We start from the raw sequence: 72,089 nt of genomic DNA, 5'->3' as shown, positions 1-72,089 counted from the left end.
TACACCTATCTAAGGAGGTAAAAGATCTGTACTCAGAAACTTATTAATAAGACACTGATGAAAGAAACTGAAGACACCACAGGTGGAAAGATGGTACCGTGTTCTTGGACTGGATGATTTAATACTGTTGGAATGACTAAACTATCCAAGGCAATCTACAATTCAATGTGATCGCTATCAAAATACCAAGGGCATTTTTCATACCTAGAACAAATAATTTTAAAACGTGTATGGAAACAAAAGACCCCAAACAGCCAAAACAATCTTGAGAAAGAAGAATGGAGTTAGAGGAATTATGTTCCCTGACTTCAGAGTGTATTAGAAACGTACAGTAATCAAAACAGAATGGCACTGCCACAAAAACAAGACACAGAGATCAATGGAAAAGTATAGAGAGCCCAGAAATAAACTGAAGTACTTATAGTCAATTAATCTATGACAAAAGAGGCAAGAATATACATTAGCAAAAAGAGAGTCTTTTCAATAAATGGGGTGGGGAAAACTGGACAGCTATGTGTAAAAAAACAAAATTAGAACATTCTCTAACACCATATACAAAAATAAACTCAAAGTGGATTAAAAACCTAAATGTATAAAGTTCCTAGAGGAAAACACTGGCAGAATACCCTTTGACATAAATTGTAGCAGTATTTTATCTGTCTCCTAAAACAAAGTAAATAAAAGGAAAAATAAACAAATGTGACCCAATAAAACTTAAAAAGATTTTGCACAGCAAAGGAAACTATCAACAAAATGAAAAGATAACCTACTGATTGGTAGATGATATTTACAAATGATAAGGGGTTAATTCTTTAACCCCTTAAGGCCTATAAGGGGTTAATATCCAACATACATAAACAGTTCATAAAACTTGGCATCAAAAAACAGCCTGATTAAAAAATGGGCAGAATTGAACAGATATTTTTCCTAAATAGGAAATGCAGATAAGATAGGCACAAGAAAAGATATTCAACATTGCTAATCATCAGGGAAACGGAAATCAAAGCCAAAATGAAATGTCACCTCACCCTTGTCAGAATGGCTATCATTAAAAAGAATACAAATAACAAATGTTGGTGAGGATGTGGAAAAAAATGGAATCCTTGCACACTGTTGGTGGGAATGTAAATGGGTGCAGCCACAGGAATAAACAGTATGGAGGTTTCTCAAAATACTATAAAATGCAAGAAATGACGAATAGAATTATCATATGACCCAGCACTACATATCCAGAAAAAACAAAAACATCAACTCAAAAAGATAATACATGCATTCCAATGTACATAGCAGCATTATGACTGACAAGATATGGAAACAACCTAAGTCCATCAAGAGATGAATGAATAAAGATGTGATATCTATATATAATGGAATACTGCTCAGCCAATTAAAAAAAATGAAAATTTTGCCATTTACAGCAACATGTATGGACTTGGAGGGTATTATGCTAAGTGAAGTAAGTCAGACAAAGACAAATAGTGTATATCACTTAAATGTGGAATCTAACAAACACAACAAACTAGAGAATATAACACAAAAAAAGCAGACTCACAGATACTGAAAACAAACTAGTGGTTACCAGTGGGGAGAGGGAAGGGGGAAGGGGTAATACAAAGGATAGGGGATTAAGGGATAGGTACAAACTATTATGTATAAAGAAGCCACAAGGATATACAACACAGGGAATATAGGCAATATTTTATAATAACTAAATGGAGTATAACCTTTAAAATTGTGAGTCACTATATTGTACACCTTATATAATAGCATCAACTATATTTCAATCAAAAAAAATTTTAATGGGACTAGAGGGCGGAGGGGGGGGCGGGGGGGATATGTATTCTCTGATTATCTGACCCACTCTATACACAAAGAGTTACCATAGGGATTTTGTATTCATTTATTTAAGTATGACCTGAAGACTCTGAACTTTCATATACACTATAAAAACATCTGCTGAGTTCTGTCATTACTGTTTTTTAAAAAAGCCTGCATTTTCTGTCATCTATCTACATAAGGACTTAAAATTTCAACCTGTAGATGGCAGAATAACATCAAAACCCCTGGAAAATGGTTGTTCAAAACTGTTACCAAGAAAATAGAGGAACTATCTATTATTAGTACATTTGTTTAAGGACCACAGCATCAACAGTTCTGCAGTGTATGCAATCATCTTTAGTGAATATCTAAGTCTTTTTTAACTATCACTCCACCATTCAAATATATGCTTAACACCAAATACTAGCAACAGAGATAATGTATCAAAATCAGGGAGGATAAACTCCAAAAAATTCATTTTTGAAAGTATTTATGGAAGGTCTGAGGGGGATCACATTAGAAAGGAAATATCAATAATAATAGTATCATGCTGAGATGATCATTTTGGGGCTTATTTATTATTACTAATTTGGAAATACATTTACTGTCCAAAAGGTATGAGAAAGTTGGAAGATAATCTTTTACTACTCGTGCCAAATTGCTTTCTAAACAATGTCAACTGATAATATACTCAGTGATATAGGAGAGTAATTTCTAATCCAACAGTGGAAAACAAAAAACACTCTTTTTCAGTTTCTGATATGAAAAAAATTAAGTTGGCCCCCTCAATAAATCTTGGTATTTGTGATGCAAATATCATTCCCTCATTTTAAAGACTCCCAATTAATGCAGAATAGATAGATATTTCAAGAACAAGACCAAGAATATCTCTCTTTAACAAAGGAATTCTAAATTTTAATTCTAGAGTTATCCCTATTAAAATTACCTACAAGGCACAATGCCTTGTATTACACCTAAAATCTGCTAAAAGTATTAACCAATGTTTTAAGTTATGAAACAAAAAAATAAAAACAAAATTCCACTCAAAAGAGCAATCTACATTCCAAAGACAACTTGAATAAAAGATCATTATAACTGAAGAAATAATAGTGTGCCCATATTATAAATAAGATTCTACTACATGATTTTAAAAAGCATAAAAATTAAGTGAGAAAGTAAAGATTATTCAAAAAGTTGTGAAACAACTGGCTAACAACTTGGAAACAGAAAACTAGTGAAAAGCCATATCCATAACAACGACATCAAATACCAGGGTAATTACATCACCACATGATGGGGAAAATTATGCAAAGAGAACATCAAAAAAAATGACAGAGGAAAAACTAATTTCACTACAATAGAAAAAATACCTTATGTAAGACATATACTTAAAGAAAAAAGATGGGAATAAGATAATATTCTTAATATAAAAGCAATTTTCAAAATTCATCTTCATTTCAACCAGAAAAAAGAAAAGCTATTTGAACAAGAGACAAGCAGTAAATGCTACCTGAGCACGTTAAAAATAAGCACTGACAAAGCAATAAAATAAAGGACAAGGAATGTGACATGAGAACTATGGGCAAAAACCACAATGTTATCACTAAAAGGTCAAAATGCAAAAAAGAGAGACATATTTGACTATTAAATTGAAGATGGAGATCAAAAGGTACAAATAAGTCCCAGCGGTATAATGTGAAGCATGGTGACTATTAGTAATACTATACTGTATATCTGAAAGTTGCTAACAGCAAATATCTTCAAAGTTCTCATTACAAGAAAAAAGTGTATAACTATGTGTGGTAATGGAAGTTAATCAGGCTTGTGATCATTTCATAATATATACTATATAAAACCATCCTCTGCTAGCTGCGATGTTCTGGCCTTCCCTCATGGTTCAGATGGTAAAGAATCTGCCTGCAATGCATGAGACCTGGGTTGGATCCCTGGGTCCAGAAGATCCCCTAGAGAAGGAAATGGTTCCAGTGTTCTTGCCTGGAGAATTCCATGGATAGAGGAGCCTGGTGGGATATAGTCCAAGGGGTTGTAAAGAGTAGGAAACAGCTAAGAGACTAACACTTTCACTTTCATCAAATCATTATGTTGTAATATAATATAATAAACTAATATAATAAATTAGTATGCTAATATACTAATTTAATATAATATATAAAATGATAAACTAATATAATAAAACAAATATAACACCAGTTATAACTGAATTTTAAAAAACTGAACAGCACTGTCCCCATAAAAATGACACTGAGGAAAAAGTCTTTGTAGCTAATAGGACATTTAAAACAACAGAAAGGAGTAAATAATTCACATATGAAACAAATGCACAGGCTCAATAAACAAAAATTCACAGTTTTCAATAATTAAATATAAATACAAACAGTAAATAACAAGAACTGCAAAGATTTCCTTTGAAATAGTCACTAAACACATTATGGCGAAAACACATATTCACACACTCCTGGAAATATTTTTCAAAAGTGTAAAAGAGCCTACACTACTTCACTCAGATTTTACTTAGAATTTATCACAGGGCAATAGAGATGGAAAAAGTTTTATGAAAGAGTATTAAATCTTGCTTGGTTTATGATAAAAAAATTAGGGTTAGATATTTAAATATAACCCACAGGGAAATGGAAAAAATATGAAGGCATATTCATGGATAAAATATGGTATAGATATTTAACACTTTCAAAGAAAAGAATCTGTGAAAATCATTGAGACAAAATTAAAGTGAAACATTATGATGTAATACAAGGCCAATTAGTAACAACTATCTTAATGCTTCTCTGCATATGTTTTATGCTAATCACTTTATATTATTATCTCCTTATAATTCTGATATAGATACATTTATTAATGCCCACCATCAATCCCATGGACAAACTGGAAAATGAACCTTGGAGAAGTTAACTTACCCTAAGGTCTTCCAACTGAGCTGCGGACAGAATGTTGCTTTCACTTCTCAATAGTACGTTTCAGTAGTTTTGAGTGAAATTTTCTGTAGGTGTATATTTTGTCTTTATAATCAGAACAAGATCATTTTAATTAGAAACCAGAAAAATTTGAACATGATTAAATATATTTACTTTGCAGGTAAAGTACAGAAATACTACTCTAGGCAAGTGGGAAAAATCAAGTATGGATTTTAATCTGGTTTAAAAATGCAATGTTTTTCTTAATGCACATGCATTTGATAATTAAGGAGAAAACATCTTATATACTGCTTTCTAATATATGTAGATTTTAGAAAACTTGGAGAAAGCCATAATAACAACAGTGTGTGTCTCTGGAAGTTGAACTTACTTCATCATCCAGATTTCAGCTTAAGGTTTGGCATATTTGCAATATATTTGACAAATGTCTGTAGAGTGCCTGCAATGCAGGAGACCCTGATTTGATTCCTAGATTGGGGAGATCTGCTGGAGAAGGGATATGCTACCCACTCCAGTATTCTTGGGCTTACCTGGTGGCTCAGCTGGTAAAGAATCTGCCTGCAATGCGGGAGACCTGGGTTTGATCCTTGGGTTGGGAAGATCCAAAAGGGAATGGCTACCCACTCCAGTATTCTGGCCTGGAGAATTCCACGGACTGTAGAGTCCATGGGGTTGCAAAGAGTCAGACACGACTGAGTGACTTTCACTTTACACCTAGGTAAATTCACAATATACCTTGTATTAACATGTTACCTTTCAATGTGGAATCATTGATAATTTACACCTTCTGTTCATTTTTATCTTCCTGTACTTACCACAGGGCTTCCCTGGTGGCTCAGTGGTACAGAATCCACCTACCAGTGCAATAGATGCGGGTTTGATCCCTGAATTGGGAAGATCCTCTGGAGAAGGAAACAACCATCCATCCCAGTATTCTTGCCTGGGAAATCCCACGGGTAGAGGCGGCTGGTGGGCTATAGTCCATAGGGTTGCGAAGAATTGAACACAACTTAGCGACTAAACAACTTACCGTAACAGACAAATTATTTTTATAATCAGAAGACTTAACAAAAGTCAACTTTTGACCCTATCAGAAAAACTAAAACAAGAAATTAAAATTTAACAGAATGTTTTATACGCTTACAGTTTTTATCCTCTTTTAAATATTTTTCTACAGTCTAAATTTTCTGTTAAAACAGGTATTGTCCCAATCATTTCAGTCACCTGAAATTTCCATATCTGTAAGGAAGGAATGCCAGAATTAATATATTTAATTAGCAAAGCACCAGTGAGTTGTTTTATGATTATCAAGAGACCTGTAAACTGCAGAAAATTATAAAGTAAAACGATGAGCGTTGGGATGTGTGAGGCTGGAGGTAGGGGGTATAGGTGGAGCAGTTAACTTACCTGGCTAAACAATATTTAATTACCAAACAACAGGGTCAAATGTGATAGAAGGCAGAAACCTTTTCTCAACAAGGAAAAGAGAAAAGCTTATGCAGAACAGTACCATTTCAGCATGCAGAATTAGCACCAAAAAAGCAATACATCAAAATGACATAAAAAATAAAGGAAACTTGGCAAAACTATACCCAAAAGGTCAAAATGCAAAAGATGGACATATTTGATCTCAAAAATTAACTGAATGCCCTGTCCTGTAAACATCTAACAGACTGAGAAAAAAAAGTCAATGCAAGCAAATGCCAGTTAAATTATATTTATTATATAAAGAGATGCTATAACTTGATATGAAAAAGAAAGCAACTCCAATAGGTATTACAAGAGCAAAGACATTAACATTTGATTAAAGAGGAACAGAGCTACTGAAAAAATGCAAATATTTAACCTAATTAATAATTAAGGAAATAACTGAGATGCTTTTTCTTATTTGATGCACGAAGTTATTACAATTTCTACTTTTTCTATTTTCTAAATGTACTCAAATGTGCTATATTTAGTAATAAAAAATTGAGTCATTTAAAAAAATAGGAAGTATGAAATTTTCTGCCAATGCAGAAATCATAAAAGCATTAAAATGAAAAGGGCAGTGAGGTTCAGATCCCTTGAAGCCAATTCCTTTCGTTTTGGTTCCTGAGATTGTCAATAACAAGGCTGTTTCTGATTTATACTATGACAATCTCCCAAGTACAGGGATATAAATGTTAATATATACGTAAATGTATGTATGTAAACTTTTTCTTCAGGCAGGCAATTATTCCAGGGAAGTACCTCTTCAGATTCTTCAGACTCACTCACTTCAGAGGACTCATGATTCCTTTTGCTGATAAGGTCCCATTAAGATCTCCCCTTGTAGTTCTCAACCAGTAGGGATGCCTTTGGTATTGAAGAGGCTGAAGATCTACTTTAGTACTGCCTGCAAGACAACAGTGTCCCAAGCTTTCTATAGCTGGCTTCTTAGGGAATCTGAAGTTGGCCCTGTCCTTGAGACATAGCCAAAAGAACATTTTCTGATGTGATGCCAAAAGTACATCTTCCGCTTGCTCAGATCACAGCCTCAAGATGGATCACACAAAGCTCAGAATGCACACGGGCTGGAGCAGCACCAGAGCAACCACCTCAAATCAAATAATCATGTCAGAATAACTAAGTTGAGAGACTGAACTTAAAAACCTACAGCTTTGTTGAGCATGCTTTTGTCTTTTTCATAAGTTTTACTGAACACAAAGGTGGAAAGTAGCAGAGCCTAAATTTACTGAGCAAAAGTAACTGTCTGAAACTTGAACTCTGCTAAATAATCTGTATAAAGGCAACTCTACAGAAAACAATATACAAGCAGGAAAAGTTAAGTTTCATCTGTAGTAACGATTCAGTCAAATGACAAATTCGGTTATTAATAATTTAATGTTGAAGTCCTTATCTACATCACTGCAGTAAGACTACATAGACATTTACTCTCTAGTAGTGAATTCCCATTTGAATGGAAATAGTTGCTATGTAGAAGAGTTTAAATTTACAATTTCACTATAGCTGAAGTGCCAATCAATTTAAAAATTATATATGTATATACATATGTATGTGTGTGGTAATGTATTTTCTCTCTTCCTCTCCCCAGAAAAGAGATATGAAACCCTGACTTGGGGTTTTACTATTTTTGAGTTAATATTCCTCCAGTCTGCTGAAGAACTGCCACATATTCTGAATGTACCCACACAACCTGGTGAGTCAGCAGCTATGTTACAAACCGTGAAAAAAGGGAAGCAGCTAATAAGGCTTGGTGACCTTTTTTGTTTATTATTTTAGGTTATAGCAGGCATCCTCCCTTTGATGTTTTGTAGTCAAAGATGAAAGCTTTCAACTTTGAAGCATAATGAACATAATTATACATTTACTACAATCACTTACACTTTGCCTTACACACCACCACAAAAAGATATCTAACAATCATTTTTCTGCTTTTTACATTTGTTAAAATAGCTATGTTGAATACATACATTTGCAGAATACATTTGTTAACCATTTGATAAACATACTAAGCCAAACAATACAAATAACATCAATTACCTTTTTAATCTAATAACTGTACCAATCATTTTAAGAAGATACAACTGAAGGGAAATTATGGGATCTTCCTTGATGCACTGCAAAGGTATTACACCTTGGTCCTAAGAATGATCTGAAGGTGCTGAAAGAGGTGATTCTCTGGAAGGTGACCCAGGATTTTCTTCAGGTGGAAAAACTGTGAGAGTACAAGCTCGAATGCCACCAAGTGACTCTGGAAGGTCAAAAACTTTATGCCATTCATCCTTTTCTGGGTCATATTTCTGGACAATTTCTACCATACAACGATTATTCCAAGAATATCCACCTACGACATAGATTTTATTTTCAAAGACAGCAACTCCAACATCACTTTGACCTCTTAACATGGCAGCAATTGGTGTCCACTGGTCAAGGGTTGGTGAATAGTATTCACAGCTTAGAACATCATCATAATCACTTGTTCCTCTGAAGTGATTACCACCAATGACATAGAGCTTGTCTCCAACTGTACACATGCAATGCAGACCTCTGACTGTAGTCATTGGAGCCTTCTGTGTCCATTTGTCTGTATCAGGGTCAAAACACATGAGCTCATTTTGGAAAGTGTCATGAGTAATTCCTCCCGAAATATACATTAAGCCTCCATACACTGTTCCAGCATGGCCATAGTGGGGTTCACTCATTTTCGCAACATAGCTCCACTCATTCATTCTTGGATTGTAACATTCTACAGTGGCCAGCTCACCAGCTGCACTTCGCCCACCAACAGCATACAAATGTCCTTTGAGGGCGCTCAAGTGAAAAAACGTGCGCTTTTCATTTAATGATGCAACCTGCATCCACTTATTATATCGAGGGTCAAATCTGAAAACTGTATCAACAGCAGTTTTTCCTTTTGTATCATAATTACTTTGACCACCAACTACATAAAGAAAGTTCCCAATGACAGCAATGCCATGCTGATAACGAGGAGCATCCATGGGGGCTAAAGATCTCCACTCTTGAGCCCTCTCATCATACATCCGTAATTCTTTACTGACAACCAGCTGCTGCCTCAAAACGCCTCCTAATGTAACCAAGTGTGTCGAATCAGATCGAATGGCGGTTCTATCTGACTGCATCACTGGCTGCATATATGGCATCATTTGGTAATTGCTAGCTTCCAAAAGCAAATTCACACACGTATTGTCCGTTCTCATGAAATCTACTGTCTGCACATAATTAATGAGATCCTGTGGTGTCATCAGTGGAAATCGAATATTCTTCATTAATTTTGCAGCATAATCCATCCGGGGATCTTCCAACCTTAGCCAGCGACAGGCAGCCTTAAAGAGCTCAAGTTCAGTACAGTGCTTAAGACTATTGCTAGAAAGCACAAAGGCAAGCCTTTCGAAAGGGAGTTTTAGAAACTCCCCAGTACTCAGTAAGGCAGGAAAATTCTTCAGAATGAAATTATTGACATATTTATCTACTTCTATAAGATTGTAGGTGTTAGCAATTCGTCCAACTTCAACACAGTTATCTAAAGAGACTCCTGAAATAAGAAACACTTTACAGAAGTCTAAAACAGGCAAGATTTGCAAAAAGCTGGCAGCTTCAAGAGTGTCCTGAAGAGTGTCCATATTAAGAGAAAGCTTTGCAGTATAAATAAAATCAATTATTTTCTTCAGACCAACTTTGTTCACCCCGTGAAGCTTAATGCACATTAAATCCTGTTCTTTCATTCCACCCGTGAACATAGCCTTGAAGTAATCACTAGCGGACGCCATCATAGCTCTATGAACAGGGAAGATTTCATCTCCATCACCTGGTACCAGAGTCACATCACAAAGCAATCCTTCTAATCTAAGTTGATCAAAACCTTGCAATACCACCGAACTGTGAGTATTGCTGGTAAAAAAACGTGTGGTTCCTGCCTTGCAAGGCTGTAAATGGGCGGAGACGCCCATTTCACCGTTACCGAGAGACACTTTCATGTGAACGCCTTCCTCCTGCACAAAGATGTATGCCGGACAAAGAGGTTACGGCCGGAAAGCTTTAAAGGAAGCGAGGATGTCCCAAGAGCAAGAGAGCTCGCTTTCCTTATCAAGGGCAAACTGTCACTGCAGCACGCCTCAGAACACAACAGTCACACATTGAAAATTGTTCTGCAGCTGGCCCACAGAGGGCTGTGGACCTCAAATCTGACTACTATGTAGATGATTCATCACCTGAGGCAGTTAAGTGACCCGGTTCATCTGGTCCGGCCTGCGCTGCTCTTCTTTCCGCAGTTCTGCGCCGGGCCAAGGGGGAGGTGCCGCCACGTCCTGCGGCCCGGCGTCTCGCTCGACGGCGAGGGCTGGCACCTCAGAGAGCGGCCCGCCGCGCCCTCCGCTGCCCTTTGAGCGTCGCCGCGGCTACCGGCCCGTCCTGGAGCAAGGACCTGGAACACGAGCTTGGGCCTGGAACACGGGCCGAGCCCCCAACGCCGAGCCGGTCCTTCCGGAAAGGCCTCGTCCCAGGATCCCCCGGGCTAGGAGCGGCCGTGGCGGCTACTGCGGCTGCGCAGCCGCCCAACCTCGCCAGTGGGCGGGCATGTGGGGGATGGGAGGCTGTGGGCGGTGCCTCGAGGAGGCGGGGTTTGGGTCAGGCAGGGCTGCGCAGGGTGGGCCAGCGGGGTATCTTCAGGGTACCTTGTATGTGGTATTATTAAATAGGAATGGGTGCGCGGATATTGTTTTTGATATAAATCTTTCACTGCAGCTGAGCTGTTCCTCTAAATGAATACTTCGAAATTTACAATTCTTGGCGTCTGCTTTTTGGATAACAATGAAATGCAGCTTTTCTGGAAGCTGAAGCCTGGCAGAAGGCTTCCTTAGGGGAAAGATGCTTTTAGTTTTCCTCTATATTAAAAAAAAAAAAAAAAAAAACCTTTGTTAATTCTCATCCCACACTGGGAATGCCCTGGCAGGTAAGTGGTTAGGACTGGGCACTTTCACTGCTGTGGCCAGGGTTCAAACCCTGGGTGCAGAACCAAGATCCCTCAAACTCCTCAACCAAAAAAAAATAATAATAAAAAAACAAAACCCTATCCCACACAATTTAATAGACACTTCAATTATAACTCTGGGTACATATTTTCAAATTTTAATCATTTAAAACAGGTGATTTGCCTCTCTTAAAATACCAAATTATGACCATGCTATGTAAATAATATAGGCTGAATTTTTGCCATGCAGCAGAATTCCATCAGTAAATTTTTCGTGCTTTTGTTTTCCACTCACAAGTTTCTAAATGGATAAACAATTGTCATTTGTTCCTGAATATATATACTTCCTTGTTCTCCAATGTTATAGACTCCGAGCACAAAACTTCCCGTTTTGGTATAAATCCTAACGTCAGAATGCTGCTTGAAGACATACAAAATTTTTTTCCAAAATAGTGTCACCAGAGATGTTTTGAAAAACTACAAATTGGCACTTTCCATTGGCACTTGCCAGCTATCTCTACAAGGATTAAATCACTCCTGCTGTTGTAGCTGCTGACCTTCAACACCACCTGATGAGTATTCAGAGTTGAGATCAGAACGGAGGCACTCTTTTGCTCTGGAAAAAACGCAGAACAGGTCTTCAGATAGATATTTTCAGGAGCTGATTTTAGGAGCACAATTCTTGCATCTCCTCATATCTAGAAAAGCACTAAATTCCTTCATGGTGATGTCTGCTCCCTTGTGACTAGCAAACCCTTCTGCAAAAACATGTGCTTGATTGCATATACCCCTCTCTTCACCAGAATCACACATATACCCACCTGTTGGGGTCCAGCCCCCACAGGTCCAGGAATACCCAAGGGATGAGTGGCGTCGGCGAGGAAGAAGACAGACACACACAGAAGGTTGCGTAGAAGAGATAGCTTTTTTTTAATTTTTAGGATAGCTCAGTTTTTATAGAATGAACGTTACCTCCCCCTTAAGTCACCACATATTACATCAGATATTGGTTTCGTGCTCCTGTCAATATTTTTCTTTCCCATGTTTTTCCCCTATGCATTCATCTAGGACGTTTCCGATTACAGGGATTTTTCTTAAATGTCCTGTACATAGTCTTCTTGCCTCAATGGCTTAACATTTTCATTCTAACAAAACAATGTTCTACAAATCTCAGGTATAGTGTAAATTCTTTGGACAATAAAACAATATATGGGAAGGGTCATAGTAACATGTTTGACATTTCTGAGAATAGTACCATGAGAAAAACGATATTTTTCTTTATCTGAAACCACAAAACCTCAATTTACAATGATTAACTATTAAACAGCAAAAACACCTCTAAAGCAGCAAAACATTTCTATTAATAGTGAGATAATGGCAGTGAAGCTGGTTACTATAAATCTTCTATTGAAATCCTATGTACCCCGTTTCCTAACTCTACAAAAATACCCAAAATATCCCGTGTTGTTTAAACAAAGGGAAACAATGGACAAATAGCAGCAAGGAAATAGCAATAATGAAAACCCTCTCAAGCAAGGAGCAAGTAAACTGAAGCAGTATATCTACTTCTAAATCTAAATGCCTCTACTGTTTTCTATGCTAGAACGTTATAATCTTTTAAGCAAGCAGCCAAACTATACCTGTGGCCTTTTCCTTTCTGACTTGATGTTTATGGTCGTGTCCTGAGCCAGAGCAATCATGAGCATTTCCAAAAAAAGCTTGGACTTTTCCAGGGAGGCCTTATTACTATATATTATATTTCCAAAAATTAATAGAAAGCCCAACAACAGTAAGACAGAAGAAAGGGACATACCAGGCCCCCGGGACAAGCTCGAGGGGAAGAGCTGCCTTGCAGGTTCTTCTCTTGTCCCGTGACCTTGTCACTGCCTGGGCACGTCCTGGCGGCTCCCGACACCGACCTTCCCTCTACCTCTTTGGAGCAGCTTCCCAGAGCATGTGAAATGCTATCTCCAGGGCTATAGTGCTCATTTTGCCCCCAATAAAATTTAACTCGCAACTCTTTTTAAGTACTTTTTTTAAGTCGACACTTTGAGTGTATATTTACCCCGCTACTGATCTTTCCCTTAATGGATATTTTATTAACTTACATTTTTAAAACTTCAAATATAGTTGATTAACTTATATATTAAAAATTACTAGTCAATTTAAATTTGGGTATATAAATAAATGTATACTTTGACAACTGCTTGCAACATTTTCCACAGTTTGAAGTTATTACTCTCTTTTACATCCTTCCAGTTTCTTTATGTATAAGCTAACTGATGAGAATATAGATATATTCTTTTATTACACTCTCCCTTGTTTTTATATAGAAAATAACATACTATACTCACTGTTCTGCACCTATCTTTTTTAACCTGGAGATCTTAGTCATTTACAGAGAACTTTATCTTTTTAAATAGCTGTATTGTTTCCTACTGAATGGATGGGTCCTACATTATTTGATTAGTTCCCTAAAGATGGACATTCGGCTGGCTCCAGAGGTCTTCTGTTGTTTCTGACAAATGGCAGCAAGGTCCAAAAGGCTCGGGTCACTGCTATGTTCCATCAGAGGCTTCAGCAAATCTTCAAACTGTTCAGCAGAAGAGGTTGGTTGGAATGAGACCAGCATGGAGGAATTCTTCACTGGGTTTCATCAGCATGGACAAGTCCTGGAGGCCTGCTTGAAGCTGGGGACAGAAGAACTCCCCTAAACTGTGAAAATTCCAGAATGGTTGTGAAAAAGCACTTCCAAGGAAACAGTTTCTCTCTGGAAAAGAAAGAACAGAGCTGCAATACCTGGGAAGTTGTCAGAGCAAGAAATCATGAAATCCTTCTCTTTATTATCAAGCTTGCAAGAGAGTCTAAGAGCTGAGGAATTAGAGGTATGCTCTTAAACAATTACTATGGATGGATACAACTCATCATACTCCCACATGTTAGTAATTTCAAAAGCCTCTTTCTTTCTGTCTTCATCATAAAATAAATGGATTAAATTTGTCAAAACATTTATTGGTAGTATTAAACAACTATAAGTAAAAGCATTTAGTTCATAGCAGGCACCAGACAATTGCAGATAATCTTACTAACGTACTTATATACTTAAATATCTATTTTACTATATCGCTTATATTTCAGTATTTTTGCTTGTTTTGTGCTAATTACACAAGTGTTCATCTTTTTATTTTAAAATTATTACTTATTTACTTTCAAATCTTTTTGCATTTGTTTTCTCTTAAGAAATTAATGTCAAGACTGATTTCACAAACTCAAAGGGTGGAAGTGCAGTTCATTTATTCATTTCAATAAAGTTATGTATCTAAATCACAGGTTTTATGCCTTCGAAGGATTAAAAGGTGACGATGAAGGAAAAAATGAAGTGCCAGCCCTCTTGGAACTTCCTTTTTTGCTAGAAGGAAACATAAAAGTATTACTCAATTGGTTAATTCATTTGAACTACATTATATACAACACCATACGCAAAAGAAAAGGCTCCTGTCACCAGAAACTGGAGGATGCAGTTTCAAGGCTCTAAGACTTGACGCTGGATGTACAGTTGTAGAACTTAACAGAGTGCTATAGCTAGAAGTGGTAACCTGGGAATTGGGTTATCCTGGTCCTGGAAAGGCCAGAAAGGAATGAGGACTTTCAGGAATAGAGTAGAGAAGAGGAGGACCAAGAACTGAAGCTTAGGAACCTTCACGTTTTAATGTAGGGAAGAGAAAGGAGACTGAAAAGAACCCCGGAATGGAATGCAACACAACAGGCTGATAACCTGGAGACAAGTGGTGACGAGAGAATGTTTCAGGAAGAAAGACATTTAAAACATGGTATCTTATATTAAGAGAAAATGAGGGCTGGTTTGGCAGAGTTAATTCTGTAGAATCCAGATTGGAGTATACCAACTAAGGTTAAATAGGAGAAAACGGTTTTGGAGACAGAATAAATAGAAACCTCTTCTGAGATTTATCTGTGAAAGGAGGAAGAGAACTAAGATAGCACCTGGAGAATAAAAATGTATGTTTCTATTGATATAATTTAAAAAAAATTTTACGTTTTTTGGGGTAGATTTCAAGAAATATATGTAGTAGCACAAACCACACAAAATAAATATTTTATTTTTTTAAAAAAACTGCTTATATAGCAGGCTAAAATATTAAGCATCGCTGTTAAACCATTTGTAAAGACTAGTGGGCTAGAATGCCTTTTCATATGCTCTGTTTGCTATTTTTAGTTCTTTTATTTGTATTTCATTTTAAAACATTAACTAGTTGTATACTGTCCTTGTGAATTATGTTTTTGTGTTGTTTGTTAGATGCTCAGTCATGTCTGACTCTTTGTAACTACATGAACTACAGCCCACCAGGCTCCTCTGTCCGTGGAATTTTCCAGGAAAGAATACTGGAGTGGGTTGTCATTCCCTGCTCCGGGGATCTTCCCGAACCAGGGGTCAAACCCTGGTGTCTTGCACTGCAAGAGAATTCTTTAACCCTGAGTCGGAGGTTGGGGCTACCTTGGTGATTCAGAGGGTAAAGCATCTGCCTGCAATGTGGGAGACCTGGGTTCGATCCCTGAGTCAGGAAGATCCCCTGGAGAAGGAAATGGCAACCCACTCCAATATTCTTGCCTGTTGAATCCCATGGACAGAGGAGCCTGGTAGGCTACAGTCCATGGGGTCGCAAAGAGTTGGACACGACTGAGCGACTCTCTTTCTTTCTTTAGAGCTTAACTTGAATGGGACACAAGGCAAAAAAAAAAAAAAAGTGTATTCAGAAATGATTGTCCAAGTAGACCAGAACAATCAGAAGAGATACTCCACCTGGTCTTCTGCCCTATACATCTGGTCATTATGTTATTGTGCCCCTACTATCTAATGATAAACTAACTTTTCATCAGAATGCTAACTACAAATGGGTGCTTGCCAAGCGCATTTGCCATTTGCCTCTGCAGGGAGTGGGCTTCCCTGGTAGCTCAGCTGGTAAAGAATCCACCTGCAATGCAGAAGACCCCAGTTTGATCCCTGGGTCAGGAAGATCCCCTGGAGAAGGGACAGGCTACCCACTCTAGTATTCTGGCCTGGAGAACTGTATAGTCCTTGGGGGGTCGCAAAGAGTTGGATACGACTGAGCGACTTTCACTTTTTTCTGTGGGGACTGAATCCTTTGCTGCTGCAGCTGCTGACCTTTGACACACCTGAAGGGAGTTCAGGGTGGAGAACAGGAATGAGGCAATCTGTGATCCAGGAAAACTGGTGGAACAGGTCTTCAGATAGCTATTTTCAGGAACTGATTTCATGATCCCAACCCTTGCATCTCCTCACATCTAAGAGATAGTGAAAGTGTAGATTCTTTACCATCTGAGCCCCCAGGGAAACCCTCACATCTAGAGAAGCACTAAATCTTTTCATGGTGACATCAGCTCCTCGTGACTAGCAGAAAACCTTTCCTAAGATAAGGGCTAGAGTGCATGAACTCTCCCTTCACCAAAACCACATGTATTTAGCTCCCTCTACCTACCTTTCTGGAGCAGTTTCTCAGAGTTATTTGAGGTGCCATCTCCCAGGTTGCAGTCCTCGTTTTGCTCCCAATAAAACTTAACTCGCAACTCTCCCATTGTGCATCTTTTAAAATTGACAAGAGAAAGAGAAGTACCTTATTTTTAACTCCAAGAAGTAGCTGATCCAAATGGTCCACCTGGGAAGAGTGATTTTTTTAAAAAGTAACTTAGTCTCTTAACAGCCATATTAGCAGGGCTTATTCATTATTTTTTATGTCTGGGGGTTAAAAATAGATCCCATATGTTATGCTACTATAGGACAAATACCTGGGAAAGCAGATTGAGAATTGGATGAAGGCTGCCCCAGGAAGGGGAAATAACTTTGGGCTAAATGACTCACCTTAGCCAAGAGCAGTTTCCAGAGAAGATCTGCATGCATGAAGCATGACACTCTATCAGTAGCTATAAAGAATTAGTTCTTAGGCCTTTAAGAGAGATTTGAATGGTGCATCAAATGTCTATTATAAATGCCAAAGTGCTAGATTATATTCATAGGATTGTAGGAAACAACTGAACTGTAGAAATAATATTACTAGACTTGATTTGTAAACTAAATATTGTTGGCTCCATTTTGGACGAGGCACTGCTTTGAACAAGAGCAGTGTTCTTGTTCAAGAACAAGACCACTTGTTCTTATTCAAGAAGAATTGAACCTAAGAATTGAATTCTTGTTCAATTCTTCCTGTTAGTTTCCTTAAGAAGGTACCATAGAGGTTGGTTCAACAAAATAATTCATTGTATTTCTCTGTAGTCTTCTTCCTGTCTCCAAATTTCTTAGTCATCTGCAAAAACAGTGCCATCTTTCCAAGTCTTGTTACCCAAGTAAGAGATTTCAGGTCCCTTTGGAAAGCATAGAAAGATCTTCAAGAGCCATGACTACAAAAATCTCATTAACTGAGGAGGCGAATAACCCTGGAAGGGAATGTAATAGGTGGAAAAGAATATCATACTATTCAATTATTGCCTCATTATCAGTGGCAGAAATCAGTTCGGCAGTCTCTATAGGTATTGTTCTTTGTTTTCCAAAAATACAAAAATTGAGTAATTGTACCTTTACTTTGGGTTTCCCAGATGGTGCTAGTGGTAAAGAACCTGCCTGCCAATGCAGGAGACAAAAGAGACACAGGTTTGATCCCTGGGTCAGAAAGATCCCCTGGAGGAGGGCATGGTAACACATTGCAGTATTCTTGCCTGGACAATCTCATGGACAGAGGAGCTTGAAGGGCTACGGTCCATAGGGTTGCAGAGTCAGACACAACTGAAGCAACTTAGCATGCACCATTTTACTTTATTATTCCTTTTTTAAAAGTTATTTTTTGTTTGTTTGTTTTTTCTCGCTCTTTTTCTCTTGTATGGCTCTGGTCATACTCAAATTTTCAACTGGGTTCATAATCTGCAGAAAAGTCTAACAGGACTGTGATGGACAGGACTTTCCTAGTGGTCCAGTGGTTAACAATTTGCCTGCCAAAGCAGGGGACATGGGTTTGATCTCTGGTCCAGGAAGATTCCACATGTCACAGAACAACAACTGAAGTCTGTGTGCCTAGAGCCTGTGTTCCACAACAAGAAAAGCTATCATAATGAGAAGTTCATGCAACCCAGTGAAGAGTAGACCCTGTTCTCCACAATGAGAGAAAGCCTACATGCAGCAATGAAGATCCAGCACAACCAAAAAAAAAAAAGACTGTGATGGACAAAGGACACTCTGAGAACAGTGGCCTTCTGATGTTTATTGTAAGCAGTTTATGGATGTGATACTTATTGTCTCCACCAGAGGGCGTTACAGTGGCAGATGGGATGGGACAACTGGATTGGGCACCTCCAAAACCATGTGGAAAGGATGCAGAGACTGGGAAACCAAGGATGGAATCCAGGTGGAGGAGGACACCTTATCTGTCTTCACAGAACTTCCCTAAGAACTGCCTTCCAGCCATGATTTCAGGACCTGGAAGCTATGAATGACAAAACCAGTGGGAAAAAAATCAGGAAACTAATCTTAAGAATTTGACTCAAGAAAGCCAGAAGCTAAGAATTAGGAGCTGAGTCACATGAGTGAGAATGTTCTAAGGTTGCTGGGGTTTACATAGTTCTTACCTCTTCTCAGGCTTTATTGTTTAACTCTCACCTGGATTCTGTGAGATATCACAGTATTCCTAGAATAATGACCTTGCAGTTCATATCAATGCAGACTGTCATATCTTCTTAGAAGTGCATGTATTTTTTGAGGACAAGCCATGATGTCCCTTTAATTATAAAAAGACACAATTTTAAAATGTTTTATCATAGATTATCCACCTAAAATTTTATATTACAAATATATACTTTATAATAGGCATAATATTTTATAACTGTAGCACACATATATATTATCAATAAAAATAAATATATTAGAGGTGTGAGCTCAACATTTTTTCCAGTCATGGTGGAAGGTGAAATGCAGAGCACCTGTATCTCCATACTCCTGGGGACTCCACTTAAAAACATGGGTTGACATTCTCTGCAATTCCACACATTTATTAAAAGTTGAATTTTGTTTGGGTCACAAGGAACAGCACAAGATTTATATACATACAATTTTTTTGGACATGCTAAGTGTACCAAGGAGAGCTAGATTGTGTCATTGCATGCCCACAGCACTGAATAAATGTAACAATCCCTTCCCCCAAGGTGGCAGTGGGCTGTTAGGAAAACTCAGGTGCCCCTGTTGGGGGAGTTTGTAATTTCCTCAGTTCTGTCTCGCTGCAGCAAAAATTTGAAGTGACGGATGCACCAGTGTTACAGCTCTGTGTTAAACCTCAGTTTTATTTAGAAAGCAAAGGAAAATACATCCTGGAGGCATGAGGGTGGGTCTACCCAAAGAACACAAAGAGAAGAGAAGCCCCCTCTCCCCACCCCCTCAATTTTGGCTCCTCTTTTTGTTTTTTCTCCTCCCCCTGAGCCTGCCCTATGTAAATTGGGCAGGAGGGTTATTTGTTTTATCTGAGGTTCTCACTCGGGTCCTTGGACCTTCCTTTGTTCTATTTTCTCGGGCTTTTCCCTTCTTTGTCTTTTAGCCACTGCCAATTTGGAATCCTTTTTCCTATTCTAACTACCTAACACCCCCAAGTCACCACTTCTAGAACCTGGTTTCACAGGGAGCCCCTCCCCTGCTCACCCTGTGCCTCATTCCTAATACTCCTCTCATCCTCCTACATTATCTGCCTGGGTAACTAGCTAACCTATCACCAGGGCAAGTGCAGTAAGATCTCAGGTTCCCTTGAGTCTCAAGGTTCAAGTAGCATATAAATATTCAGTGCTGAGTCAAGGCCTTAATAGTGAAACAGGAGAGAAGGGGACAGGGCACAGCTCTTGAAAGAATGACATAGCCCAAGGATACAACATAAACCCATTAGAATCAAATGGGTCCAAGACGGCAGACAAGTCAACTCTGACTAGACCTTGATCCTCAGTCAGCAAAGAAAATGACACGCCCACAGGTGCCATGACAGCTCCAAGGCACCATCAAAAGACCAAAAGCTGGGCAGTGGCCCAACTCCTAGAAATCTCCACCCCTTTCCCAAAATAGTTGGAATAATCCTCCCACTCAGTAGCCTATGAAATTACTCAGCCCATAAAAGCTAACCACACCACATTTCGAGGCCTCTAGACTCTCTCTCTGTGATGGCCCACACTCTCTCTGTGGGGTGTGTTTCCTCTCCAAATAAATCCACTTCTTATCTATCACTTCGTCTCTCACTGGATTCTTTCTGTGATGAGACATCAAGAACCTGAGCTTCATTAGGTCCTGAAACCAGGTACCATGGGTTTTGGTTCAGTTCGAATCCTCTTCATGTGGATTAGAATCCCAAACTGGATTTTGGTTGGGTTTGAGTCCCAGCCATGTGGGTTCAAGTCCTAATCTAAGGTAGACACTTTCAGTAGGACTTCATACAGGTTTAGCACCAACCACTTGCAAAGGGGCGGTATCCATTGGAAAGAAGGGACTCTTACAAACCACCTGGCCTCAATTACCACCTGTCATCTGTGAAACAGAAAAGAAAATAATGGTCCCCAACCTGTCTTGTGCTCAAAGCTGACTCTGCCTCTTACCAGCTGTGGCCCCAGAGCAATCCCCTCTCTTCTTCTTCTTTTTTTTAAATGTATAACTTGACATTTATTTGCAAACCAGTGTTATATAAATAAAATATACAAGAAGCTCTCCCCTAAATATGCTTTAGCTGCTGAAAAAGGACACATTTTTGAACGGACCTTCAATTATCAAGTGTGAACAGTGTGGCCCACTGTGTATTTTCTCCACTTCTTTCTGTTTGCAATGGCATGTGTGGTGTGTGTGGGTATGGAGCATTCCAGCACACATATATCTGCCCTGAGGCCAAGTTCATTTATATAACACCAGAATTCAAGCACAGGTGACTATTCAAGTGGAAGAGAGAACATGTAATTTCAGGCAGGCAAAGTCAATGGGGATTTCAGTGATGGTAAGAATACCCTCTCTCCAACCTCTCAATATGTAGTTCTACATTAAAAAAATACCAGAAATGGCTATGTTGTTATTGTTCTTGTTTAGTCGCTAATTCGTGTCCGACTCTTTTGTGACCCTGGTCTGTAGCCCACCAGGCTCCCTTGTCCATGGGATTTCCCAGGCAAGGATACAGTAGTGGGTTGTCATTTTCTTCTCCATCCCCTCCCTTCTTGAGCCTCATGCCTCTCCACACCTCTCTAAGCTACAGGAAAGAGATAAAACAATACTGTGAAACCATCTGCAAAGTGCCATGCTTCACCCCCTCTAACTGATCTGCATTTGAACGCTCCCCATGGAGTCTATGTCCCCGGTCAGATCCCACCCGCCTGGGCCAGGTCCCTGGATGTCCTTAACTCTGCCCTAGGCTTTGCATATGGGGGAAGGGGGTGAGGTGACACTTCTAATCAGGCAGAAAGTGCTCTTCAGTAACCTCCTGGGAGGAAATTTTCCCTGTTTTTATTACATTTAGAGAATATCAGTTAGCTCTTATACACATCCTTTGGAAAAGGATCTCTCCTGAGACCTTTCCTCTGGAAAGGATATTTATTGTTCTACCATATATACTTGTTTTTTCTAAAGGAGAATGGTGTCACCTGTCTCTGCTATGTTCAGGGGGAAATAGAGTATCCTATGAGCTCAGATTCAGGGAAAGGAAGGGATCCCTCCAGCCTTTATTGGAGAGCTGGCTTTGGCTTATAAAATGAGGCAACTGTTAGGCAGGGAAGTTGACAATGGTGTTGCTGACACTCCACCATCCTGGTTTCCTTCATTTGTATTTGTGAAGATAGCCCACTTTAAAAATTCATTAATTTTTCCATAATACTGTTGTTAGAAAAACAAGTAACCACTAAACAATCATTTGATGCTTGCAAAAGTGAGAAACTGTAACAAAGACCACAGCATATTATACGGACCAGTCAGCCCTTTCCTTTGCCCCCTCAGCATCCTGAACATTATGGAGTCGTGGTATGGAGTGGATCAGGTTATACCTGCCTCCTGGGGCAGATTCCCCACTGAGCATCTAGGAAATAGAGAAAATGAACTTTACACATCCCCAAAGAGGAACTCAAGATTTGGAAGTAGTAAGGCCCTGAGTTCAGAAGTGTGAGGGAAAAAAAAAAAAAAAACCTGTGATCATGGTGGGGCAGAGCTTCAATCTGCACCAAAGACAACACAGCCTCCCTGACGAAAACTGCAGTGCCGGGCACTCTACTCTGCTCCCGGCCTTAAGGAAACCATGCAGCTGATCAGGTGATGCTAAAGAACCCACCTGCAGGTGCAGGAGACATAAGGTATGGGTTTGACCCCTCGGTCAGGAAGATCCCCTGAAGAAGGAAATGCCAACCCACTCTGGTATTGCCTGGAAAATCTCATGGATAGTGAAGCCTGGCAGGCTATGGTCCATAGAGTCGAAAAGAGTCGGACACTACTTAAGCAACTTAAAACACACAGCTGATCACACCACATCGCCTCTCCTCTCCCCATGTGACCTGCTCTAGGCAGGACCCTGGCTCTGTGGTTTAGTAAGTGGTGGTGACAGTGAAGGCAGGGATTGGAGCTCTCAGCAAGGCTGCTGTGGGTGATAGGTCACCTCCCTGCTCCATGCTGAAAGTGTTCATAGCTTACCACTTTCCCAGCTTTAGCTTTACCATAGCTACTTTTCTTTCCTACCTCTATCCCAGAGCGGTCGTAGAAAGCCCTAAGTGGGTGGTACAAGGGCACGAATGTGTGTAGACACCTCTCTCTCTGACTGCTGGGCACTGCAGACCTAGGGTCCAGTGGGGCTGCTGAAACAGGAGTTCTCTGCTCTTTCTCCTGCAGACAGGAGGTAGCTAAAGGGAAGGGAGAGGGACTTCTGAGGTGGCCCAGTGGTTAAGACTCCACCTGCCAATGCAGGGGACGTGGGTTCGATCCCTGATCCACAAACTAGGATCCCACCTGCCTTGGGGCAACTAAGGCCGTGCACCATAACTATTGAAGCCCATGTGCCCTAGAGCCTGTCCTGCAACAAGAAAAGCCACCACAATGAGAAACCCATGCACCACAACTAGATAAAGACTGCACACAGCAATGAAGAGCCAAAGATAAATAAATAATTTAAAAAACAAGCAATTTAAAAAAAGATAGAAATAAAGGGAAAGGAGAGCCCTAAAAGACCTCAGCAAAACTGGAGGGGAAGGGGAATAAAGCGTGTACCCACACTCAGGGAAGAAATCTCCACATATCTTCAAATTAACATGCACGTTGCTCTCCAGTCATGAGAAGGGGACTGGATTCAAAGCTAGGGACCTGAAGATGGACCCATGAGTTGGGTCATCCCTCCTGCTGACCTCCAGGCAGCCAAGCTCTGAAGGGGTTCAGAAGCAGGAGAACTTCTCTCTTAAAAGTGTCTTTTTAAGATGTCAGAATGTTAGAAAAGTATCCACTGTGTAGTGGATGCAGAACTGAGTGAGAACCGGGTGAAGGTGGGAATGCTGCCACGCTTGGAGACTGAGATGGACGTGCTGAGGCCTAATAAAATGATACCTACTACTTGAAGATCTACTATAGCTGTGATATTCATCTGTTTTGACAAAAACTTTGAACTCAAACTCTCCCACTGGCTGGTGACCTTGCACAAGGATTTAACGCCTCACTGAGACTGCACGTGGCCTGACTTGACAACATCAATGCAAGGCATAGGGGTCAAACAGCCATCAGTGATGGAAATGTTCACAGCGCAGCCACACAGGGCCTGCAGGAAAATGAAGAGAGAATGAGGAAAGGGTTAGGGATTGAGTGGGTGGGAAGAAGGCAAACTAACAAAGTGGGAAAGAAGATCCCTTGGGTGGGGAGGAACAGGAGTATCCCTATAACTTATCACTAATCAAGACTGGCGTGCTGCAATCCATGGGGTCGCAAAGAGTTGGACAGGACTGAGCGATTGAACTGAACTGAATCAAACTTCTCCCACTCCCTGACTCCCTTCCCAACCATCTGGTTCTGGCGCCACCTGCTCGTGACTGACTAGAACACTGACAAAGTGATGGACTTGGCGCCATCCTGACAAGTGTGTGAGTGTAGCCTGGGGAAGATAGTGTTAGAGGGAAAGCTAGCCTTTGAGCACAATCAGGGATGTTCTGAGGCATCCCAAACTCCTTTTTGGCCTTCCTTACAGCCATTCTTTCTGATATCGTGCAGGATCTTGTACTCAAGGCCAACACCTGGCCGATCAGGGGTGAGGTGTCCTCTGCGGGCTTCCCAGGTGGCATTAGCGGTAAAGAACTCACCTGCCAATGCAGGAGACATAAGAGACCTGGGTTCACTCCACTATTCTTGCCTTGAGAATCCCATGGACAGAGGCGCCTGACAGGCTAGTCCATAGGGTTGCAGAGTCAGACATGACTGAAGCGACTTAGCACGCACTAGCTGGGATCATTAGTTATAAGCTTGATACAGTCATGGGATATCTTCTTCAGGACACAGAAAGCACATGCACCACAGGTGGTTCTGCGATTTATCACAAGAGTGCAATCTTTCTGGGCTTACCTTGGACTGCTACTCAACCAACTGAAGCCAAGGTGACCAAAGATTCTAAAGACTCTCCACATCCCTCTCTAACAATACAACCTGGGTTAACACCATTGAAGGGCAGAGTGGCGTGATGGCTGAAAAAGAAGAGCCACAAAGAAGTGGAGTCACCTCAAAGGAGGAGTCCCCATGAAATTGAAAACAGAGCCACTGAGCTACCTGTGTTGCCATTTCCACCTGGAGGAGAGAGGAGGTCGGGGTCAGTGTAACCACATCAGTCTCTTCAGCTGCCTTGGTGCCCATATCCAGGCCATGAGAATCAGCCTTTATCGCCTACAGATAAGTTCATACAGAGCAAGTAAAGCCTGGGGAGAATTACTACCTGCTTTCTTGTTATACAATGAATAACCCTTCTCACACATTCAAAAACAGTCTGATTCTTCTAACTTGAAGTTTAGACAGGATGAGTAACCACACACGCAGAAGACCCAGGACTAGGGAACCTGGAGGAGGAGTGTCTCAGGACAGTGACCTTCGTTTTGCTCCCATTGACGAAGACTACTCACCAGGAGAGGCAGTGGCTTGGAGTGCCCATGACTGGCCATGGGTCACATGACAAGTTACACCTGACTCACAGATCTTTGCTTTTCCTTAGGAGCTGGTCTACAATCTGAAGTCATACACTAATACAGCCTAGCATCCCACCCTCTGACCTCCACCTTCAATTTCTCCAAATTGTCTAAATTGCCCTCCAGCCACCAACTAGTCAAGGAATTACAGTCTGTGGGTCCTTAGTTTCTTCTTCTCCATCACCAGCCTCTGATCTGTTCTCTCTCTCCACGTAGATGTTATTGGCTGAAATGTGTACTCCATACAAATTTGTTTATTAAAATCTCAACCTCCAGTACCTAAGAATGCAATGGGATTTGGAGGTAAGGCCTTTAAAGAGGTGATTAAGTTAAAATGAGACCCTTAGGGTGGGGTCCTAATCTAATATGACTAGTATCTCCCCACCTTCCTCCCAACCCTGCTGGATCTTAGTTCCCCTACCAGGGATTGAACCCATGCCCCTTGAAGTGGACGTACAGAGTCCTAACCACTGGGCCACCTGGTGTCTCACTGGTGTCCTCATAAAAGGAAGAGATACCAGGGATGGGCACACACAGAGGAAAGGCCATGTGAGGACACAGCAAGAAGGCAGCCATCTGCAAGCCAAGGAGAGAGGCCTCTGGAGAAACCAAATCTGCCTACGCCTCAATCTTGGATTTCTAGCCTCCAGAACTTTGAGAAAATAATTCTCTGTTGTCTAAGCCACCCAGTCTGCGGCATATTGTTATGGCAGCTCCTGGAAACTAACAGAGCGGACTTCCTGGTCCATCAGTTGAGCCACATTTTTCACGCCCTCCCGTCACTCTTGTGTCATCACTCCTGTCTGGCAGAAGTCAAACCCTCGGCCTCTTCCACACCTGACCTCAGGTACGTGGTGGAGACCTATTAGATAAAATCACACAAACGGATATATCGTACTACCGTAGTTCTATGGTCTACGACTAATGGGCCTCTCCAATACTACATGGAATTCATAATTTCAGTCACCCTCTATCTTTGGTAAGTTTCTTCTGTGTGCACTGAAGGCTTCCCAGATGGTGTAGTGGTGAAGAATCCACCTGCCAATGCAGAAGACGCGGGTTCCATCCCTGGGTTGGGAAGACCCCCTGGAGAAGCAACATACTCCAGTATTCTTGCCTGCAAAACCCCATGGACAGAGGAGCCTGGTGGGCTACAGTCCACGGGGTCACAGAGAGTGAGGCACACACACACAGGTGCACCTAGGATACATAAGTGAACAAAGTCATAAACCTCCCTGGTTTCTTGGAGCTTATATCATTGGTTCCACCATCAACTCTCTTATTCTTCACAAATGATTTCAAACATTCTCCTCTTTGACAAACTTCCATCCCCCCAGTTGCAGGGAGCCGGCCTGACTGCTCAGGCCCCTTCTCGGCCCTGAGAGAGATCAAGAGGTCCCTCTCTGTCCCGCCACCCCTGATTTGTTAAAGTGCAAATTGGCCTTTCTCACCTCCCTCAAGGAAATCGCTGCAGCCACCATTTGCCCATTTTCCTGACTCTGATAAGATTATCGGGCTCCTGTGAATGGCTTATGTCTAGGTAGTCTTTACCTGATTGTAAGACGCTGGTGCCATGCTCTGTTGGAGTTAAGATAAAACTACTGAGCTAAAACGAGTGTCTGCAGTTCTGCACATATGCAAGTCTTTGATCTAAAATTTGGTGAATCCTGTTAGTATATATATGTATGTTACCCCTCAATAAAGTCGTCGGAATCAGTCACAAGCTGACTCCGTCCCTCTCAACCCCATCTTTCCTAGTCTTTCATTTCTCAGGTGCTCTGGTGATTGTGTCCTCGACCTGTTCATCTAGCCGGCAGGCCCGGCACCATCTCAGATGTGCTGGGTGCCACTTCATAAAGGAAGTAAAAGCCACTAGAAGAGAACTTTTTTGTCACCAAAGGATAAAACATTTACCACCTTTCTTCTTCCTCCTTCCTGTTAGAGTGATAAAAGTTTCCCAGACGGTAGTCCTTCTTTGAGTTTTCCAGCTGGGAAAGGTGCTTTAATTGCCCCAGGCATGTACATTTCAGTCTATGTTGTGACTTCTGGCTGACTTCTCTATTTTCTTGCAGAACATGCATCATTGCTCTATTACTAGTCTCAGGTGCTTAGGATTTACTTGGTACTCAAAAGCCATTTGGGAAATGAATGAGGAATGAGGGGGCTGGCTGGAGAGAGGGCCCCCACAGCATGTCCTGGGACAGAGCCCCCAGAAAGGACCAGACTCTGAGGGATGCTCCCTCAGGCTGTCTAGCAGAGGCCACCACAGCTTTCTCCTCAGGAACTGTGCTCTGCCTCTGTGGCTTCTGGAAGACAAGTGCTGGAGACTCAGCCTTATAGATGAGGTTCGGGCACAGCTTTCTGGACACGGGGGGAAGCCTGCGGTGCCCCCATCAGAGGGCTGCTCCTCTCAGTTCCTCTATCAGGGTTCTGCAGCCAGGGCTCAGCTCTGTGGCCTCTGAAGCCACTCCACCCAGGGGAAGCCTTGGAACCTCAGCACTGCTGTGCTCAGCCTCAGCCTCAAGCAGCCTTCTTTAAAGGGCTGCTTGTGGTCTGGGCCTGCTGGAGCAGGCACCTCCCTTCTCTGCTGCAGGTCCATGGAGATAACCATGGTAATGATATTTAACACAGAAAACTGCATATAACCCCCAAATCTCATCTACTAACTGGAGAATATTCATATATCCTAATAATGTAGTTGTGAGGAACAGAATAAATAGGCAAGCACTTTAGACAAATTTAAGGCCTGGCCTGGTTAGAGTTGCCACATAGACTTGGCAAATAACACTGTCCAGAGCCCACCCAGCCCATGCCCCCGGGTCCTAGAGCCATGACAATATCAAGACTGGCCCAGGGAGACCTCAACAAGGCCCCTAGCCACTAAAGTTGAGGGGTTGGCATCTCAAACTGTCTCTAAAGGATCAATATTCTTTTTGAGTATGCTTTTATATAATTATACCAAAGGTATCACTGTACAGTTAATTTCTATATATTTATCATGGAAATCTTTCCAGGGAAGTTCACATAGATTGTCCTAATTTTGTGTTTGGGGTGTGATATACTTGATGTTATTTTCAAATGTTTTTAAACATAAGGATCAGAGAAGTTAGCATCTCCCAAATGGGGGCTCCTGGACAAAGGGATGTCTGCAGGCATGTGAAGGAGCAGTGCCCAGGCTCCGATGCTAAGACTGTGTCTAGCACAGAGGAGAAATCACACAGCATGCTTGAAGCTCTTTCTGGAGCCCCTAAATCTTAGCTAGTTGTTTGGCAGATCAAAACTACTTTGTGAAAAGTATAAATAAATGATACAAATAATCTCAATGTTCATTTCACTCATTTCAGACTACCTCTGGTGACAGTATAGGCAAAACAATGTTATAAAGACAAAGATAACTTATAAGGAAAAAAATACAGTAAGGGATGGGAGAAGGGGATGTTTCCAGATTTTCAGACATAATTTTCACAATGCTTCACGTCAAAAATTCTTCCCAGTGTTGGGATTAGGGTTAGGCAAGTTAGAAAGTTGCCTCAAATGCAGAGAGGGGGTGACAAGTGACTTAGTAATGTGGGGAAAATATACATTAGTGCGATATTTTAAAAAATTAAAATTAATGGTAAAAAGTCTTGATGAACAATATATAAAAATTATACAAGACAAGATCTGGCCCCACAACTTAAAAAGTCTAAGAGGTGTACAAGTTGGGGGGGCTGGGAGGGGCTTGTGGCACAAAGTTAAATTGTGACAAATTTCATGCATTCTATATATTACTCACCAAAGAAACCTAAATGTACTTGCTTGTTAAATATCTGGACACTTCTCACATAACATTGGTAAAAAGTGGTGTGATATGTTTACCTGAGATACTGAAGCTTTTATAATGAAAAGTTTTGGTCACTTTTCATTCTCAATACATAGAGAAGAACTTGATGAAAATTTTGATCCTGTCAAAAGAGAAAGAGCCCCATAAAGATGTGGCAACAAGATGGTTATCACTGTTGTCAAAGAAAGCTATCAAACCATTGGACTGCCATAGAATTGTAATTTCAACTAGGGGACAAGAAAAATATGTCCTATAATTTGGAAATGCATCATGGATGAGATGGAGAAAAGAATTAATATGAATCAGAAATTCATATGCTCTTGTTTTGAGGTGGGTCTCTTGTAGACAGCATATATAGGGGTCTTGTTTTTGTATCCATTCAGCCAATCTTTGTCTTTTGGTTGGGGCATTCAACCCATTTACATTTAGGGTAATTATTGATAGGTGTGGTCCCGTTGCCATTTACTTTGTTGTTTTGGGTTCACGTTTATACAACCTTTCTGCATTTCCTGTCTAGAGAAGATCTTTTAGCATTTGTTAAGAGCTGGTTTGGTGGTGCTGAATTCTCTCAGCTTTTGCTTATCTGTAAAGCTTTTGAATTCTCCTTCATATCTGAATGAGATCCTTGCTGGATACAGTAATCTAGGTGGTAGGTTATTCTCTTTCATTACTTTCAGTACGTCCTGCCATTCCCTTCTGGCCTGGAGGGTTTCTATTGATAGATCAGCTGTTATCCTTATGGGGATCCCTTTGTGTGTTATTTGTTGTTTCTCCCTTGCTGCTTTTAATATTTGTTCTTTGTGTTTGATCTTTGTTAATTTGATTAATATGTGTCTTGGGGTGTTTCGCCTTGGGTTTATCCTGTTTGGGACTCTCTGGGTTTCTTGGACTTGGGTGGCTATTTCCTTCCCCATTTTAGGAAGTGAAGGGCTGGAAAAAAATATTTCATGCAAACGGAGACCAAAAGTCAGCAGGAGTCGCAATACTCATATCAGATAAAATAGACTTTGAAATAAAGGATGTGAAAAGAGACAAAGAAGGACACTACATAATGATCAAAGGATCAATCCAAGAAGAAGATATAACAATTATAAATATATATGCACCCAACATAGGAGCACCGCAATATGTACGGCAAACACTAACGAGTATGAAAGAGGAAATTAATACTAACACAATAATAGTGGGAGACTTTACTACCCCACTCACAACTATGGATAGATCAACTAAACAGAAAATTAACAAGGAAACACAAACCTTAAATGACACAATGGACCAGCTACACCTAATTGATATCTATAGGACATTTCACCCCAAAACAATCAACTTCACCTTTTTCTCAAGTGCACACGGAACCTTCTCCAGAATAGATCACATCCTGGGCCATAAATCTGGTCTTGGAAAATTCAAAAAAATTGAAATCATTCCAGTCATCTTTTCTGACCACAGTGCAGTAAGATTAGATCTCAATTACAGGAAAAAAAATTGTTAAAAATTTAAACATATGGAGGTTAAATAACACGCTTCTGAATAACCAACAAACCATAGAAGAAATAAAAAAAGAAATCAGAATATGTATAGAAATGAATGAAAATGAAAACACAACAACCCAAAACCTATGGGACACTGTAAAAGCAGTGCTAAGGGGAAGGTTCATAGCATTACAGGCTTACATCAAGAAACAAGAAAAAAGCCAAATAAATAACCTAACTCTACACCTAAAGCAATTAGAGAAGGAAGAAATGAAGAACCCCAGGGTTAGCAGAAGGAAAGAAATCTTAAAAATCAGGGCAGAAATAAATGCAAAAGAAAGTAAAGAGACCATAGCAACAATCAACAAAGCCAAAAGCTGGTTTTTTGAAAAAATAAACAAAATTGACAAACCATTAGCAAGACTCATTAAGAAACAAAGAGAGAAGAACCAAATTAACAAAATTAGAAATGAAAATGGAGAGATCACAACAGACAACACTGAAATACAAAGGATCATAAGAGACTACTACCAGCAGCTCTATGCCAATAAAATGGACAACTTGGATGAAATGGACAAATTCTTAGAAAAGTATAACTCTCCAAAACTGAACCAGGAAGAAATAGAAGATCTTAACAGACCCATCACAAGCAAGGAAATCGAAACTGTCATCAAAAATCTTCCAGCAAACAAAAGCCCAGGACCAGATGGCTTCACAGCTGAATTCTACCAAAAATTTAGAGAAGAGCTAACACCTATCTTACTCAAACTCTTCCAGAAAATTGCAGATGAAGGTAAGCTTCCAAACTCATTCTATGAGGCCACCATCACCCTAATTCCAAAACCAGACAAAGATGCCACAAAAAAAGAAAACTACAGGCCAATATCACTGATGAACATAGATGCAAAAATCCTTAACAAAATTCTAGCAAACAGAATCCAACAACATATTAAAAAAATCATACACCATGACCAAGTGGGCTTTATCCCAGGAATGCAAGGATTCTTTAATATCCACAAATCAATCAATGTAATACACCACATTAACAAATTGAAAGATAAAAACCATATGATTATCTCAATAGATGCAGAGAAAGCCTTTGACAAAATTCAACACTCATTTATGATTAAAACTCTCCAAAAAGCAGGAATAGAAGGAACATACCTCAACATAATAAAAGCTATATATGACAAACCCACAGCAAGCATCACCCTCAATGGTGAAAAATTGAAAGCATTTCCCCTGAAATCAGGAACAAGACAAGGGTGCCCACTCTCACCACTACTATTCAACATAGTGTTGGAAGTTTTGGCCACAGCAATCAGAGCAGAAAAAGAAGTAAAAGGAATCCAGATAGGAAAAGAAGAAGTGAAACTCTCACTCTTTGCAGATGACATGATCCTCTACATAGAAAACCCTAAAGACTCTACCAGAAAATTACTAGAGCTAATCAATGAATATAGTAAAGTTGCAGGATATAAAATTAACACACAGAAATCCCTTGCATTCCTATATACTAACAATGAAAAAACAGAAAGAGAAATTAAGGAAACAATACCATTCACCATTGCAACAAAAAGAATAAAATACTTAGGAGTATATCTACCTAAAGAAACAAAAGACCTATACATAGAAAACTATAAAACACTGATGAAAGTAATCAAAGAGGACACAAACAGATGGAGACACATACCGTGTTCATGGATTGGAAGAATCAATATTGTCAAAATGGCTATTCTACCCAAAGCAATCTATAGATTCAATGCAATCCCTATCAAGCTACCAACAGTATTTTTCACAGAACTAGACCAAAGAATTTCACAATTTGTATGGAAATACAAAAAACCTCGAATAGCCAAAGTAATCTTGAGAAAGAAGAATGGAACTGGAGGAATCAACCTGCCTGACTTCAGACTCTACTACAAAGCCACAGTCATCAAGACAGTATGGTACTGTCACAAAGACAGAAATATAGATCAACGGAACAGAATAGAAAGCCCAGAGATAAATCCACGAACCTATGGACACCTTATCTTTGACAAAGGAGGCAAGGATATACAATGGAAAAAAGACAACCTCTTTAACAGGTGGTACTGGGAAAACTGTTTAACCACTTGTAAAAGAATGAAACTAGAACACTTTCTAACACCATACACTAAAATAAACTCAAAATGGATTAAAGATCTAAATGTAAGACCAGAAACTATAAAACTCCTAGAGGAGAACATAGGCAAAACACTCTCCGACATGAATCACAGCAAGATCCACTATGACCCACCTCCCAGAATATTGGAAATAAAAGCAAAACTAAACAAATGGGACCTAATGAAACTTAAAAGCTTTTGCACTACAAAGGAAACTATAAGTAAGGTGAAAAGACAGCCCTCAGATTGGGAGAAAATAATAGCAAATGAAGAAACAGACAAAGGATTAATCTCAAAAATATACAAGCAACTCCTGCAGCTCAATTCCAGAAAAATAAATGACCCAATCAAAAAATGGCCAAAGAACTAAACAGACATTTCTCCAAAGAAGACATACAGATGGCTAACGAACACATGAAAAGATGCTCAACATCACTCATTATCAGAGAAATGCAAATCAAAACCACAATGAGGTACCATTACACGCCAGTCAGGATGGCTGCTATCCAAAAGTCTACAAGCAATAAATGCTGGAGAGGGTGTGGAGAAAAGGGAACCCTCTTACACTGTTGGTGGGAATGCAAACTAGTACAGCTGCTATGGAGAACAGTGTGGAGATTTCTTAAGAAACTGGAAATAGAACTGCCATATGACCCAGCAATCCCACTTCTGGGCATACACACTGAGGAAACCAGATCTGAAAGAGACACGTGCACCCCAACGTTCATCGCAGCACTGCTTATAATAGCCAGGACATGGAAGCAACCTAGATGCCCATCAGCAGATGAATGGATAAGGAAGCTGTGGTACATATACACCATGGAATATTACTCAGCCGTTAAAAAGAATTCATTTGAATCAGTCCTAATGAGATGGATGAAACTGGAGCCCCTTATACACAGTGAAGTAAGCCAGAAAGATAAAGAACATTACAGCATACTAACACATATATATGGAATTTAGAAAGATGGTAACGATAACCCTGTATGCAAAACAGAAAAAGAGACACAGAAATACAGAACAGACTTTTGAACTCTGTGGGAGAATGTGAGGGTGGGATATTTCAAAAGAACATCATGTATACTATCTATGGTGAAACAGATCACCAGCCCAGGTGGGATGCATGAGACAAGTGCTCGGGCCTGGTGCACTGGGAAGACCCAGAGGAATCGGGTGGAGAGGGAGGTGGGAGAGGGGGATCGGGATGGGGAATACGTGTAAATCTATGGTGATTCATATCAATGTATGACAAAACCCACTGAAATGTTGTGAAGTAATTAACCTCCAACTAATAAAAAATAAATAAATAAATAAATAAAAATTTTAAAAAAATTACAAAAAAAAAAAAAGAAATTCATATGCTGTCTCTCCAAAACTTTCAGCAAGCTAAAATTAAATTAATTCTCTCCATTGAAAATGAGATAAGCAAAGAATTAATTCTGACAAAATTATTGTTCAATTTGTCTTCAAAATGTCAGTAAATTATAAAAAATTCTGGTTTTGGTATAAATAAAATGTTTAAAGTTAAAATAATCTGAATTTTAATACACCCACGTTTCAATACTTTTTAACTACTATAAGGCTGTTGAAGGAGTCTTTATGAGTTACCAGGGAAGCCTGAAAGTGAAAGTGTTAGTCTCTCAGTCCTGTCCAACTGTTTGTGACCCCGTGGACTGCAGCCCACCAGACTCCTCTGTCCATGGCATTGTCCAGTCAAGAATACTGGAGCGGGTAGCCATTCCCTTCTCCAGGGAACTTCCCAACCCAGAGATAGAACCCGGGTATCCCGCATTGCAGGCAGACTCTTAACCACTGAGCCACCAGGGAAGCCAAATTAATCATTAGTTCAGTTCAGTCGCTCAGTCGTGTCTGACTCTTTGTGACCCTGCGAACCGCAGCACGCCAGGCCTCTGTCCATCACCAACTCCCGGAGTCCACCCAAACCCATGTCCATCCAGTCGATGATGCCATCCAACCATCTCATCCTCTGTCGTCCCCTTCTCCTCCTGCCCTCAGTCTTTCCCAGCATCAGGGTCTTTTCCAATGAGTCAGCTCTTCGCATCAGGTGACCAAAGTATTGGAGTTTCAGCTTCAACATCAGTCCTTCCAATGAACACCTAGGACTGATCTCCTTCAGGATGGACTGGTTGGATCTCCTTGCAGTCCAAGCGACTCTGAAGCGTCTTCTCCAACACCACAGTTCAAAAGCATCAATTCTTCGGCGCTCAGCTTTCTTTATAGTCCAGCTCTCACATCTGTAAAATTTAATAAAACCATTGTAATAATCTTCGTCTCCGGATTGGAGATGCCTTTTCCCCTTCCCCCGGAAATAACCCTGAATCTGAAAACACATCACAACATGCTCTGATTTCCAGCGGTCAATCGCAGCTTAAACGGGCACCGGTGTAAACCGCTCTGGCCAAAATCTCCTCCCAGGAAGGGGAGGGTGGACGCAGAGGCAGGTGCAGAAAATGCGAGGCTGTGAGCGAAGCCGCGGCAAGGTTCCCCTGGGCATTCGGGTTGGAAAAGGAAGTTTACTCACGGCTCCCGCGTCCCCACGCGCTCCCTGAACCCCGGCGGCGCCTCGCCCGGGCTCCCGGGATCTCCCGGTGGATCCAGCGCTCGAGTTCGCGGCGCTGGAGGCGGGTCGCGCTGGGTGGGCGGTGTGGTCAGCGCGCTATGGCGAGTTCGGGCGCCCCCTCCCGGCCGCTGGGGCGCAGCGAGGGCAGCTTGGAGAGCCTTGAGTTGCATGCCTGAGACTCAGTTTCACTAAAGCGCTGAGTTTGGGGACTCCTGGTCTCTCAGACGACGGCAATGGTGATCACCATTCTCCAGGACTGGAGAACATCATTCTTGTTGTCATCAGTGAAGGAGCTGGCAGGCCCCCGCCCTCCCCCCCGGTGCAGAGGGTGGTTGATTATGCTGCATATTTATCCAGCTGCTCTGAGGACCTTCCTGCAAATGAGATGCTTAATTAGGCCAGAATTGTCATTTTCAGCACTTTTCTCATTTTAGTTTCCACCTAAAAACTTCCCCTGTCTATTTCCGGCATCAGAGAATGTCACAGCTTTGATGCTTCTTTTGTGTAATTACACTGGAAATGAAATACACTCATGGAAAAGTCTCAGTCCAACAGGATGTATTCATCTAAATGAGTCAACTCAGGTTGAAATAAAACTCAAAGCTCAATCTAACTCTCTTCTTTAAGTCTAATAAGAAAACTTAAGAGGTGTGACCCCCTACTCTATTTTGACAGTTTTTAAACTGCACCAAAATATATCTAGCCACAACTCTCTGTATTTCCTTTTTAAGATCTAATACATAAGGTTTGAATTCTTCCACAATGATTTACAGGACCATAGCTCTCATTTTCTGATGGTCTACAGATAATAGTAGCATAATATTGAACATGGATTAATTCATACAGTTCTCTTCATTCTGTCACCAAAGTGTGCTGACTGCATAAATAGTGACAATGTGCTTGGTGATGTGGATTCCAGGACAGTCAGGCAGGGATGGTGGCTGCCCTCCTGGGAGCAGGGGCGAGGACCTCGGAGGCAGGATGAGAGGAAGGAGGCAGCAGGAGGTCAGAGCAGCTGAGGGCCAGTACTCAGAGCTGAGGAAGAGGAGGGACTGGGAGCAGCAGAAAGCTCTACTTCCAGACAGTCTGGGGCTCCTGAGTGTAACTGACACCAGAATTTGATTTCCCTTCTAAAAAACCAAGACAACTTCAGTTGTGGTCACAGAGGATATCATGTTCATCAAATATAAAGTTTGCAAATTACAGGCTGAGAATCTGAACTTAATGAATGATAGTAGCCTTTCCTATCAATATAACCAATAGTAATGTCTTTAGTTTATTCTCAGTTCAACCAGGAGAAGCTTTGACTATAAGGCCCTTAACGCTGTCAGGGGTCTGTATGTTGAGGCCCCCAATGCAAACTCTAGGAGAGGGGGCTGCCCATAGGATTGTGAAGAAGCAGAGCCCAAGATTCCAGTCTTAGAGAAGTGCCTGGAACATTCTGGAAAAAAATCTTACAGCACTTGAATCCTTTTGCAGAGAACCAGCACCTCAGAAAATTGTCCAAAAAACCAAACCAAAACAAAACAAAAACATGGCTGCTCTGTGAAAAATACAAATGAGATAAACTGTCCCTTACCTCATCCTCAGTTAGTCTCAGACCACCTCTGGTAAGATTATTTTAAGACAAAGAATTTTTTAAGGGTTAAAGAGACCAGGAAATCAGTTATACAACGAGATAGGGGAGAGGATGGCAAGAAATGGGACATTCCTATACTTTCATCCAGGGAAGATGGCAACAGTACTTCTAAAGCTATTTCTTGGGTTAGTATTGGGGTAAACTAAGAAAGGACTTTTCTTAAGTATGAAATGTAAAAGGCACCAAATCTAAGATGTCAAGATAGATAATATCGTAATTCAATGTTAAAAAAAGAAAATGCCAAAACACACACTGAACAAAACATCAAAATTTTAAATAAAGACAAGAAATGACTCTGCATTTGCAGGGCCATGTCTTACAAGGGACGGTTTCACGTCAACGAACTCTGGGAAATTTACGTTGAGTCTATAAAATTCTTACCAAAGAAAATGAAAAGATAGACCGGGTAAACTTCCTCAATGCTTCGTACAAGACATTGCCTCTTTTTCCTTCCCTGCTTCCTCCCTCCCTCTCTCCCTTCCATTCTTCTTTCCTTTCTTTTTGGCTGCACAGCACTGCATGTGGGATCTTAGCTCCCTAACCAGGGATCAAACTGGCACCTTCTGCACTGAAAACTCAGTCTTAATCCTTGGACCACCGGGGATATTTCCACTAACTCTTCTTTCCATAGGACACTCAGGTGGGGTCCTGGCAGCAGTGTTTCAGAAACCCAGGTTAAAAAAAAATTAAGACTGTTACAGAGTCACAAACAATTGTCAGCAAGAACAGAAATGATCTTGAATATATGAATGAGTTTGCTTCCACTAAAGCAAAGAAAGCAAAATTAAATTCTTGTTGTAATATAAAGAACTGTAGTTTAAATAGAATTTAATAAAATGCTGTTTAATACTCATATGCATTTTAATACCATATAGCAAATATTTAAATATTTTCTTTAAAATATTTCAAAATATAAACATTTTAAACAAGTTAAATATGATCAATATGAATTGTATTTAAATATTAATAAATTCATACATATAAAAATACAGTGCTATGAGTGTTTCAATATTCCTACTTCTCAGTTAATTAATGCTTACTCCCCCACTTCAAGGCCGATACCTTAAAAGACACCCTGAAAGTCCCAGAGCATCTCCAGGGGCGCACAGCTCCCCCGTCCCCGGCCGGGGTGGGGACCGCGCTCCGACTCACCCCCAGGAAGTCCCCAACACCGTCCAGTCGTCCCATCGCCGCGGCCAAGTTCCCTATTCCCTGAGCTGTCCTTTCATCGCGTCAGAAACGAGCCCGAATCTGTAAAATAGGCCCCAGCTCGCTCTGATTCTCTGCCTCAAACGCCTTGGTAAACCTATTTTCTTTGTAAAGACATGCCAAGTCGCTCAGTTCTGTCCGACTTTTTGAGACCTCCACGGATTGTAGCCCACCAGGCTCCTCTGTCCATGGGATTCTCCAGGCAAGAATACTGGAGTGGGTGCTATTTCCTGCTCCAGGGGACCTTCCCAACCCAGGGATCGAACCCAGGTCTCCCTCATTGCCGGCGAATTCTTTACCGTCTGAGTCACCATGAAAGACCTTTGTAAAAATGGCCTCGCTCAAGTTTCTGGGCGAAAAGAAAGCACCAAACTCAGGGGAAAGCAGAAAACGCAAGGTTCCGGGCTTGCCACCACACGAAAATGTCTCTGGCGAGGGCTCGGAAATGAAAGTTTCTTAGTGCACTATTAAAGCCGCACCAACTTGGTCTCTGAGTAGCGACGGTTTCCTGAAAAATGTCTCTGGCGAGGGCTCGGAAATAAGTTTCTTCGTGCACTATTAAAGTCGCACCAACTTGGTCTCTGAGCAGCGACGGTTTCCTCTCTGGCTGCCAAACCCGCTGGAACGAAGTCTCAGAACTCGCAAAGAGTCTAAGAAAACCGATAAAAAGACATCCTGAGCCTTCTTGCGGACTGCTAGAAAACCGCGCTGTGACAGGACTGGGCGGAGAAACCTTTCGCTCATTGATTAGTGGTGCCGCGCGCCCCCTAGTGGCCCTCCAGTGAATCACGGAAACTCTCTATGGCCAAGATCTATTTGCTAGTGGCAGGAGTCATGCTCTGCTCCATCCCTGCTTGTTCTCTTGACAACAAAGAAATCTCCAGACATTTGAGACAGATGAAAACGATCCCCTCTCAGTCATGCCTAGAGCACAGACACGACTTCAAATTTCCTTGGAGAAGAGAGAATATCACCTCAATCCAGATGACTCAAGGCACCTGTTATCACCAAGTGATGCTCCAGCAGATCTTCAACCTCTTCACCACGGAGAGCAGCTGGGGTGCTTGGAACAGCGCCCTCCTCGACAAACTACTCTCCAGCCTGGGTCAGAGCCTGGAAAAGCTGGGAGAAGTGACTCTGGATTGTCCTGATTTGGCAATTGCTGTCCAGAAGTATTTCCAAGGAATCCATCTCTACTTGAAGGGAAAGGCATACAGCCCCTGTGCCTGGGAGGTTGTCAGGGTGGAAATTGAAAAGTGCCTTTCCCTCATGTAAGAATCCTCAAGAAAAGTCAACAGATAAAATGAAAATTATACTTGTGACAACTCTCTACTCAATCAGATTGTTGTTTTCTCAACTCTCCAAAGTGAGCTGGACTTCTGTTTGCTTACAAGCTGAAAAATAACTGAAATAAAAATCGTAGTTTTACAAAAATAGAAAAAGTCTCTTTTCTTAAATAAACAATTTTATAACACACTGTAAAAGATCTTTATGTATTTGGCGGTATTTACTATTTTCAACATCTGAAGTTTACTTTTTTATGGGAGTTTTTAGGAGAGTATGTTGTTATTAAAGGTATTTGTCAGTTAACCTAATGTTTAACCTCTGTAACAGGGAAACAGAAAAGTGTCAGAAATTTGGTTCTAATGGACACTTTCCTTTCGTTCTTTGAAGAGCGCAATGCAGGCCTTCTTGATCAGGTGAATCTTCTAGTTTGCTCTTCTCCAGAAAGTGAGTCAGGGAAATGGGTTCCCTTGTTTTTCAATTTTTCCATTATTAACATGTGACTTCAATTTTATCTGTAGTACTTGAGTCTATTCTCCTTGAAGGCAAAGGGAAAAGATTAGTGGATCACATGAGATGTTTCCAAGGGCCAGGACTACACGGGGGTAATAGCACTTCTGCTCACATTACCTGGCCCGGACTTATCCTCATTGGAGTCTCATTGCAAGGAAGTTTGGAAATAATTGGATGATTAAGACAAAAGGAGACAAGTTCAGTGCACAAGACCATTTTTTCATTTTTTCACTATTTGTCCTAATGGAGCTCTGGGTGGCTGTGCAAGGGGAAAACCAATATCTTGCTTGCACACACTCTGATTTAAACTCTTATTTCATAGTTTCAGCTTGGGGAAGATGACAGAGATGTCACTCGGAGTTCAGAGCATCATAGACTATTTGAAAGAAGCACTCAGATTGACTCCCAAAGGCATAGGCTAATGAGGAAAACATCTACAAGTGTAGACAATGTGTTTCCTTACTACCTGAGGGAGGCAAGGAAAGAATGATCAGGTGGCTCCTTGCAAGAACTTGAGAATCACTGAACTAAAAGTGGACAGTGAGTCTTCCACTCACCATACATTCCAAATATTGAAAATGCAAACTTTAATAAAATATTTCTGCAGATGATCTTTAAAAAGTATCTCACACAATATTTCATCATATCTTCCCTTGTAGAAGCATGAAGAATCTTTAAATTATTGTGTTCTCACATCATATATATATATATATCTAATAGATATTGGTATTATTGTTTCTCCTATCATTATCATCCTTGTGAATTGATGTTACTTGAATATTGATTGAGCTCAAGAAATGTTTCCGCCCAGACTAGACGTCTAGGAAACAGGGTTCAGTAATGTAATTTCTTTCCCTTCAGAAATTTTACAGACTCCAGAGGTATTCTGAGGATAAAACAGGGCATGTAATATCTTACTATTCAAGCTTCTTCAACAAAATAGCATAGACTGGGTAGTTTGCAAAGACCAGAAATGTATTGCTCAAAGGTAGTTCTCAAGTCTGGATATCCGAGAACTGTGTGTCAGTTTGGTCCAGTTGTGGTGAGAGCCTGCTTCAGGTCTCACACTGCAGAGTTCTCCTTGTATCATCACAGGGAAGCAGAGGGAGTGGTTTATATCCACCTCTTTTATAAGGGCATTATTTATGTGAGGAAATAATCCTCACACCCTAATCATGTCCCAAAAGGTCTGTCACCTATATCATTACTTTGGGGTTTATGACCTTGTGATACGACCTTGGTGGGGTCCTAACCATTCAGAACATAAAGGTCTTTAAAGTCTACATGCTTGACACGCAGAAGTAAGAAAATAGTCACACTGAATTAAAAAGAATGAGCAGGTTAGTAGGCAAAATAAGGAAACCAGGGATTCAGATCCAAACTCTAGATTTTCAACCTGTTGTAAGGCTTTAATTATTACATGTCAAAAACTCAAAAACTGGAAGCCAAACTAAAATAAAGCTTACCAGCCATGCAATGGAATAAAATAGAGCATGGAAATGATCATTCATCATTCCTTGTGAGGAGTCTCTGAAGCATCTCAGGATCAGTGTAGTAGTAATTGCCATGTTGGTAAAGATCCACCAGAGAGTATTGTGGTAAACTGCCTGCTTCTTGCTGTGAGCTGTGAGCATCAAGGAGAGTTTGAGTTCAGATCCATAGCTCTGCCAGCTTTTTCACCATATTTCAAAAGCATCAATTCTTTGGCACTCAGCTTTATGGTCCAGTTCTCACATCCATACATGACTACTGGAAAAACCATAGCTTTGACCATACGGAACTTTGAGGCCAAAGTAATGTCTCTGCCTTTTAATATGCTGTCTAGATTGGTCATAGCTTTTCCTCCAAGAAGCAAGTGCCTTTTAATTTCATGTCTGCAGTTACCATCTGCAGTGATTTTGGAGCTCAGGAAAATAAAGTCTGTCACTCTATCCTTTGTTTCCCCATCTATTTGCCATGAAGCAATGGTACTGGAAACCATGTTCTTACTTTTTTGAATGTTTTCAGTTTTCATCCAGCTTTTTCACTCTCCTCTTTCACTTTCATCAAGAGGCTCTTTAGTTCCTCTTTCCTTTCTGACTAAGGGGTGGTGTTATCTGCATATCTGAGATTATTGATATTTCTCCTGGCAATCTTGACTCCAGCTTCTGCTTCATCCAGCCTGGCATCTCACATGATGCACTCTGGATATAAGTTGAATAAGCAGGGTGACAGTATACAGTCTTGATGTACTCTTTTCCCAGTTTGGAACCAGTCCATTGTTCCATGTCCCGTTCTAACTGTTGCTTCTTGACCTGCATACAGATTTCTCAGGAGGCAGGTAAGAAGGTCTGGTATTTCTTTCTCTTGAAGCATTTTCCACAGTCTGTTGTGATCCACAAGGTTAAAGGCTTTAGCCTATTCAGTGCAGTAGAAGCAGATGTTTTCTGGAATCATGACCTAGTTGAGGACAATTAGGGGTGAGGCATCCTCCTGAGTTTAATACAGTGCTGGGCAAAGGCTGAAAAGTGTGTTACACTTGCTACCTGAATCCCCAGACCACGTGTGCCTTCAAGGAAGGAGACTCCTAGTGGTTTTAGCAACAAACTCAATATGACTGGCACCAGCAAGAATAGAGTGGAAATACCAGCCACTGTCTATTATAATTCCAGGAAATGGGGCCCAGATGAAGCAAAATCACTTGGTCATTTGTAAATGCCTTCCAGTAGTAGGAGGATATCTGAGAAACTGCTTTAGCCAAAATGACTTGTTGAAGACTTCTCTGGTGGTGCAGTGAATAAGAATCTTTCCTCAGGAGAGACAGGTTCGATCCCTGGTCCAGGAAGTGTCCATCTGCCACAGAACAAATAAGACAGAGCTCCACTGATCCTGAGGCCCTACTCTAGAGCCCACATGCTGCAGCTGCTGAAGCCTGCATGCTGGAGCCCGAAGAAGACTCACAGGAAGGAAACCAGGAGGTGTGAGGAAGAGCTGAGCCCCACTGGCCACAACTAGAGAAAGCCCAGGGCTCCCCTGGTCAAGGGGGACTCCAGCCTGGCTCTGAGGAAATACTTCCACAGAGTCACTCTCTATCTGCAAGAGAAGGGACACAGCCCTTGTGCCTGGGAGGTTGTCAGAGCAGAAGTCATGAGAGCTTTCTCTTCCTCAACAAACTTGGAGGAGAGGTTCCGGAGGAAGGACTGACACACACCTGGTTCAACACGGAAATGATCCTCACAGACCAACAAGACCACATGCCTCCTGCGCGGCCACGTGGAGGACTCTCATTTCTGCTGTCATTGAGCCCTGAAATGAATCAGGTTGTCAAATGTTTTCTGGAATATTAGGTAACATCATATTCTACACTATAGACACTGGTTCCTCACAGATGCCAAAGCTGATTTATCTATGTATTTAACGACCTGGACATTTGTTTATCTATTTTAATATTTATTTAACTATTTATAAATATTTACATTATTTTGTTGATAAAATACTAGGTATGTATACTTATGGGAAAATGGATATTTTGTATTTAGTCCGTTTATGATTTTTCTTCCTTTATTAAATTCTTACTCTAAAAGACTTAATTTTTTTTCATTAAAACAGAAACACCAATCCTGAATGGCAACCTGATTAAAAAATGCATTTTACAATTCCTTGAGCCCTCTTTAGGATTTGCACGCTAGAAGTAAAAATATTCTACCTTTAGCTATGTTGTTTGTTGCTCTGAGGAACTTGAAGTGAACATAACCACTCCAGTGCTTTTTGTAACTCTGATTTTTTTCAAAATAAGTAACCTAAAAGCAGTGATGAAAAAAAAATCCATTTTTCAGGATTTCATGAATTCTTGGGAAGGATTTTCTGCCTCTTGTTGGTTGTGGAATTTTTCCCCCCGGAAAACAATTGGAGAGATGCTTGAAGACGTGGTATTCAGTTGGCGAGAGGTCAGGTGAATATCTTATCTTCACACTCAAATATCACAATCATTCACTTCCTCCCAGTGTAGAAATCCCTATTTCTCTCCTCATTCACTCTGCATGAAGGTGTCCTCTCCATTCAGACAGCTGTGTCCTTCTCCATTACGGTTTCTAGTTGTCAATTTCCCCTTAAGCCTGCAAACCACCAACTAAAAGCAGAACCTGAGAGAAAGTTCTAGATCTGTCAGAGACTCTCCTATGACTTCACCTGCTCTTCCTGCCAAGCACTGCATGTCCAGACTGTCCAGGCTCCCAGAGAAACACAGTACATAAAGGGAACCCCGCCCCCCAGTGAACAATGGTGGAGACTCCAGGGCTCCTCTGGGCGTCTACCTGGGCTCTCGCCCATGCAGATTGCACTAGGAGGAGCTCACCTCGTTCAGGAATCTCAGTTGCTCAAAAAGCCCAAAGCACCGGAAACTTGGAGTTGAAAGTCAGCAGCAGCTTGAGAACTTGGAAGGAGAACAAAGATGTTTAATTGTTCACTGGAACAGCAGCGGGTCCTCAGGACACGGAACAACACAGATGAAACACACTGAGGCAAGTGCTTCTCCACAGCACTCCTTTTCAGAGAATGAGAAGACTGAAGTGGATGCTGAGGGCATGGAGACAGAGCACGAATGCCTGGCCTCTAGCTGTGTCCCCAGCACGGGTGACGTTCACACCACAGCAGCCTGCAGAGTCCTGGAAGGCGCGAGGGTCACTCCCTCATGCAGACTGTTTCTTCCCTAGGACACAGCAAGTTATCACAGAGCAGGGCAAGAGGTGCCTGGGGACAGTGCAATCCAAGGAAGTTCTTAAATTCCATCATGGTGTCTTTGCATCTTTGAGAGACAAAATCAAACAAGATTGAATAGAAGGGACACAGGCAGGACTTTTAATACATTTAGAAACAGTGGGTCAGAGTTTTCCTCTCAGGACATATGTCAGTAACGTGCACACTGGAAGAATACAATTTCTCAAAGAAACAAAGATCTTTGTGGAAATTCATGTATTTAATGTAGGCAATCTACATTAATGTAAAATCTATATGATTCTCAGGACATTGATGGATCAATCAGCTTTCTCTTCTTTCCGGTTGGGACATATAGCAGTCAGTAGCTGTATGTAAAGTCAGAGGGACTTTTAAAATAATTTTATTTATTTATTCACTATTCACTGTGCTGGGTCTTCATCGCCGCACGGCCTTTTCTCTAGTTGTGGCTAAGGTGGGTCCTCTCCAGTTGGGGTGCACAGGCTCCTCACTCTGGTAGCTTCTCTCGTTGGGGAGCACAGGCTCTCGTGCACTTGGCTTTGGCAGTGGTGGTCCCGGGGTCTAGAGCACAGGCTCAGTAGTTGCGGCGCCCGGGCTCAGCTGTTTTGCAGCACGTGGCTTCCTCTAGGACCACATGTGGTCCCATTGGCAGGTGGACTCCTTACCACTGAGCCCCCCCGGAAGCCCCTCAGGGAACATGTAAAGTACATTGAGAGGTTTGGAAACGTTCTTGAGGATTAGGGTGCTAAACAAGTAAAAATCATGCTGATATTACTGCTAATAATATCATTTCATTGACAAATTATTTTCTAAATAAGCTTTTCATCTCTATTCTATAGTATTACATAATGATGTTTGATAGGTTGACCAAGAAATTTAAAGATAAAGATAACTCTACAAGACTTTGAGGCTTATTTCACAATTCAAGCCAGTCTCTCCCTGCTAAGGAGAACATTGTTCGCTGCTTCTATCTAGGAAGCACACGTATTCCTCCATCTTGGTCTCACACAGGCCTCCTCAACACCCACATCTTGAACAGAATTTGGAAAATAGAGTAGATGTTCACTGGACTCCATCAGGAGACAGCAGGTTGAGCCGTCTGGACTGGAGGTGAGAAATGCAGGTGATTTCCTTTAGAATGAGAACAGCAGGTTACCTGAGGAGGTCTCCTGGAAGGGGACCGTCAACCACTAAAAAACAACAACCCCAAAACACGATTCCTGAGAGTGTATTTTATTGGGAGTACTTGCTGAGGACTGCAGGCTGGAGGTCAGCCTCTCCTCAGCTTTGAGAAACTGCCCCACGGACGTAGAGGAGGTCAGTATGCATGTGACTATGGTGAAGGGATGACGTGCAGATCAACTCACATCTTGGGAGAAAGCGGCTGAGAATCAGGAGGAACAGATGTCTCTCTGAAAGATTTTAGAGCATTTCTATCCATGAGAAGTTGTAACAATTGGGTTCATAAATTTCCTCTGGAAATTATCTAACTCTCTGCTGACCTGCTGTGTCAGTTTTCCCAGAGCACAGAGTGCCTCCTTCCTGATCTCCATCCTGAACTCCTGTCAGGGCGTGTTGGAGGTCGGGGACTGCAGTGGGTAGTGACTTCATTCTGCAGAACCTGATGCTGAAAGATGTTTTCATTGTCATTCTGAAGGAGAAACATCAGAGCTCATGTGGCGAGGAACTGTTAGCTTTTTCTTTGTTCTTAAACTCACAAGAAAGGTCAAGGGGTTAAAATACATAGAAAGTAGGGCTCACCTCTCATAGGGTTAATAAAACTATTTTACTATATTTCATTGAAGAAAACACTCATAAAAGCTGAGACTTCTTCGAGGTTTGTGTGATGGGACATCCCCAAACAGGGATTAAAATCAGGTCACAGCAGTGAAAGTGCTGGATCCTAACCACTAGACAATGAGCAAAGTCCTTCTTTTCTTTTAGCTGGCAGAACAATCTATTCCCTTCCAACTACTTAATAGTGATTTTGTCTATTTATGATTAGATCTTACTTTTGTGGACTTCAGATCACACACTGTGGCCTACAAAACAATAGATAGTGACTCTTTGCATTTGAAATGGATTAAGGGGTTTTTGTCAACTCTTTCTCCTCCTGTCACTTCTTTCATTGCTTCCTTAATGTCATGTTCATTTGCACCCTTCTTTTTTTGTTTAATGGGATCTTTCAGACAAATCAAAGCCCCCAAGGTTTGCTCCTGAATCTTTGCTATGATTGGAATAGTTCATTTATCTAGATTTATATGATTCTCCAGGAGTATGACCCTAAGAGTTAATGAGAGGATTCAGTTAAAATTCTAAAGAACTTTGAAAGTGACTAGTCCATTAGTAGCAAGAAATAAAATTCAGGTATTATTTTTAATATCATAATTACTATTATCCAGATTAAGATCAAGATGTTTTGGAATCATTTAATTCCATTTCATTTCAGTTTTTTTCAAAGCAGCTTCTCATTGAGTGAGTGGATTTATTACCTAGACAGATGCTCAGCAAAGCTGGCTCCAAGACACTGACAGAGAGGGTTAGTATTCCAGCAACTGGCATTCCAGTTGTCCATCTCTTGTTAAGTGATGGGTTGGACTTCTTCCTTCTCTCCTGAAATGAATCCTACGTACATTAATTGAAAGAAAAATGAGGTAGCTGTTCTTGCAAAGTAACGGACAGTCACTTGACCGGTACTTAACCTTTGTTGAGCTTCTGTCAGAAACAGCAATGTCCCAGCCTTTCTGCTGTTCACACTGGCCTCATGCTTCCCCTCTGCCACAGCCTCATCCCCAGCTGTGCTGAACTGAAGTTTGTTAATTCAGAATACATCATTGTGCCAGGGAAAACCACTTCCCTTCGTTCATGTTCAAACAACCAGACTTAGATTAGTTTTCTTTTTTGCCCACAAAAAAACTGTGGAATTTTACTTTCTAGGAACATGGCAAAGGGAAACAACAACAACAACAAAAACCTAAAATATTAAATATGATAGAGATACAGCCCCTCTGCCTTCTTTACTTCGCTTTATTGTTCTTACCTCAACATGAATTAGATCTGGAGCAGGAGCAGCAAGACAAATCCTGGCCAACAAGTCACTAAATGAATGGAGAAACTAAGTGAAAAATTATAGTCAAGTGAAGGAAAGAAGGTGATTTCTCCCTGAAGGAGTAGCCTGGTTCTCACCGTCCTTTGTTCTCAGAGGGAGAAAGAGACAGAGGAACAGAGAAGTGCAGTGGAATCAACTGCCTGAATGAATGACTGAAACTCACTAGAGTCTGAGACATAAGCTTCCAGTGAGAGCCAACACCATCACTAAATCTCCTTCCTCCAGCTCAGAAACTCTGAGGAGAAAAGTGTTGAACAGTTTAAGTAAAAGTGTTGAATAATAAAATCTTTCTAATTTGATTAACAAATATCCAATTGGATGGATCCTTTTCAAGTTATTGGGAAATAGGTAAAATTAATACTTTAAGTTGATGACATTTTCTTTTAACATATTGTGAATACATAAATGAAAATCGAAGAAGGAAGTAAAACTATATAGAAACATTTAGAAAATGAAAATTACCATGTTCCCTATTTAATGGCCTTGCTTAGAAAGCATGACATCAGAGAACCTACCTCAAGATTCCACCAGACGCCGTCTCCGCCAGCCCAGCAGCAGCTTCATCTTTCCCAAGGCATTCGTGCACTCTCCAGTGATGGCCCTGGTGCTCGTCAGCTACGGCCCGGGAGGATCCCTGGGCTGTGACCTGTCTCAGAACCACATGCTGGCTGGCAGAAAGACCCTGAGGCTCCTGGGCCAAATGAGGAGGCTCTCCCCTCACTTCTGTCTGCAGGACAGAAAAGACTTCGCTTTCCCCCAGGAGATGGTGGAGGGCGGCCAGCTGCAGTAGGCCCAGGTCATCTCTGTGCTCCACGAGATGCTCCAGCAGAGCTTCACCCTCTTCCACACAGAGCGCTCCTCTGCTGCCTGGGACACCACCCTCCTGGAGCAGCTCCGCACTGTGCTCCATCAGCAGCTGGATGACCTGGGCACCTGCCTGGGGCACGTGATGGGAGAGGAAGACTCTGCCCTGGGAAGGATGGGCCCCACGCTGGCCGTGAGGAGGTACTTCCAGGGAATCCATGCCTACCTGCAAGAGAAGGGATACAGCGACTGTGCCTGGGAAATTGTCAGATTGGAACTCATGAGATCCTTCTCTTCATCAACCAGCTTGCAAGAAAGGTTAAGAATGATGGATGGAGACCAGAACTCACCTTCACATGACTCTCACTGACTAAGATGCCACATAACCCTCGTATACTCACCTGTGTTCATTTCAGAAGACTCAGATTTCTGCTTTAGCCACAATGTTTCCTGAGTTCAATCAGCAGTACTTTCTCTGTAGCAATAAGCAAGTAGATATAAAATGTATTCAACTGCACAGGGCTCAGTGGATAATGGATGACTGCTCTGATGTTATTTATATTTATTTATGTATTTATTTTCTTTTATCTCATCATATTTATATTTTCATATAAAAAGTTTGTCTGCATTGTAATAAAGTTTAAAAAATATGTTCATTTACTTAATCTTGTAATTTGTTTTACTTATTAAATTCTTATGAAAGTAAATTTGTTATTTCATTCAGTTCAGTTCGATTCAGTCACTTAGTCATGTGCAACTCTTGTGAACCCATGAACCGCAGCACGCCAGGCCTCTCAGTCCATCACCAACTCCCAGAGTCCACCGAAATCCATGTCCATTGAGTCGGTGATGCCATCCAACCATCTCATCCTCTGTCGCACCCTTCTCCTCCTGCCCTCAATCTTTCCCAGGATCAGGGTCTTTGGAAATGTGTCAGCTCGTCGCATCAGGTGGCCAAAGTATTGCAGTTTCAGCTTCAGCCTCAGTCCTTCCAATGAACACCCAGGACTGATCTCCTTTAGGATGGACTGCTTGGACCTCCTTTCAGTCCAAAGGACTCGCAAGAGTCTTCTCCAACACCATAGTTGAAAAGCACCCATTCATCAAGAGGTTCTTTAGTTCCTCTTCACTTTCTGCCATAAGCGTGGTATCATCTGCATATCTGAGGTTATTGATATTTCTCCCAGCAATCTTGATTCCAGCTTGTGCTTCCTCCAGCCCAGCATTTCTCATGATGTACTCTGCATATAAGTTAAATAAGCAGGGTGACAATATACAGCCTCATGTACTCCTTTCCCTGTTTGGAACCAGTCTGTTCTTCCATGTCCAATTCTAACAGTTGCTTCCTGACCTGCATACAGGTTTCTGAAGAGGCAGGTCAGGTTGTCTGGTATGCCCATCTCTTGAAGAATTTTCCACAGTTCATTGTGATGCACATAGTCAAAGGCTTTGGCATAGTCAATAAAGCAGAAATAGGTGTTTTTCTGGAACTCTGTTGCTTTTTCGATGATCCAGCTGCTGTTGGCAATTTGATCTCTGGTTCCTCTGCCTTTTCAAAAACCAGTTTGAACATCTGGAAGTTCATGGTTCACATATTGCTGAAGCCTGGCTTGGAGATTTTTGAGCATCATTTACAAGCATGTGAGATGAATGCAATTGTACAGTAGTTGGAGCATTCTTTGGCATTGCCTTTCTTTGGGACTGGAATGAAAACTGACCTTTTCCAGTCCTGTGGCCACTGCTGAGTTTTCCAAATTTGCTGACATATTGAGTGCAGCACTTTCACAGCATCATCTTTCAGGATTTGAAATAGCTCAACTGGAATTCCATCACCTCCACTACCTTTGTAGTGATGCTTCCTAGGGCCCACTTGACTTCACATTCCAGGATGTCTGGCTCTAGCTGAGTGTGAGTGATCACACCATCATGATTCTCTGGGTCATGAAGATCTTTTCTGTACAGTTCTTCTGTGTATTCTTGCCACCCCTTCTTAATATCTTCTGCTTCTGTTAGGTCCATACCATTTCAGTCCCTTATTGAGCCTAAAATGTTCCCTTGGAATCTCTGATTTTCTTGAAGAGATCTCTAGTCTTTCCTGTTCTACTGTTTTCCTCTATTTCTTTGCACTGATCGTTGAGGAAGGCTTCTTATCTCTCCTTGCTATTCTTTGGAACTCTGCATTCAAATGAGTATATCTTCCCTTTTCTCCTTTGCTTTTCACTTCTCTTCTTTTCACAGCTATTTGTAAGGCCTCCTCAGACAGCCATTTTGCTTCTTTGCATTTCTTTTTCTTGGGGATGTTCTTGATTCCTGTCTCCTGTACAATGTCACGAACCTCTGGCCATAGGTCATCAGGCTCTCTGTCTATCAGATCTAGTCCCTTAAATCTATTTCTCACTTCCACTGTATGGTCATAAGGGATTTGATTTAGGTCATACCTGAATGGTCTAGTGGTTTTCCCCACTTTGTTCAATTTAAGTCTGAATTTGACAATAAGGAGTTCATGATCTGAGCCACAGTCAGCTCCCAGTCTGGTTTTTGTTGACTGTTTAAAAGCTTCTCCATCTTTGGCTGCAAAGAATACAATCAATCTGATTTCGGTGTTGACCATCTGGTGATGTCCATGAGTAGAGACTTCTCTTGTGTTGTTGGAAGAGGGTGTTTGCGATGACCAGTGTGTTCTCTTGGCAGAACTCTATTAGCCTTTGCCCTGCTTCATTCTGTACTCCAAGGCCAAATTTGCCTTGACTTCCTACTTTTGCATTCCAGTCCTCTATAATGAAAAGGGTATCTTTTTTGGGTGTTAGTTCTAGATGAACTTGTAGGCCTTCATAGAACCATTCAACTTCAGCTTCTTCAGCATTACTTGTCGGGGTATAGACTTGGATGACCATGATACTGAATGCTTTGCCTTGGAAAACATTGGCTTTTTCATTATGAAGACATAAATACTTATTTTGTCTACATAAACGTATCATGGAATAGCATTTGTCCATTTATACTACAGAAGAGTCCTAACACTTTTCAGGAAATGATTGTCAAAAGGTGGAATTCCTGGAATTCCCTGGCAGTCCAGTGGTTAGGACTCCATGCTTCCGGTGTAAGAAGCTCAGGTACCAGGATTATCTGTCCAGGGAACTAAGATTCTGCAAGCTGTGGAGTGCAGCCACCCCTCCACCAACCCACCCCCCCCAAGAAAAAAAAAAAAAAAAAAAAACAGGTAGAAAGGAGTCTCTGAAACTGTGGTAAATGATTAGTCCTGAAGTCACAAGTATAGCTAGTTTATACCCAGTCAGCAAAGAACGGTTGGTGTCAGTATGTGGGAGGAGGACTCATCCCCTCCAGGGAAGTTGCCAACATGAGGTGCCGAGTGGCTGATCCTGACACCTGTTACTCTTCCTCCCACCTTCTCCTCGGCCCTGCTTTACTGAACAATCCACTCCCTTACACAATATCTTCACTGCTTCCAACACAGGAGCTGTGTTCTCTGATGGTTTCTAGCTTCAAAGGTTCTCTCAGTGGAAATCACTGGAAGACAGCAAAAATGAAAGGAGAGTTCTCGAATTTCAAAACCTTTGAATTGCAGCTCTGCTATTTCACAGCAGTGTGACCCTGAAAAATATCACAAACACTAATGAGAAGGACATGGCAACCCACTCCAGTATTCTTTCTTGAAAATCCCATGAACAGAGGAGCCTCGTGAGCTACAGTCCATGGATCACAAGTCAGACACGACTGAACCAACTTAGCATGTGCGCAGGCATGCATGCTGTCATGATCTTCTTCTTTAATACGGGGAAAATAACAGTAGTTTTTCATAGGACTACTGTTTGGATCAATGAGTCCATATTACAAGAGGCATAAAATATGCCTGGCAGAAATAATCAGGACAGTGAGAGTCCAGAGTAGCTGCCCACAGTGGGGAGACAGGACAGCTGGCCTGAGCCAGTGACAGAAAGGCAACACTAGAAAGATCCTAGGTCTTCGGTAAAAATATTTAACTTGGGTGCTAGTTTCACAGTATATTCAGTGTGTGAACTCTCCTGTGCTCAGTGCTGAAGACAGTTCCAATTTCTGTGCTTCAGACTTCTAGAAGTATTCTTAGGAAGTCATAGAAATTCTTTGAGAAAGAAGGATTAGTAGAAAATGCTTTGATCTACTATAAAAATGCATAATAGGGAAATCATAGAGATCTGATATAAATGCAGAATATCACACACATTACTCATTAATAATGTTTCTTGCTTCTGTAGTATGAGTACTACTCTACTACTCCTTTAAGAAACTTCTAAAATTACCTTCTCTACTCTGTTGGGCTTCAGACTTTCAGCAGCAAAGCAGAGTCAGGAGGAAAAGAGCAAGGGCCATGAAGTGTGAGGTTCTGCTCTCCAGGCCTGGGCTGTCCTGGGTTTGATCCTAGCTGTTTACCATAAAAACTTCAGTCCCTAAGTGCTGGCAGTGTCACCCCTGAGAGTCAGTCCTTCTCAGAAATTAGTGCTTTTAGAGGAGAGATTGCTACAAGTATATGCAGGTGTCTTATAATGCAAGTGAGTGTCTTTCTCTGAACAAGTGGCCATGAAGTCAATTTTATTGGTCAAAATACGTAAACCACGCACATGCATATTGCCAACTGTTCACAATAACAATGGCTACATTAAGCTATACTCAAGACCATTTAAGTCCTTATATGTGCTCACACATTGACCAAAGCAGGATCATGTCATCCTTTTTGGTTTTTGCCAATCTGACTGGTGACACAGAGCATCTAGCAGCAACCATTAGTTTTCCTGTTCCTAATTGATGGTGGTTGTCATCAGTCATACTCCAGCCTTCTAGTCCATCTCTTGGAATTGGTTCGGGAGAACTCTGAAAGAAAAACAGTCTGCAGGCAAAGGAGAAATGTACTGGAAGGAACTGGAGTCCCAGCATCACAGAGTAGATCTGAGAAGAGCTGTGGAGATCAGATTTTAGTTTTAAGACCAGTACGCTAGAATAGGTGACAACCTTTCCCCATCATATCCACTGGAAATGCAGGTTTCTTCTATGAATTTCTGATTCATACACAATGTACCCATTGCTCTTGCATTGTCACTTTACCCATGAAAATAAGTTCATTATTCATTTTTGTTCAAACTCCGTGATCTCCAGCTAGAGGACACACAGATTTTAAGGTCTTCAACCAGATCCCAGGCTCCACACTCACAGTGCCATCCTGCCATCTGGCTGGTATCCAGTCTGAGTTTCATTTGTGACAAAGACACTTGTGGTTTGCCTGTGTTCAGGGCCCAGAAATGTTTTCTTTTCAAACTCATGAGCTAGGTCATGAGCTGCTCTAGTTTTCAGGGCTTTAGAAATCAGTCTTGATGGTGATGCCTTCCGAAGATGCATGCTGGAATCATATACCCAACTGCCTATTTCACAATTGATACCTACGGAGCACACATGATGCTGAAATCAAAAGCATTTTGATTGCAGGTTTTTAAGCAACTTATGCATATTATCTGACATTTTGAACAGGTAATGCACCTCTCCAATGAAAAACTGACTACATAAAAAATGAATGTTTAATAGATGATCCTTGGTTAAAAGACATGAGAGGGAAAAGCACATTGAGATTGGTTAAGTTGAGATTGGTTATTTAAGATAGTTACTGGGTCATAATTTATCAAATATGGCATTCCATCAGTGAAGAGAGACATATACAAAGTAGCTATTTTGAAAACATTACTGCTGATTTTGCTTCCATTAAAGCCAGGAACATAAAAGTACTGTTGGGGCATAAGGAAAATATTTCAACTTGATGTGAGTTTAAGACTTATATATTTTAAAATATTTTTTAAACAATTAATATTACAAGAGAAATTTACCTTTTATATTACTATTGAATGAAATAATTTTCTCAACCCTGGGAGCTCCTTTAAGTCTCAGTCTTGTCCCCAATCTTCCTTCCCACTGGAGGATCCCAGTATCTAGTATATTTCTGTCCGGATTGTAGATGCCTTTCCCATTGTCCCTGAATTAGTCCTTTTCCCCAGGAACAGTCCTGAATCTGAAAACATACCACAACATGCTCTGATTTTCAGCCATCTGCTGCTGCTACTGCTAAGTCGCTTCAGTCGTGTCCGACTCTTCGCGATCCCATGGACTGCAGCCTACCAGGCTCCTCTGTCCATGGCATTTTTCAGGCAAGAGTACTGGAGTGGGTTGCCATTGGATTTCCAGCCATCAATCGCAGCATAAAAGGGCACCGGTGTAAATAGCTCTGGGTAAAATCTCCTCCCAGGAAGGGGAGGGTGGATACAAGGGCAGGTGCAGACATCAAAGGCTCTGACAGAAGCGGCGGCAAAGCTGCCCTGGGCAGTCGGGCCCAAAAAAGAAGTTTCCTCTCTGCTCGCGCGGCCCCAAGCGCTCCCTGGGCTCCGGCGGCTCCCTCCGAGGGCGACCCCCGAGTTCTCCCCGTGGATCCGCCGCCCGAGTTGGCCGCTCTGTACCTGGAGGCGGGTCCAGCTGGGTTTGCGTCGCCGGTCTGTCAGTTCCTGAGAGATCGGGCGCCCCCTCCCGGCCGTTGGGGCGCAGCGAAAGGAGCTTGGAGGGCGGCTTAGGTTAGTGCAGGACCTGAGCTGTTTCCCTGAGGCCCAGGGCAAGTGCTGACTTTCTGGACTCCTGTTTCCCTGCTGATGGCCATGGGGATGCTCTGCTCCATCCCTCACAACTCACCCGTTAGCATGCGTCGTCTTGTATTCTTCCAGTCATTTCCCACATTCATGTAATTTGGTAGCATTAAGTATGCTTTACCTATATCCACATGTACCGTCAGCTTGGGATTTTCTACAGTGGATTCACTGAAATGTTTGTAATCGAATCTCACGCAGGGATCATAACTCTCAAGGACCTTGTCCATCATGTATTTCAATTTTATGGTGAGGATCACTTAACAATCTATGAGTCATCTTGGACAGTGAACTATGATTATTTTATAATTATTAGAATTATTAATTATGTCAAGCACAGTTAGACTCTCAGTAATAACTACCACTTGATAATTTCATTTTGCTTCTTCTAAAAAATAATCAGGATACTTTGTAAATCGCTCAGCTTATCTAGAATTTGGAGGGAGGCGTTAATTAATGGAAATAAGAGCTTTGTAACATCGAGGTATGAAACAAAAAGGAACATCTTGTGTTAGAAGTAAAATAGGGAAATAAGTGAGAGTTCAGTACATGCAGTGTGCTCAGGTGTTTATGCTGTGGATAGGGAGTTTGGAAGCTGACATATTAGGTTTTGAAACTGGGATTTGCAAATTCATTCTTAGATTATTTTATTCAAATAAAGTCTTAGCAGGGGGCTCTTGAAAAGGAAAATAACAACTCAGTTTCAACTATGTTGGAAGGATTAAGTGAGTCCCTTACAGAGGCTAAGGAATTTGTCCTTGTTGTCACTGTCATTTTTCATGAACACTGAGAGTCTGTGGAATTTCTCTGGCAAAAGTACTAGTCGCTCAGTTGAGTCTGACTCTTTGAGACCCCATAAACTGTAGCCTGTCAGGCTCCTGTGCCCAAGGAATTCTCCAAGCAAGAATCCTGGAGTGGGTTACCATGTCCTTCTCCAGGGGATCTTCCCAACTCATGGATTGAACTTTGGTCTCCTGCATTGCAGGTGGATTCTTTACCGTCTGAGCCACCAGGGAAGCCTGGTAGATCCTTGGTAATTAGGTTCACAGTACAACATGAATAACAGTTAATTAGTAAACAATTCAGGGTGGATGTGCCATAACAAGTGAGGGTAGCATCAGGCAATGTGTTCTTTCTCCCCAAATAAATACCACAAAGGAAACATATCCTAATGAATCTTTACCATAAACACAATACCTTGGTATCTTCTTATTACCATGTTACAGACTAAATGTATGTGTGTTCCCCAAATTCATATATTGAAACCCTACCCCTTACGACTTCCCTGATGGTCCAGTGGCCAGGATTCCATGCTCCCAAAGCAGGGAGCCTGAGTTGGATCTCTGTTCAGGGAACTAGATCCTGCATGAGGCAGGCAAGATTTCCCATGGCCCAAGTAAAGATCCTGCATGAAGCAAAGAAGATGCAATATCCAGCATGCTTCAACTAAGACCTGGCCCAGTCAAATAAGCAAATAAATATTTTTAACATTCTTAAAAAACCTGCAAAAACCCAGCCCATGAATGTGATCATATCACAAACTGGAATATTAAAGAGATCATTATGGTTAGCAATCAATAAAATGCAGCTCTTAGTTTTAATATCATAATTTTACTGTTAACCAGATTAAGATCAGGAACTTTTGGAATCATTTCATTCCTTATCATTCTCGTTTTTCAAAGCATCTTCTCATTGCCCAAGTGCATTTATCAACTACACAGATGCTAGGCAAGGCTGGTCTCCTCAACCCTGCCAGAAAGGGTTTGTGTTCTAGAAACTGGGGTTCTGATTCCCCATCTCTCTTCCATCTCCCCTTATACTGATCACATGTGGATTAAAGGAAAGGAAAATCAGCTAGCTGGTCTTACAAAGCTGAAGGCAGTCAACTGACTCAGGACTTGGCCTTCATTGAGCTTCTGTAAGAAGCAGCCCTGTCCCAGGCTTTCTGTTGTTCATATTGGCCTCATCCTCCCCCCTCTGCCACAGCCTACTCCCCAGGCGTGCTTCACTGCAGTTTGCTAACTCAGAATACCTATGACGTCAGGGGAAAACCACTTCCCTTCTTCCATATTCAAGACATTGAGACTTACCCTTGTTTTCTTGTTGCCCACAAAACAACTGTGCAATTTTACTTTCTAGGAAAGTTGCAAAGAGAAACAAGAAAGTGATAGAGATGCAGCCCCTCTGACTTTCTTTACTTCCCTTTATTGTTCTTGTCTCATCACGAAATAGAAGCAGAGCAGAAGAGGAATACCAACATTGTCCAATAAGTCATTAAGTGTATATAAACAGTTTAAATGAAAAATTATGCTCTGGTAAAGGAAAGAAGGCTATTTTTCCTGATCTAGTAACCTGGGTCTCACTGCCTTGTAACCTCAGAGGAGGCAGAAACAGAGGAACAGAGATGCCCAGAAGAATCAACTGCCCGAATAAATGACTGAAACTCATTAGATTCTGTGACATAAGCTTCCAATGAGGGACAACACCATCACTGAATCTCCTTCCTCCAGCTCAGAAACTCTGAGCAGAGCAAGTGTTGAAGAGTTTAAGTAAAAGGGTTGAATAATAAAACCTATATTTTGCAAAGTAAATATTATTTATCTACGAAAAAGTAAAATAATTGCAGTTGGAAACTCCTCCACCAGCTTGTGCAAACACACTTTGGCTCTCAGCTTCTGAGCAGTGCTGACAATTTGGACACCTGGCGAAATGGGTCAGGAGAAGAAGAGGTCACCACCGAGAACTAGGGTCCTTCACAAAACCACTCCAGGAGAGTGGGTGGGGTTTCAGGAAGACTATCTTCCCAATAAGTAAACAAGCCCTCCACAGAGAGGAGATTCTTGTCCACAGGATGTGGTGAGCCTGCCCTCATGGAGGGAGTCCAGCAAGTGAGGAAGGGACTCACTCACTCCAGAGGACAGGCTGTGGCTCCATGTGATCTCTCCCTTGTGAGTGAGGTGCTGCTGGGGAAATACAATTATCCTGGAATTAGAATCTCCTCACCCATGTGCCCTGAGAAGAACTAGGATTCTGGTGGGTGTATTGGCCCAGTCTGTGGAGGACCACAGGTGTCCAATAAGAAAATGGTGGAAAGAAAGGGTGATGTCTCTAAGAGACCTGCCCTCGTGGTTCCCTCAAGGGCAGGGATCTGCAGGAATGTGTTCCAGAAGGAAGAGAAATGTGGGAGGAGTTCAAGGACTGATAATAATCAGCTTCTTCTCTAAGTCAAACACTAAGGAAAACTCATCCTTTGTTTCCAAGAGCTTAACTCCCAGAATGATCTGGTAAATCCCTTACAAATAGGGAAACGATAGGGCTGACAGAGCCTGGCTTCCTTTGGAAACTAAGAGGGAAAAACGGAGCCTAAGAGCAAGCCAACAATGTGTTCATGGATGAGAGGACAGCAACACTTATGAATGAGAGATAAAGGGCAATAACCTGTGTAATTACACATGTCCATCAATTCTGAGTTAAGACACAGATCCTGTCTTTGGACTGAAAAATATCCATTTGGATGGGCACATCTGAAGTCACTAGGAAAAGGCAAAATTAACAGTCTAGAAGGAAGAAAATGTCTTTGACTATATTGAAAATACATAACAGAAAACCAAAAAAGGAAGTAAAAGTGTATAGAAATGATTAGAAAATGAAAACTACCATGTTCCCTATTTAATGGCCTTGCTTAGAAAGCATGGCATCAGAGAACCTACCTCAAGGTTCAGCAGACGCCGTCTCCGCCAGCCCAGCAGCAGCCTCATTTTCCCCATGGCCTTCGTGCTCTCTCTACTGATGGCCCTGGTGCTGGTCAGCTACGGCCCTGGAGGATCCCTGGGCTGTGACCTGTCTCTGAACCACGTGCTGGATGCCACTGAGAAGAACCTCACTCTCCTGGACCAAATGAGGAGACTCTCCCCTCACCTCTGTCTGCAGGACAGAAAAGACTTCGCTTTTCCCCAGGAGATGGTGGAAGGCGGCCAGATGCAGGAGGCCCAGGCCATCTCTGTGCTCCATGAGATGCTCCAGCAGAGCTTCAACGTCTTCAACACAACGCGCTCCTCTGCTGCCTGGGACACCACCCTCCTGAAGCAGCTCTGCACTGGACTCGTTAAGCAGCTGGCTGACCTGGATGACTGTTGGCAGCAGGTGACGGGAGAGGAAGACTCTGCCCTGGGAAGGACGGACTCCACACAGGCTGTGACAACGTACTTCCAGGGAATCCATGTCTACCTGAATGAGAAGGAATACAGCGACTGTGCCTGGGAAATCGTCAGACTGGATATAAGGAGAGCCTTCTCTCTCTTCATCAACCAGCTTGCAAGAAAGGTTAAGAATGTAGGATGGAGACCGATCTGACCTTGACATGACTCTCACTGACTAAGATGCCACATCACCTTCGTATACCCACCTGGGGTCATTTCAGAAGACTCTGAATTCTGCTTCAGCCACCAAATTTATTGAATTAACTCAGCCAATACTTGTCAGTGGTAATAAGCAAGGAGATATAAAAGTACCCAGCTGCAGGAGTATCAGTCTATAAGCAACAACTGCTTTGATATTATTTATTTATATTTTATATATTTAATGTTATTGTATCTCAATATTTCATATTTTCATATAAAAGATGTGTGTGCTTACATTGTATTAAAATTTAGAAAACATATTCTCCTTTCTATGATTCAAATTGTAATTTGTTTTATTTATTAAATACTTATCAAGGTCAACTTCTTGAGTTTTTTTTATTTGAAAAAACTAAGTCCTTATTTTGTCTATAGATAGCTATCACAAAACAGTATTTGTTCACTTTATAGTGTGGAACAGTTCTATGACTTTCTAACAAATGTCTGTCAAAAGGTGGAATTCTTCAAGCATTCTGGTGGTGCAGTTTTTAGCACTCTGAGTTTTCCCTCCAGGTTGCCTTGGTTGAGAACTAAGATCCTCTAAGCTGTCGAGGGTGCCAAGAAAATAACAGGTAGAAAGGAGTTTATGAAATTGTACAAAATGGTTAATCTTGATGTCATAGGCATAACTAATCTATACCCACTCATTACAGAATGGTTGATATAAATGTCTGAGGGAAGCAGTCCCCTCCTGCTGGAAAGCTGATGACATGCGGTGTTGATGGCCGCTCCTGACTCCTGTTACTCTGTCTCCCACCTTCTCCTCAGCCCTGCTCCTCAGCACTGAGCAGGTCACCCCCTCACACAGCGCCTTCACTGCCTCCATCACAGGAGCTCCGTTCTCTGCTGATTTCTTCTAGCTGCATGGTGTAGTCAGACTGGAAGCCACAGGAAGAGAGCCCAAGGGAAAGGAGAGTTCTAGAAATTCCAAAACCTCTGAATCCCAGCCCTGCTATTTACCAACAGTGTGACCCTGAAAAGTCTCACAAACGCAACAGGTCAGTCTCCTCATCTTTAGTACGCGGACACAAAGCGTAGTTTTCACAGGATTACTGTTTGGATTCAATGAGTTCACACACAAGAAGCATCAAGCGCTCCTGGCAGAAATCATCAGGACTGTGATGATGACAGAGTGGCTGCCCACAGGGAGGAGACAGGAGAGCTGGCCTGAGACAGTGACTGGAAGGCGACACTGGAAAGGTGCTCCGCCCCCGGCAAAGGTATTTTCTTTTCACTTTGGGTGCTAGTTCCAAATTGCTTTCAGTGTGAGAACTTTCCTTGGTTGTATGCTGAAGAGAATTCCAATTTCTGGGTTTCATATCTCTAGGAAGCACTCCTATGAGTTCATCAAGCACTCTTTGAGAAAGATGAATTAGTAGAAAATGCTTTGATGTAGTACAAAGATGAATAATAGGGAAAGAATACAGATCTCATATCAATGCAGAAAATCAAACACATGCACAGGCAGGAAGGAAAGAGCAGGTGCTGTGAAATGGATTTCTGCCCTCCAGTCCTACGGTGTCCCGGGCTGGATCCTAGTTCTCTTTTCAATAAAGCCCCTTGTCTATACTTGCTGGCAATGTCACCTCCTGGAGCCTCTGCATTGCTACTGAAAGGCCAAAACCCAACAAAGAATCCAGAAACCAACTGTTACCCTTCTCATACTAAAGACATGAGAAACATTATTAATGAATGAAGTGTGAATCTTAAAATAGTTTTACCAGTTAAACTGTTTGAAAACAACAATCCTGCTTTTTTGGAAAAAATTGGAAAAAATCCAATTTTTTCTTTTCATTTTTTGTGGGTTACTCTTGTCTTCTCAGGTGACCAGTGTATTTGTTATCTCGTCATCTCTTTACTTTTCCCTCACTTCTCTGCATCATTTAGTCCAGTTGATCTTTCTGTCCTGTCCTACAGTTTTCTCAGCGTTAAAAAGGAAGGAGTGGATATATGTGTACTCAGAGCTGGTTTACATGGCTGTACAGCAGGAACCAACACTACATTGTAAAGCAATTATTCTCCAATTAAAATCAAAATAGGGATAATGAGAATACTGTACTCCATTCAATATATCCTCATGTTATTTAATCTATATGATGTTAATACAACAACTTATAAAATTATCATTTATGAGTAAATTATATAAAGCATCAGGGACACAGTAAACATTAACAGATTAGAATTAAACATATTAAAAGTGAGACTTGTTACTGTGACAGGTGTATACAGAGCTCTGACCATTATTTCATATCTACCTTAGAGAGGATTATGCCATATCTGTGCCTTGCTCAACTCTAATTTTTAATGCAAAACTTCTACTTCTGCAAATTAGAATAGGTTAGTCTTCTCTAGGATTGTACAAAGAATAACTACACATTTTTTAATTTTACTAGCAAATGAGATAATCTCACAGCTGTAGCAAGCATGGCCAGCTATTTACTGGGCATCAAGTCAGCATACAATCCATGCATTTAGCATATAAGGTGCCTATTAAGTAGCAAATGGTATATTAAGTGGAAACCTACATTATGTTGAACACAAAAACATCTTGATTATTAATTTTAAAGCAACTTATCTGTATGAAATGACATTTTTAAAAGTTCATAAAACTCTCCAATGCAAGACCATGTATAAATTTGAAAGCTTAACATAAGATCCTAGGCTAAAAGAGATATGACCCAGCAATACCACTTCTGGGCATACACACTGAGGAAACCAGATCTGAAAGAGACACATGCACCCCAATGTTCATCGCAGCACTGTTTATAATAGCCAGGACATGGAAGCAACCTAGATGCCCATCAGCAGATGAATGGATAAGGAAGCTGTGGTACATATACACCATGGAATTTTACTCAGCCGTCAAAAAGAATTCATTTGAACCAGTCCTAATGAGATGGATGAAACTGGAGCCCCTTATACAGAGTGAAGTAAGCCAGAAAGATAAAGAACATTACAGCATACTAACACATATATATGGAATTTAGAAAGATGGTAACGATAACCCTATATGCAAAACAGAAAAAGAGACACAGAAATACAGAACAGACTTTTGAACTCTGTGGGAGAATGTGAGGGTGGGATGTTTCAAAAGAACAGCATGTATACTATTTATGGTGAAACAGATCACCAGCCCAGGTGGGATGCATGAGACAAGTGCTCCGGCCTGGTGCACTGGGAAGACCCAGAGGAATCGGGTGGAGAGGGAGATGGGAGGGGGGATCGGGATGGGGAATAAGTGTAAATCTATGGCTGATTCATATCAATGTATGACAAAACCCACTGAAATGTTGTGAAGTAATTAGCCTCCAACTAATAAAAAAATTAAAAAAAAAAAAAAAGATCCTAGGCTAAAAGAGAAGAAAAGGAAGAAAGATTTTGAAAATTGAGATTAATTATTTTAGGTAGTTACTGGGTCATAAGTTTGTCAACTACAGCTTTTGCTCAATTGAACTGAGATGAACAAAGAAGTCATTTTGAAAACATTTGCATTTGATCTTGTTTTGGCATAAGGAAAATATGTAAACTTGGTGTGAGTTTCAGACTTATTTATACATTTTAAAATATTTTTCAACGAGTTGAACATTGAAGGAGAAATTAACCATTTATATTAAATGAAATCATTTTCCCTTTCCTGTAAGTCTCAGTCTTGTCCTCAAGTCTTCCCACAAGAGGGCCCCAATATCTAAAGATGCCAGTCCAGACTGTAGGTGCCTTATCCCCTTTCCCCGCATCAGTCCTTTCCCCAGAAACAGCCCTGAATCTGAAAACACACCCCAACATGCTCTGATTTCCAGCCATGAATCACTGCATAAACGGGCACTGGGGTAAAGCGCCCTGGCTAAAATCTCCTCCCAGGAAGGGGAGGAAGGACACAGAGGCAGGTGCAGAAATCACAGGCTCCAAGCAAAGTGACTGCAAAGCTGCCCTGGGCTGTTGGCCGGAAAAGGGAGTTTCCTCAGTGCTCCCGTGGTTCCATGTGCTCCCGGGGCCCCAGCAGCGCCTTGCCCAGGCCTGGGGCTCCTGCCCACTGGGACTCCCCTGTTCTCCTTGGTGGATCTCGTGCTTGAGCTCAAGGCGCTTGACCCGCAGTTGGTGCCCGCTGGGCGGGCAGGGCCAGTTGGTCTGTTACAGGGAGATCTGCGGTGTCCATCCTAGATGCAGAGGCAGGGGGAAGGCAGCTCTGAGCTCCTTGTAGAGCTGGAGCCCTGGGACTCAGTTACACTGAAGCGCTGAGTTTGGCGATTCCTGGTTTCTCAGAGGGTGGCAATGGTGATGATCACCATTCTCCAGGGCTGGAGAACATCACCCTCCATGTCATCAGGGAAGGGGTTGGCATCTGGTGAGCTTGGTGATCTTGCAGTTGTTGGGCTGTGCCAGCCTTTATCCAGCTGTTCCCAGCAACTTCCCGCATATAAGATCTTTAAATAGGCCAGAATTGTCATTTTCTGCACTTTTCTCAATTTTGTTTTCATGGAGAAACTTTTTCCTTCCATCCTGGCCATCAGAGAATGTCGCAGCTTTGATGCTTCTTTTGTGTTTTTACAATGGAAATGAAATATACTCACGGAAAAGTTAATCCAAAAGGAGCTATTCATCTATATGAGTCAACTCAGCTTGAAATAAAAACCTGAAGCTCTATCTAACTCACTTCTTTAGTCTAAAAGAGAACTCAAAGGTGTGACTACATAGTCTATTGTGACAGTTTAAATTGCACCAAAATAAATCTAACCACAACTCTCTGCATTTCCATTTAAGGTCTAATACATAAGGTTTGAATTTTTCCACAATGATTTTCAGGACCATAGTTCTTGTTTTCTGATGGTCTACTGATAACAGTGACATAATACAGAACATGGGTTAATTCATACAGTTTCTTTATTCTGTCACCAAAGTGTGCTGACCACATACACATAGGTGACAATGTGCTTGGAGATGTGCATTCCAGAAGAGTCAGGCACGAATGGTGACTGCCCTCCTGGGAGCAGGGAAGAGGTCATCGAGGCAGGATGAGGAGGAAGGAGGCAGCAGGAGCTCAGAGCAGCTGAGGGCCGGATCCCAGAGCTGATGAAGAGGAGGGCCTGGGGGCGGCAGGAAGGTCTACTCTCACACTATCTGGGGCTCCTGAGTGTAGCCGACACCAGATGTTCATTTCGTCTTCTAAAACATAAAGACCACTTTAGTAGCAGCCACAGAGGACATCCTTCACTTCAAATAATACAAAGTTTGCAAATTAGGCTGAGAATGTGAAACATAGTGAATGATAGCAGTCTTTCATATCAATATAACCAATAGGAACCTCTTTACTCCACCCTCAGTCCAGCCAGGAGAAACTCTGCCTGCAGGGCTCTTAACACTGTCAAGGGTCTGCATGTTGAATCCCTAAGTGTTAATTCCAGGAGAGGGACTGCCCGCAGGACTTTGAAGGGGCCCAGGAGCCCACGTTTCCTTCCTTTGATCAGTGCCTGGTACAGTATGGAGAGAAATCCCACAGTACTTTAAGTTTTTCGCAGAGAAACAGATTCTAGGCAGTTGTCTTATACAACACCATTGCTCTGTTAATAAATGAGATAAAATAAGCAGTCCCTTTCTTCAACCTCAGTAAGTTTTAGACCACCTCTGATACTACTTTTTAAGATACAGATTGTGTTTTACTTCAAAATCATACTAAGAGAAAAAGAAACCAAATTTGTAGTTAGTTAAATGAAATTTTTTTCTAAAAGAAAATACCTAACTTTAAAAAAAAAAAAAGATGTGGAGAGAAGGAAATTGGCTAAAATGTTGTGTTTTGAGGCCCACCAAAACCAAAGTGTAGGAGAGGGGACTGCCCAAGAGATTCTGAAGGAGCAGATCCCAAGATTCCACACTTACAGCAGTCCTGGAATATTATGAAAAGAAATCTTACAGCACTTGAATCCTTTTGCTTGGGGCCAGCATCTTGAAAAATTGTCTTACAAAATAACAGCTTGAAGAGTACTCTGTGAAGAGTACAAATGAGGTAAACATTCCCTAACCCCATCCTCAGTTAGTCTTAGACCATCTCTGGTGACATTATTTTAAGACATAGATTTTTTTTTTTAATGGTTAAAGAGACCAGGAAATCGGTTATAAAATGTGACAGAGGGGAGGAGGACAAGAAATGGGACATTCATATACTTTCCCTGCCACCAGGGAAGCTGGCAACAGTACTTCTGAAGCTATTTCTTGGGTTAGTATTGGGGAATAGTAAGAAAGGACTTCTCTTGAGTATGAAATGTTAAAAGGCACCAAGTCTAAGACATCAAGATAAATAACATTGTAACTCAATATTAAAAAATGAAAATACCAAAATATATGCACTAAACAAAACATCAAAATTTTCAAGAAAGACAAGAAATGCCCTTTCATTTGCAAGACCATATGTGTCTTACGAAGAAAGGCTTCACATTGCCATTGAAATCTGGGCAAGTTTCATTTCACTTAAAAATTCTTCCCAAAGAAAATGAAAAGATCAGACCTGGTAAATGCCCTCAACGCTTTGTACAGGACACTGCCTCTTCTTCCTTTGGTTCCTCTCTCTCTCTGTCTCTCTCTCTCTCTCTTCCATCCATCTTCCTTTCTTTTTGACTGTACAGCACTGCATGTGGGATGTTAGTTCCCAGCCAGACAGCAGATTCGCACCTCCTGCATTGAAAGCACAGTCTTAATCATCGGACCAGGGACATCTGCACTAGTTCCTTTTGCTACACGACACTCAAGGTGGAGTGCTGGCAGCGGTGTTTCAGAAACTCCAGTTACATAATAATTGTTGAAGACTGTCACAGACGCACAACAAATTGTCCAACAAATAAAGAAGTGAGCTTGAATATATTAATGAGTTGGCTTCCATTAAAGCCAATAAAGTAAAATCATATTAAATTCTTGTTTCAGTATAAACCATAGCTTAAAAAGAATGTAATAAAATACTAATAAATATTAATATCATTTTAACACTCATTTTAATATATTATCTGTTAAATATTTTAAAAAATGAATAAACATTTCAATACTCACATATTTTGATATCATATATAATATTTTAAATGTTTTCATAAAATATTTCAAAAATAAAAAATATGTCAAAAATAAAAAAAATTAATTATAATAGAAATTAAATTAAATAGAAATTTCAACACATAAAAATATAGTGCTGTGAGTTTTCGAATATTCCTACTTTTCAGTTGTTCAATACTTACTCCCCCACTTCACGGCCAATTCCTTGAACGACACCCTGAAAGTCCCCCGTCCTCGGGTGGGGACCGCGCCCCGACTCACCCCCAGGGCGTCCCCAACACCGTCCCGTCGTCCCGTCGCCGCCGCCAAGTTCCCCTTTCCGTGAGCGGTCCCTTCATCGCGCCAGAAAGGAGCCAGAATCTGTAAAATCGGCCCCCAAGTCGCTCTGATTCTCCGCCTCAAACGCCTCCCTAAACGCATTTTCTTTGTAAAAGTCGCCTCGCTCAAGTTTTTGTGGGAGAAGCAAGCACAACACTCAGGGGAAAGCAGAAAACGCAAGGTTCCGGGCTTGCCACCGCACAAAACGTCTCTGGCGAGGGCTCGGATTGAAGATTTCTGAGTGCACTACTCAAGGAGTACTAACCTGGTCTCTGACAGCGACGCCTTTCCTGCTGAAAAGGCTGCCAAACCCGCTGAAACGAAATCTCAGAACTCGGAAACTCACTATAAAACCTCTAAGAAGACATCCTCCGCGCTCCTGTGAAAGCCCAGGGAAGCGCGCTGTGCCAGGACCGGGAGAAGAAACCTTTCGCTCATTGACTAGTGGTGTCCGCGCGCCCCCTGGTGGCCTCCCAGTGACTCACGGAAACTCTCTGTGGCCAAGATCTATTTGCTAGTGGCAGGAGTCAAGCTCTGCTCCATCCCTGCTTGTCCCCTTGACAACAAATTCTTCATACATTTGAGACAGATGAAAACGATCCCCTCTCAGTCATGCCTAGAGCACAGACACGACTTCAAGTGTCCTTGGAGAAGAGAGAATATCACCCCAATCCAGATGACTCGAGGCACCTGTTATCACCAACTGATGCTCCAGCAGATCTTCAACCTCTTCACCAGGGAGAGCAGCTGAGCTGCTTGGAACAGCGCCCTCCTCAAAAACCACTCCAGCCTGGGTCAGAGCTTGGAACAGCTGGAAGAAGTGACTCTGGATTGTCCCGATTTGGGAATTGCTGTCCAGAAGTATTTCCAAGGAATCCATCTCTACCTGAAGGGAAAGGAATACAGCCCCTGTGTCTGGGAGGTTGTCAGAGTGGTAATTGAAAAGTGCCTTTTTCTTCATGTAAGAATCCTCAAGAAAAGTCAACAAATAAAATGAAAATTATATTTGTGACACTCTGCACTCAATCAGACTGTTGTTTGCTTAAGTCTCCGCAGTGATCATCTGTTTGCTTACAAGCTGAAAAATGTCTGAAATGAAAATCACAATTTTACAAAAATATTTAGACAGAGAAACACAATCTTTTTTCTTAAATAAATAATATTATAACATAATTTAGATTTTTGTATGTGTTTTGAGGGTGTTTTCTATTTTCAACATATGAAATTTATTTGTTTGTGGAAAAGGTTTTAAGAGAGTACGTTGTTAATGGTATTTTTCAGTTCACCTAATGCTCAGCTTCTTTAACAGGTAAACAGCAAAGTGTCAGGAATTTGATTCTAGTGGACACTTTTCTTTCCTTCTTTGAAGAGCACAATGAGGGTCTTCTCGGTCAGGTGAATCTTCTAGCTTGCTCTCTTCCAGAGAGTGAGTTGAGAACATTGATGCCATTGTTTTGAGATTTTTTTCCATCATCAACTTGAGACTCCAAATTTGCCTGTAGTGCCTGAGTCTATTCTCCTTGAAGGCAAAGAGAAAAGTCTGGTGGATCACATGGGATGCTTCCAGTGACCAGGACTAGATGGGCTAATAGCACTTCTTCTCACATTACTTGGCCTGGACTTATCCTCATGGGAGTCTCATTGCAAGGAAGTTGGGAAATCATCGAATGATGAAGAAAGGAGAAGACAAGTTCAGTGCACAAGACCATTTTTTCATTTTTGCATTGTTTGTCCTAATGGAGCTCTGGGTGGGTGTGCAAGGGGAAATCCAATGTTCTTGCTTGCACACACTCTGACAATCTCTTATGTCACAGTTTCAGCATGGGGAAGATGACAAAGATGTCACTCCGAGTTCAGAGCATCATAGAATATTTGAAGGAAGCATTCAGGTTGACACCCAAGGCATAGGCTAATGAGAAAATCATCTACACGTGTAGAAAAAGTGTTTCCTTATTACCTGAGGGAGACAACGAAAGAATGATCAGGCAGCTCCTTGCAAGTACTTGAGAATCACTGAACTAAAAGTGGACAGTGGGCCTTCCACTCACCACAGCTTCCAAATATTGAAAAAGCAAACTTGAAGAAAATATTTCTGCAAATGATCTTTAAAAATCATCTCACACATTATTTCATCATATCCTCCCTTGTAGAACCATGAAGAATATTTAAATTATTGTGTTATCACATCATATCTATTAAGAGATGTTGGTATTATTTTTTCTCCTATCATTACCATCCTTGTGAATTGATGTTACATGAATATTGACTGAGCTCATGAAATGTTATGGCCCAGATGACATGTCTAGGTAACGGAGTTGAGGAAGTTGATTTCTCCTTTCAGGTATTTTACAGACTCCTGCAGGTATTCTTAGGATAAAACAGGGCATGATATATCTTATTGTTCAAGCTTCTTGAACAAAATAGCATAGACTGGGTAGTTTACAAAGACCAGAAATGTATTTCTGCAAGTTAGTTCTCGAGTCTGGATATCTGAGAACTGGCTGTCAGCTTGTTCCAGTTCTGGTGAGAGCCTGCTTCAGGTCTGACACTGCAGAGTCCGTGTGGGACTAGTTTATATCCACCTCTTTGATAAGGGCATTATTTCCTTTTGTGAGATCTCCATCCCCACACCCTAAGCATATCCCAAAAGATCTATCACCTGATATCATTAGTTTGGGCTTTAGGACTTCAAGATATGAATTTTGTGGGGTCCTAACTATTCAGAATATAAAGGGCTTTAAAGTCTACCTGCTTGTAAGAATATAGTCTCACTGAGCGAAAAAAAAAAAAAAATGCAGGTTAGTAGGCAGAAATAAGAGATCAGGGATTCATACCCAAACTCTAGAGTTTCAGCCTTTCATAAGCCTTTAATTATTACATGTCAAATACTGGAAGTCATCCTGAAATGGAACTCAACAGCCGATGTAGTGGAATAAAATGGAGCATGAAAATGATCATTCATCATTCCTTGTGAGGATTCTCTGAAGTGTCTGCATCAATGTAGTAGTGATTGCCATGTCGGTAAAGATCCACCAAAGAGTATTGTGGTAAACTGCCTGGTTGCTGTGAGCTGTGAGCATCAGGGGGAGTCTGAGTTCAGATACATGGCTCTCTGTATGACACCAGCATGTTCCTTCTCTCATGACCTCAGGTGAATTCAGTCCCTCAGTCGTGTCCAACTCTATGTGACCCCATGCATTCAGCATGCCAGGCTTCCCAGCCCATCACCAACTCCCAGAGTTTGTTCAAACTCATGTCCATGGAGTCAGTGATGCCATGCAATCATCTCATCCTCTGTTGTCCCCTTCTCCTCCTGCTTTCAATCATTCTCAGCATCAGGGGCTTTTCTAATAAGTTGGCTCTTCACATCAGGTGGCCAAAGTATTGGAGTTTTAGCTTCAGCATCAGTCTTTCCAATGAATATTCAGGACTGATTTCCTTTAGGATGGACTGGTTGGACTCCTTGCAGTCCAAGGGATTCTCAAGGGTCTTCTCCAACACCACAGTTCAAAAGCATCAATTCTTCGGCGTTCAGCTTTTTTATAGTCCAACTCTCACATCCATACATGCCTACTAGAAAAACTATGGCTTTGACCAGATGGACCTTTGTCAGAAAAGTAACGTCTCTGCTTTTTAATATGCTGTCTAGGTTTGTGATAACTTTTCTTTCAAGGAGCATGTGTCTTTTAATTTCCTGGCTGCAGTCACTATCTGCAGTGATTTTGGAGCCCAAGAAAATAAAGTCAGTTTCTCTTTGCATTGTTTCCCCATGTATTTTCCATGAAGTGATGGGACCGGATGCCATGATCTTCGTTTTCTGAATGTTTTAACTTTTCAACCAGCTTTTTCACTCTCCTCTTTCACCTTCATCTTTAGTGAAAGTGTTCGTTTGGTTCCTCTTTGCTTTCTGCCATAAGGGTGGTGTCATTTGCATGTCTGAGGTTGTTGCTATTTCTCCCAGCAATCTTGATTCCAGCTTGTGCTTCATCCAGCCTGTCATTTCACATGATGTCCTCTGGATATAAGTTGAATAAGCAGGGTGACAGTATACAGTCTTGATATACCCTTTCCCCAGTTTGGAACCAGTCATTTGTTCCATGTCCAGTTCTCACTGTTCCTAATCTAACAGATTTCTCAGGAGGCAGGTAAGATATTCTGGTATTCCCATCTCTTGAAGCATTTTCCACAGTCTGTTGTGATCCACAAAGTCAAAGGCTTTAGCCTAGTCAATGCAGTAGAAGTAGATGTTTTCTGGAATCATGACCTAGTTGAGGACAATCAGGGGTGAGGCATCCTCTTGAGTTTAATATAGTGCTGGGCAAAGGCTGAAAAGTGTGTTGTACTTGCTATTGAATCCCAGACCATATGTGCCTTCAAGGTAGGAGACACTAGTGGTTTTAGCAACAAACTCGGTATGACTGGCACCAGCAGGAATAGAGTGGAAATACCAGCCACTGTCTATTATAATTCCGGGAAATAGGGCCCAGATGAGGCAAAATCGCTTGGTCATTTGTAAATGCCTTCCAGTAGTAGGAGGAAATCTGAGAAACTGCTTTGGCTAAAATGACTTGTTGAGGACTTCCCTGGTGGTGCAGTGAATAAGAATCTTTCCTCAGGAGAGACAGGTTTGATCCCTGGTCCAGGAAGTGTCCACCTGCCACACAACAACTAAGACAGAGCTCCACTGTTCCTGAGACCCTGCTCTAGAGCCCACGTGCTGCAGCTGCTGAAGCCTGCATGCTGGAGCCTGAAGAAGACTCACAGGAAGGAAACCAGGAGCTGCGAGGAAGAGTGAGTCCCATTGGCCACAACTAGAGAAAGCCCTGGCAATGCACTGAAGACCCAGGGTAGCCAAAAGTGGATAAATAAATAAATAACAAAAAAACAACTTGTTGAGAGATTACACTGGGCCTGGTACAGAGGAC

The 72,089-nt window shown here is 41.5% G+C and overlaps 2 protein-coding genes, 1 long non-coding RNA gene and 2 pseudogenes across 3 annotated transcripts; 3 read left to right on the top strand and 2 right to left on the bottom strand.

Annotated features, from left to right (window-relative positions):
- Nucleotides 1-6,470: 6,470 nt before the first annotated feature.
- Nucleotides 6,471-10,814, bottom strand: KLHL9 (kelch like family member 9). The gene has a single exon (XM_043891120.1). It carries the CDS (start codon nucleotides 10,244-10,246, stop codon nucleotides 8,393-8,395), a length of 1,854 nt encoding a protein of 617 aa, XP_043747055.1. The 5' UTR covers nucleotides 10,247-10,814; the 3' UTR covers nucleotides 6,471-8,392.
- A 28,310-nt stretch (nucleotides 10,815-39,124) lies between these two features.
- On the top strand, nucleotides 39,125-39,598 carry LOC122686081 (interferon alpha-1/13-like). The gene has a single exon (XM_043891179.1). It carries the CDS (start codon nucleotides 39,125-39,127, stop codon nucleotides 39,596-39,598), a length of 474 nt encoding a protein of 157 aa, XP_043747114.1.
- A 6,552-nt stretch (nucleotides 39,599-46,150) lies between these two features.
- On the bottom strand, nucleotides 46,151-47,459 carry LOC122685993. The gene is made up of 3 exons (XR_006338601.1): nucleotides 47,326-47,459; nucleotides 46,336-46,484; nucleotides 46,151-46,245 (listed from the first exon to the last, which is right to left on the bottom strand). It is a non-coding gene; the product is annotated as an uncharacterized LOC122685993 (long non-coding RNA).
- A 1,009-nt stretch (nucleotides 47,460-48,468) lies between these two features.
- Nucleotides 48,469-49,116, top strand: LOC122685882 (annotated as a pseudogene).
- A 10,066-nt stretch (nucleotides 49,117-59,182) lies between these two features.
- LOC122686023 lies at nucleotides 59,183-59,753 on the top strand (annotated as a pseudogene).
- Nucleotides 59,754-72,089: the final 12,336 nt, after the last annotated feature.

This window comes from Cervus elaphus, chromosome 29, assembly GCF_910594005.1.
Source record: "Cervus elaphus chromosome 29, mCerEla1.1, whole genome shotgun sequence".
NCBI classification, from domain to species: Eukaryota; Metazoa; Chordata; class Mammalia; order Artiodactyla; family Cervidae; genus Cervus; species Cervus elaphus.
The sequence above is the reverse complement of the archived record's forward strand: the minus strand, read 5'-3'. Positions and strand labels throughout refer to the sequence as shown.

What these genes read in the sequence shown, in the direction of transcription:
- LOC122686081 (XM_043891179.1), top strand. Translation starts at nt 39,125, where the DNA reads ATGGCCAAGATCTATTTGCTAGTGGCAGGAGTCATGCTCTGCTCCATC.
- KLHL9 (XM_043891120.1), bottom strand. Translation starts at nt 10,246, where the DNA reads ATGAAAGTGTCTCTCGGTAACGGTGAAATGGGCGTCTCCGCCCATTTA.